This window comes from Protobothrops mucrosquamatus, unplaced genomic scaffold, assembly GCF_001527695.2.
Source record: "Protobothrops mucrosquamatus isolate PMUCROS unplaced genomic scaffold, P.Mucros_1.0 scaffold652, whole genome shotgun sequence".
NCBI lineage: Eukaryota > Metazoa > Chordata > Lepidosauria > Squamata > Viperidae > Protobothrops > Protobothrops mucrosquamatus.
Window position 1 is genome coordinate 135,018 of NW_015386941.1, and position 72,089 is coordinate 207,106.

At 34.9% G+C, this 72,089-nt stretch overlaps 1 protein-coding gene across 1 annotated transcript; it reads left to right on the top strand.

Annotated features, from left to right (window-relative positions):
- Positions 1-9,797: 9,797 nt before the first annotated feature.
- On the top strand, positions 9,798-59,722 carry RB1CC1 (RB1 inducible coiled-coil 1). Its single transcript, XM_015817881.1, has 23 exons — positions 9,798-9,823; positions 11,969-12,098; positions 12,579-12,705; positions 12,790-12,960; positions 17,932-18,134; positions 19,544-19,976; positions 25,030-25,200; positions 27,471-27,655; positions 28,918-29,104; positions 29,232-29,313; positions 32,494-32,555; positions 34,600-34,703; positions 37,450-37,576; positions 41,376-43,291; positions 49,122-49,275; positions 49,935-50,043; positions 50,134-50,374; positions 51,588-51,639; positions 53,842-53,889; positions 55,738-55,796; positions 57,812-57,948; positions 58,398-58,468; positions 58,797-59,722. The coding sequence occupies exons 2-23, from the start codon at positions 12,028-12,030 to the stop codon at positions 58,872-58,874; spliced, it is 4,788 nt and encodes a 1,595-aa protein (XP_015673367.1). The 5' UTR covers positions 9,798-9,823; positions 11,969-12,027; the 3' UTR covers positions 58,875-59,722.
- Positions 59,723-72,089: the final 12,367 nt, after the last annotated feature.

Below are 72,089 nucleotides of genomic sequence, written 5' to 3' on the forward strand. Positions count from 1 at the left end.
GCTGGGGCATTGCACATACTGTACATGTCCACTCATGATATGGCAGGTAATGGAAGTAACCATATTTGACCATGGAATCCAACAACTCAAATCTTGCTTTAGAATATGATCTGCTTAAGAACTGCATCAAACTCATTGGCAGTTATTTTTCAAATTGGAAAAGTTTTGTCCTTAGCCAGGCAATTTGAAGATCTATTTTTGCCAAGAACTCCATGTTAATTTGGGCACTGATATATTTACGGCTCTGTTTAAAAATGTCCCTTGTCTGGGAGGCAGTTGAGAGTAAATTTAGGTCGAAAACCCATTCTGTGAACTAACTTTGGTAAGTCAGCTTAGCCAGGAATTGGGCTGAACCATACTTAGCTGTCCCACTAAACATACATTAGGTAGATCCTATGCCAATATGTTTTCTTATAAGTTCCTGGAATGCTTCTTGAAAAATGGCTCTGAATTTGTTCAAGTGAGGTAAGGCCCCACAATTCCACACATTGTCACTCTTTTTGCCTACAGTAATTTTAGTACAGGGGCATCCTTAGTATGCACTGAGCCAGTTTTAGGGGATAGCTGCTGGAAGAAGGCTGTAGGTACCTTTAAAGGGGTGCAGGAGTATTCTGTGGTTGTGTCCAGCTACTCAGACTATTTCTAAGTATGGGCCTATTGGTCTTCTGGAAGTTCAGGGTTCTCATATCCAAAAATATCCCACCAAGCATGTTGATACGGCATAGGAAGATACATGAAGGATGAAGCAGGAATCAGCTTCCAGGAGTTATCAAGACAGTTCCCTCCTCCTTCATCCCTTGCCCCCCTTATGTCCCAGAAATCTGTTGGGTAGGATATTTGTGAATACTAATCTCCCTGATGATCACTACTCATAGGTTTTTTTAAAAAAAATCTTGACTGACAGATTGATGGGATGTAGGAGGATGCACAATAAAGTGGGAGTTCCATGATCTTGTATGGTGCAATGAAAAATCATCTTTTGTCATTGTATTAACAGGGATATTTTGGGGGTGAAGCTTTGCCACACTTCCAGATCAGTAGATCTATGATCAGAAATAGGACAAATCACTAGTTGTAAGCACAATGGAGTTCTGAGAAACATCAGGTGCATTCCATTCAACTTCATATTATGCGTTTTGGTTGGTGTGTGACTTTTTACAAGAGGATGCTTGTCAACTTCACACCAACTCCTAAATATTAAAAATCAGTAGATACTGCATGAAAAAGCAATGCTAACAATAAGTGATCCCTGATGGAAGCATCTAGTAATATCCTATTATGTACAAAAGTATATTGAAGTAGGAAAAAATGGGCCTCCAGCTCAAATAATAAATACAATAGAAAGTACAGACAAAAGAAACTCCTTGTCAACAGAAAACGTGTAATGCTCTTCCTGGGGCCAAAATCAGCAACACACAGTTGAAAGAACCCAGATTTATTTCCTGGTTTAAATCTTCTTGCAGCCCATTTCTTAAACAAAGATTTACCACTGTTTTTAAAGCAACACTATGCCTATGTTTAAAACCAGATCAAATGCTTTTCTAGAAGAATGCTAAGCATCATGCAGTCAGATGTCTCTGACTGCATCACATGCACAATTTCTTCTTGCCAGAAAGTCAACCTTGGCATCTGTGTGATATGTGGGGACTTCAGCTTCCAAGAAAGTGGCTGGGAAATTTTGGGAATTGAAGTCTACACGTGCCAAAGTTGCCAAGGTTGAGAAACAATAGACTAGATTAAGATGGCAAACATGCACGCATCTCTCTCTCCCTCTCTTTCTCCCTCCCTCCCTCCCTGAAAAAGATTGAACTAATCCAGTTCCCTGTAATTGAGTCAACCTTATCTTCCTATTTTTTTTCCTTCTGTCAATTCCAGGGGACTTCGGGCGCCGCTCTACCCAAGAGGCCACTAGGGTTCTCTCTATGGTTGTTCTGCACCTCCACAACTCGTCTATCCGGTTTGTGACTTTACCCAACGTGCACTGCGGCGGAAATAGGCGACGACAATAACAAACAGCGGCAGCGGCAGTGAGGGTGGCGCGTAAACCCGCGGGGCCCGATACACAGCCCGGACCGTCTAAGTACATTCGCCGCTCCCGCGGGCATCATCTCACTCTCTTCGGTGACAGCCCGGTCTCTTCGCGCCGCTGCCGTTCCTCGTACTTCTTTCCGCCACTTGTCTTCTCCGGGCGCCGGACCCTGGAGCTCTGGGTGAAGCCGCAGAAGAGGGGAGGAGCTCCCGCAGCCGCCGGTCCCCGGCGCGGGACGGTGCCCGGGGCCGCCCAGCTGTTGCTCTTGGGATGGCTCCCTGGGGGTGAGTGGCGGGAAAGGGGATATCCCAAAGCAGAGAGGAGCCCTCCGGCCGTGCCCGTGGCTGTCATGGAGACGACCAACGCCCGCCCCCCTGCGCCCCCCCCATCCCTACTCCCACCCCCCTGAACTGCTGTGTCTTTTGCGCGAGCGGACTTGGCACGTTGGTCCCGAAAATGTAGCATTTAACTTGTCCCGGACTCCCTTTTCCCCGAAGTTAACTCCGTGGGGGAATGACTCAGCCGTCCCGCACTTTTATAGTTCCGCCTTCCCCACCTTGTTGTGTAAGGAAGGCAGTGTAATTTTAGGGGTGTTTTTTTTTCTTTTTCTTTTTCCTTTTCTGTTTTCCACTAAGCGCTATCTTTTAAAGCAGTCTATGTAGATAGGAGAAATGGCTCGTTTCAACTCTTGGTTGTTTTTCGTTTCTAATTTCTTGCCGACTTGATAGCTTTTTCGTTAAAGCCTGTATATAATTATATCAGTTTGTCGGGTTTTTTGCATGGCTAATATTACCTACATTTGACTCTTTTTGTGGTTGTGGTGGTGGTGGTGGTGGTTGAAGTCTGATTTTCCCATAGCTAAAAGATCAGTCAACATAGAAAATTTATACCAGCCCCCCTTCCCCAATGCTGAGATTCCATGTTATCTTGTGGCTGCAGGTCTTCATCAGGTTTGGATGGTGAATTGTTTTGAGTTTGGAGGCAACAGTGGTAAATTACACTGATGTATTATTTTTGCTGTGGTACATCTGAAATCTGTAAATACAGCCTGTACTCAATACATATTTTGAAAGTAACTCCAATATAAGATGCATTCCCATTAATTTTGTTCATAAAGATAACACAAGCCATAACATTGGTTTGTAAAAATTAACTGGATTTGCTCCAAATTGGCAATTCTCAGTACTCTGAACTAGACACCTACAGTGTTGCTTGGATTAGTTTGTGAGTTCATTGCTATAGCTGACAAGCTTTTGCATTAAATTCTTATAAATGTGTTTAATCTGTTTTATAAAGTAACAGTTATTATAAAATTAATAGCTACTGCATAATGTTTCTACAAAATGTTTTGTTTTCCTTTGGTATTGTGTAACTTTTTATGCATTCTGTTTTTCAGAGAATATTAAGTAAATATTTTAATATTTATAAAAAGAAATTATAATTAAACTGACAGAATATATCAATAAGAATCTATATTAGTTGTCATGCCAATAATATCTTTCTTTAAGCACAATTGAAGTTGGCACAATTCTTATATGGTGCAAAGTTCAACATGACATTTTTTTCTGTAAATTTAAATGCATACTTACTATTAATGTGCAGTTCAGTGTACATAGTAAAGAAAGAAGTTTAGACAATTAAAAAGTGGTTAGATATTTCAGCAACAGAGTGATCTAGAATTCCTCAGAACAACCATTATATATTTAAAAGGAAACTGAAGGTCTTGGTATGGCTTTGACAATTTGTAGATCTGAATATTATTGAAAGAAAAAAAACATGTAGTGCTTATAGAGACCTCAGATAGCAAGAATGGAAAGATTCTTAACTGACTATAGGAAATATTTGGAAGCTGTTATTTCTGCCAAAGAAGGTGTTCCAATGTACTGATTTGAAAGGGTGTCCAAACCTATGCACCTGCCATAGAGACCATTTCCTTGCTTTAAATTATTGAACATCTGTACATAGTTGATGAACATGCATTCAGATTTTTTAAAAGATGGCATATTCTGTTCTGTGCCATGAAGAGGTTATGCCTGCTTGTGCTCACTCCAAAATTCATTGAAACATAAAATTTGTCCATGGGTGCCTAAAACTTTTTGTGCAACTATAAATTGTTGCAATTTCATACAAATGTTTCAGGTTTATAGTTGGTATAAAATTATTGCTGCACAATTTTGTCATGTGATAATGCACGTGGGTCTCATGTTTATATCCAATAAATGACTCACAGTTTTAAATACTTTCCCTTAATTTGCAAGGATTTTTCGGGAGGATCAGACATAGTAGAATGAAGAAACAATATTCTATATTCAAAATTTTCTGTTCTTTTCAAGTATGCTATTTTGCTGTAACTACCCAATGTGTGTTCCAGGATTTTCTGAGGGCTGATTTAAGTTTCAGCTTTGATTGAGAGTTATCTTCATTTTGTGCACATTTTCATTTTTAACTATAATTGTTTTGATATTTTTATCCTGTTTATTCATCTAACTGTAAGCTCCACTGAACTCAGTAACGTTTATTTTGAAGGGATATATTTACTATTGTGCTATGATCTCATGATTTAGGCTACTTTAGAAAGTTAAAGTGCGTTTGAGATTGGCATAAACACCACATTTTCTTATAGCATGTAAGCATGCTATTAGTGTTAAAAACTTAAACAATATTGATGGGAGAAATGAAACAATACAAATTTCTACTGATAGCATGCCTTATTTATGGAATAATGACTGAAAGTTCTAATTTTATATCTTTGCTAATATTCATTAGATTTTTATACATGTTGCAATAATCAACATAAACATCAAACATCACACCTATACAATACATAGCATTGGGTTTTTGATCTCTGAACTATTAGGCAAATAATCTGACTGTTGACTGTTTATTTTTTTCATTCAAATAATTACCTTTTTCAGAACAGCTGGCACACATGGGACCCTCACCTACTAGGAGACCTTGATCAGCCAGGAGGAGATAGGATTTAAAGAACAGGTGGCTGAATTCACAATTCCATGGTCCCTGTTTCAGGACAAACAAATTCAAATTCTTCCCAGATTGTATATTTCTTCATTATATTGTCAATAACTCAAGGCATCAAACATACCTAATACTCCATCCTCCTCTTTTCCTCACAACAACAACCCTGTGAGGTAAATTGGGCCTAGAGAAAATGACTAATCCAAAGTCACCCTGATAGCTTTTATGCCTAAGGCAGAACTAGATCTCACAGTCTCCTTTCTAGTCTGGTGCCTGAACCACTAGGCCAAACTGGTTCACATCATTTAAGACAGCACCACAGGCACCTCCTGAAGTGTTTAGCTTTCTTGTGGTGTTTACTCATTGATTCTTATCCTGTCCTCTTTCAAACATTTACTATGGTCTAACTTAGATCAATCTTTTATATACTTGTTTTAACACTGCTCTCAAGTTGCCTCTTAGTCTTGTACATACTTTTTCCACTGCTGTAGTTGTATAGTTTTTCTGGTCTTTTTCTCTAGCTCTTTAATTATCTTAATCACAGACAAGCTCCAGGCATAATCCAGAGTATCAATATCCTCTTTAAAATATAAATTCCAGAACTAAAGATAGTATTCCAAAATCAGTCAGACTCGTGTACAATAAACTAAAGTTACAATGTCTTGTAACCTTTTTTTCCTTTTTTAATACACACACACACACACACACCCCTAAGATTTTTTTATTCTTTTTCAGCAACTATATTATGTACTGTTGCCTAATATTTAGGCAGTGTTAAGTTTCCTAGTTTTCTAAGTACTGCAAAGTGGAGTCTCTTATACTTTCACTAATATCATTTGTTGGCTTTAGCCAGGTATTACTCCAGGGTTTAATCCTGATTTTCAGGTACCATCTATTTGCTACCATCTGTTTTTATCAGTTGTAGATTTGACAAATACCCATTTTCACATTTTTTTTAGATCACATCAAAAAAGAACAGCAATTATGTAGGACATGCATTTGTAGTTAACCAGTGAGTAAATTATTTAACAGTAATATATATACAATTACATATTTACTATCTTTTCAACATGAATATAATGTCATATAGTTGCTGAAAAAATCGCATTCTTGCAATCTACCATATTGAATAATAGTAAGCATGTATGCTGTATATGTTGATAAGCATGTGAACAGAAATATGAAACTGGTCTGCATGACCTACAAGGTAGTCCTCAACTTATGACCACAATTGAGTCCAAAATTTCTGTTGTTAAGCAAGACAGTTCAGTGAATTTTACCCCATTTCACCTTTCTTGCCACAGTTGTTAAGTGAGTCACTGAAGTTAATAACACAGATGTTAAGTGTATCTGGCTTCCCCATTCACTTTGTTTGTGATGACCCGGGATATTGCAACTGTTATAACTGAATGCCAGTTGCCAAGTGCCCAAATTTTGATCATGGAGATATAGCAATTTTCATAAGTGTGAAAAATGGTCATGAGTCACTTTTTTCAGTGTTGTTGTAACTTCAAACAGTCAATAAACAAATAGCTTTAAGTCGAGGACTACCTGTATTATGCTGTCTGCTCTGTAGTTTTGCCCTTTTGGAAAAGGTGCAAACATTCTTCCCATCTTTATTATTATTTTTTAATTATCTTGTCTTTTTTAACAATTTGAATTAATGTGACCTTGGAGCCTAAGCCTTATAAAGGATTTTAATGCTTTCTTCTCTGAATTGTCATTTGTTCTATTTCCACGCAACTTTTTTTTGTGGAAGAAGAAAGAAGCAAAGTAGGATTGTGATGTTAATAACTAATAAAGAGGAAGGTATAACTTTTGAGAATTTTTCTGTAGCAAAGCTTCTTTGATCATCTTCACGCTTTCAATAAAATCAAGTGTTAGTTTGTGGTAACATAATCTTAACTATTCAGATTAGTGTACTGTATTGTTTTCTTACGTTCCTTTATTACTTAATAGAAGTTGCTTCTGATCCTCACGTGTTTGGAGAGCTCATTCTAGAACCACTTTTTGACGCCCCCAGTTTTCTTTCTCATAAGAATAATTTGCTTTAGCATTTCAATTGTATTGGTCTTTAGCATTCAGTTTGTATTTAGTGATTCTGTACAGGGGCAAGGTCTCCAATTGCAAAGAAAAAAGAGACATACATGTATGATGTGTTGTACATTTTGATTAAAAATATATATTCCCAAGTTAGAAATTAAGCTGAAATAGTATTTTTCATGAAGTATTCCTACAGTGCTTTGGCTCTTGCAGTTAAGAAAAGTAAAATCAGTTAGTGGCCTGAGAAGAATGTTCTTAATTTTGAGTTTGTTTGAATGTCTCTCCGAGTGATTAATCAGCATAGTGGAACCACTGACCCCAATATGAGTGGTGATTACTGTGTGAAACAAGACCTTTCTTCTAGAGATGTGATTGAAAAAAAATCCAATTCAGGCAAGTTTGGTGGTTTCAAAGTTGTACAGTTTGCTTTTCAGATGTTCATTTTAAAAAGTTGAGAAACGGGGATTTTATGGCTACCGCTGACTACTTCCAATAGCTGAGACAGAAGAAGAGAGAGGAAGCTATTGAAGCCACAGAAAATTAGACAAGCATTGAGATGAAAATGCTAATTGTATTCATGCACTTTTTCTTTGGAAATACTCATTTCAGACTTTTCCAGAAAACCTGCATCTCTGCTTCTCAGTAATGGTACTCTTGCTATGAAACTTCCTACTGTATCTTTGGAGATGCATCAACTGTTTATCCACAGTTCAGTGTCATTGGTTGCTTACGATATGCATCTTCATCAAAATGCTTGAAACTTTCAGATACATTTCTAGTAGTTAGAGCTTTTGGTATTAAAATGCTCTGGTATTTTGTAGTATTTAATTGTTGTGATTCACTGAAGAATGGTATATAATTAAAATAATAAAACTTCAGGAAAGATTTAGAAGTTACCATGTTTCCCAGAAAATAATATTTGCCTCCAAAAGAGGCACCAGGTTTTATTTTCAGGGGGTGTCTTTTCCACTCACCTTGCAGCGGCACTGACAGCCCCGTCCAACCGGCCAACTTCTTATGGAGCTGTGGCCTGCATTTCACAGTCAGGATTTTCCGGAAGGCCTCTGCATCCCAGAACTGAGCTGCGGATTGAATTCATAGCTCAGTTCTCGGATGCAGAGGCCTTCTGGAAAGGCCTCTGAGTGCAAAATGCAGTCTGGAGCTCCATTCTCAGCTGCAGAATGAAGCTGCTCCTTTGGCTGCAGAAGAAGTGGGCTGGCGAGGCCTGTGTCAATCTATGGGAGGCCTGGCTGCAATGGTAAGCTCCACCCCCACACCCCAGCTTGACTTTTAGGCGTGTGCCTCGCCCCAAAATTAGGGCTTATTTTTGGGATACACAGGAAATACGGTACTTGAGCTACCTTAATGAAAGTGATACACAGTTGTGTTTCTTTGTTTTAAAGCTTATAGATGTTTGTGTGTGTGTGTGTCTGTGTGTACACACATTAGGCATTGTATTTCAATAAACTGGGATGCTGTAACTGTTAGTTTTGTCAGTATCCATATCTGAAATAAAGGATTTTATAAGTTTTGTACAAGTAGATTTTATTTAGCTTTTTAAGTTAATAGATAATGGTCAATCTGTCCTAAGTAAATTATTTTCATACATAATCTCCAAATAAACAGCAGTATGGAAGCATATCTGTGTTTCTGTTATAGAACTGCTTTAGGTTAGTTATATCATTTCTGAATCCATGAAGTAAAACTTTTTTCCTGAATATATCTGAGCAACAGATTACTAGCATAGATAGATATGTGGGGGTGGACTTATTTACAAAGTCTATTTGTGGTTACAGCTGGCATTTTCAGTGTTGGCATTTATCAGTCTTCCACCGTTCTTTATTGTAATCTAGTCTTTATTTAAGATATAATGTAAGTATTCTGTTCAAGAATTACAGAGTAGAAGTAATCCTCCGTTCCCACCTGTTAATTCAGCAACCATTCAAAGTTACAGTGGTGCTGAAAAAATAACCTTTATACCAATGCCCACATTTATGATCTTCATGATGTCCTTCGATTGTGATCACCATGATAGTAAGTGTTGTCCTGTGCCTGGTCTCCCCCCCTATTGTCTTTTTGTAACAGTCTCTCCTATTCCTGATCCATTCTGCACCTCACTCAAAGTGGAGAGATTGCAGAGGAAGGAATTACAAGACAGCAAGCAGGTACAGGATGGGTGTTTGAGTAGACCTCTTGTGGCTGCTGGCAGGAGCACATTGCTTTCAATGTATATTCCCCATTGTGGGCCTACTTACTCTCTTGCAATACTTTCCTCTTCAGTGAATATACATACAAGTATTAATTCCCTTTTTGTTTTTATCCCAGTGTCAGATGAGCATTCCAAAGGTCAAGGAAATGGTTAGGGGGCAAAAAGCCCAAGTTGTGACTGATTAGTCTTGTCAGTTTCAAGCTAGCTATCCCAGTGCTGGGGAAGGAGGTCATAGTCACATGATTTCCTATTTAGTGACCACTTTGCTGAGCAATGGAGTTGCCCGTCCCAATTTTCACTAAATGAAGTCTATTGGTATTGTTCCATTCTATATGTCACAGTTTAATGTTCTCTAAATAAAGATATTTTAATAGGGTTGCCACTGACTGAAATGTAATTATTAACTAGTTTCCTCTTGCATATGTATTCACAATTTCTGTTTTTCACTGTTAGGTGTTTGATGCCCCAGAAACAACATTCTTTTGCCAAAGTCTAATGAGGAAAATACTTTGTTTAGCAATCGAGCTATTTATAAAGGCAGTGATACCTCCATGCAGTTCCTGAAGGTAAACATTCTGTCTTGCTTTCAATATAAGATTCATACAGACTTATAATAGTTCCCACTACTATATTAAGGTTTACTTTTGTGGAGTTTTTATCCTTTTAATATAATTTTGTGATGACTTACCCTGGCAATTAACTTTTAACAGTGTTTCTGGTCAACTTATACCAGCATTCCTCTTACCGTTTGCAAATTATTGTAAGTAGAAAACACTAAATTTTGCTTGAATTATGGAGTAATTATTGGGGAATAAGAATAAGACAAAAATGTTTAGAAATAGAAACAACTTTTATTTGGTGCACTGGCACAGCATCAGATGAAGATCTATTGGGAAACTCGGTCAGTGATATCCCTTTGGGTAGTGGAGGAGGAAATAGTGAATAATATTGATAAATGTTTAGGCTACTACAATATGACTTGAAGGATGTATTGTATAGGACCACTTAGAATGAGTCTATGAGATGAACAGTTTGGTCCCTGAAGGATTACTTCTGTATAGCTTTACTGAAGTAAAACCCAGTACCTCCAGTGTAAAAATGTAATTATCAGTGATTTATTTGAATGGCAAACTACTAATATTATTGTAGGGAAAACTACCATGATCCTAAATGCTATTAAAATTCCTGCCCAGCTCTGTTAATTGATCCTTAATCACATTCTCTAATAAAATATATTTAAATTAGGGTATTTGGGTGATCAAACCATGAATAACAAAGTTCTAGGCTAAGCCCTATTATTGTTTCAGTAATTGATCTAGGATAAAAGATTTGCTTTCCAATGAGTTACACTGCCTCTGGCCAGCGAGCCGATTTAGAGTATTATTGACTATATAAAAAACTATAAGGCAGAAAACTATATAAAACATTCTTATGTCCTATACCCAAGTGTAAAATATGGGCAACAAAAATCTCCAAATGGAGATAATGAGATTCTAACATTAAATTCAGTAGTAGTTCCATTTTTTTTCCATATTCTGAGAAATAAAAGTATTGGGTATGATCTTTTTCTCTTAATATAAGAGAAAATTTGAAATTACGATGGCACTGAACAGAGGGAGTTACAACCCCTGGCCAAACTTAGGTCTATTGCAGCACCCCTTCAGTCACATAATTGCAGTCTGGGCTCTTGGCAACTTGTTTGTACTAATGACAGGTTGCCAAACACCCTGCAATCATATGATTGCCATCTGCAATAGTTTCTGCCAGCTTCCTCAGTAAGTCAACAGGGAAGGCTGCAAACCACTGCCACAGGGCTAGCTGAAAAAGATCTATCCTGATATCCAACCTTGGATTTCTGCTTGGATTTTGGGATGGTCTTTCTTCAGTCAGCCTGTTTGAGAGCTAAAGCACTGCTTGTTGGACTGATTTCTGCCCACACAGGGCAGAGTCTCTGGTAGGCAGCTCTTTTGCTCTCAAAGAGGCTGGGTGAAGAATGTCCCTCACAAAGAGATTTCTTCACCCAGTGTCTTTCAGAGCGAAAGCACTGCCTGATGGATTGATTTCACCCTGCATGGGATGGAGTCTCTCCAGCAGGCAGGAGGAAAATTGCAGTATTGGGCTGGAGAAAAGAAGGTTTAGATCACAAAGATTCATGGGTTTTTTTTCCAGCCAAGTGCCACAGTTCCCTTCTATGCATGGAAAAGAGATGCCTGCACCCTGTTCAGTAGGCAGTTCTTTCCATCTGTTTAAAGGACCGTGTGGTTGCTTAATGACTGCAACAACTTACAACCTAAATTCCAGGCTGAATTGTGGTTGAATTAGATTTGGGAAGGCCCAGGTTCAAGTCCACTTTCAGGTATAAAAGCTCACTAGGTGACTTTGGGCTAGGCACTATCCCTCAGCTCAATGTAGCCTATCATTTGGAGGGTTGAAAGAGAAAAGACGATAGGGACTGCAGTCTGTGCCACGTGCAGGAGGTTTCTGTTTTTATTTATTTGAACAGAAATAAAATTATTCATGAATGGAGACTGGAGACTACCTGCTCTGTATAGGGATATCAAGACTGATATGTGTTGGTTCTGTGCCTTTTATATTTGTCATGTAATCTATGCATGAATAATATCTGACTAGAGCTAAATGATTTAGATAATTTCAGTATTTATGACTAATACTGTTATGGAGTTGGGTTTTTTTGTTTTTGTTTTTTACAGTTTCAAAATAATAATAGCAAAGTCAAAGGTATAAGTTTCAGAAACCTAAAGAAGTCACCATGAAGTTATATGTATTTCTGGTCAACACTGGAACCACCCTTACCTTTGATACAGAACTTGCAGTACAGAAGTAAGGCATTTTTAAAAAAAAATATTCTAAAAGTAATTGTTTGCTAGATTAACTTTTTGTCCCTAGGTATTGGAAACTTTGGAGTTGAGAATTGAAGCATAACCATTATTAAAATACATGTGTAGCTTCTTTGTGGTGTGTGGAATAAGCCTTTCACTAATGTAGTTATAAGAAGACATATTTGAAACTTTGCTAGAAACTCTCTCTCTTTTGATTTTGCTTGAAAATATCTTACTCTTTGGTTATTTTTTTGTAAAACATAGCACATGAACTGTATTTTTTGTTATAATAGTGGCAATATAGAATATACTGTATGTCTATTCTTATAGAGTTTGGATAAACTTTTGCATGTTGCTAACAAATTAAAGGTTGACAAAGTAAAAATTGACATTTTCCATTAATCTTTTAAATAAGGACTAAAAATCCTTGAGTTTAAAAAATTTTTTTTGATACACAATGTCTTTTTTATTGTTTTATTAGTGTGGCTGATCTTAAACAAGCAATCCAAAACAAATACAGGATAGCCATTCAATATCAGGTACTGGTTGTCAATGGTGGCGAATGTATGGCAGCTGACAGAAAAGTCTGTAGTTACAGTGCTGGAACGGTAAATATTCAGATAATTTTTAAAATATTTAAATTATTAAATAATGAAAAGAAAGTTGAAATAACTTCTTTTATTTTAATACAGGATACAAACCCAATTTTCCTCTTCAATAAAGAAATGATCTTGTGTGAACGTCCTCCAGCTATACCTAAAACAACATTTTTAGCAGAAAATGAGATGGAAATAAAAGTTGAAGAATCCCTCATGATGCCTGCAGTTTTTCACACAGTAGCTTCACGAACACAGCTTGCTGTGGTAAGCAACTTAAAATCTTTTTTTTTTTGTAAGAAATTTTATTTATTTTTCAATCATAAAAAACAATCATAAGTAAACACAATAACCAATCAATAACCCCCCACCCCCCCCAGACTTCCCAAACCTAATCCCAGAATAATATTCATATAAAAGTAAACAAATACTAATATCTCTAACTCTACAAAATATCTTAATCTACAAGAAAAGATAGTAGAAATAAACCAACTTAAAAGATTCTAAAAACCTAACTTATATTCTACCACTTTATGTTTCTTTTGAATATAAACAATCCATCTTCCCCATATTGATAAAAATTGTTCATTCGAATGGTTCTTCAAATAAGCCGAAGTCTTTGCCATTTCAGCAAGATACGAAACTTTCAATCTCCAGTCTCCCATCGTAGGCAGAATTGGGCTCTTCCAATTTTGGGCTATTAGCAATCGGGCAGCAGATAAGCAATAAAGCATCAAATTTATTTCTTTTGCATCTAAGTCTTGCACAATACCTAAAAGAAACAACTGTGGGAGAAAAATAATCCTTTTTTTAAAAATCTGCTGTAGGTTCCACCATAATTGTATCCAAAAAGCCTTGATAATCTTACAAGTCCACCACATATGAAAAAAAGTTGCATCTGGATGACCACACCTCCAACACTTGGATTCATAATTCGGATAGATACGAGACATAGTTGAAGGATCCAAGTGCCAAGCAACTTAAAATCTTTAACAACTTTTATGCAGTTTTGTGACAGAAATATTCAATAAAACATAGCTAATCTAAAATATTGTAAAATCATTTGTAAATCCAGATATTTTTGTTGTTTCATCTTTATGTTAATATGTTTTGTATCTTTATGTATACTTTAATTGAATTAAATCATACATCAATATACAAAACATATTAACATAAAGATGAAAGAACAAAAATATGTGGATTACAAATCCCCTGTGTTAATAATTATCAGATTTGTTTTAGAAATAATTACAGACTAAAGTAGTAAAGATTAGGATGAACTTTGTGGGAAAAGGCAAAGGTTATGAGTGTCTACCCAAATTAGATATGTTCCAAATATATGGAATTCTTATATCAGAATTCTATAGCAAGCATGGACATTTTTCAGTATTCTGGGAGTTGAAGTCCACACATGAAGCATATTTGATTTGATGTAGAATAGGTATTGATGGTTCAGAAGTGCACGAGCCCAGTGCATATACTTATTTAATTCTAGTTAATATCTATCTCTTAATGCCCTTACTAAATCCATTTTGTTCTTTAGATTTTTCAAAAATATTTTTCTTTTCTTTGAATGGAAACCCACTCTTAAATTTGCATAAGTTACTCATTTTAAGGAAGGAGATTAGGGTAAAGAGCAGCATAGAAGCAAATGTACTCTTTGCTATGGGAGAGGCAGGTTCTTGAGCTGTGTGAACACTAATTGTGTTTGCAGAATAAAGAAACTTGGCTGTGCAATAAGATACCTAGATTTCATATATCTTCATCAAGTAGATAAAGAAACTTTTGGCACTAAGGAATTCAATTCTTTCAGGAAGAACTCCCCAGCGCTATTCCTTAAAATAGAAATTTAAGTAGCAGCTGATAATGAATATGATAGAATAAGTATTTTTCAATTTCTGGCATTTCAAGTGAGACATATCAAATAGTAGATAATAGGGGAGTACCTTGCCTGTGATAGCTGGGAAACAATAATCAGTAAAGCAGTGATTCAATACAGTTTCCTAAATATCCACATTATTCAAAAATGAACTTGTTAACATCCAATGTTAATGAAAGAAAGCTGCTGAGACAATTTTCTATATGGGTTTTATTTTTTTGCTGGCCTTATACAATCATTATTTCTACTATGAATAACTGAAATTCCATAATGAATTTTCATATTTAGTAAAAACAATTATCAGGGATAATAGCAAAATAAACATGGGTAGTCACATTATTATTTTGAAACAATGTTTGGTTTCACTTATATAAATTATTATAGTGCTGGTGCTTATGAAAGCACAAGTATGTTTTACCTAAATCTAAATCTAAATTTATGCTAAGGGATAAAATTCCCATTACAGATACACAGTTTTTGTTTGTTTGTTTCTTAACAGCATGTTTCTCTTTATTTTAATAGAAACACAAACTCAGTGATAAGGAAAAGCAGCCTGTTCCCAATATATAATTTGGGAAACAACATTCTTGAGTATCTTTCTCTTTGGAACTGAAGTTGTAAAAGACGCTTGGGAATTCTGTTAAAAACATCCCTTTTCCCAAATTATATATTTCCTTATCACTGATTTTTGTTTTATTACAGGTAGTTCCTGACCTACAATCATTCATTCAGTGATTGTTCAATATTTTGGTATGCTGAACAAATGGTGGTTATGATCAGTCTAGGAGTTCCAGCTATCCCAGTACCCCCATGGTCACATGATTGCGACATGGGCCCTTGGCGTCTAATTCACACTTATGACTGGTTGCAGTGCTCCACGATCATATGATCGCCATTTGCAACCTTTCCTGCTGTTTTGCCCAGGAAATCAGTGGAGAAACCAATTGTAATAGAATGTGAGAAAGAGCCTGAAAGATAAGGCAAAGAGATGCTGCCTAGGGAATGGCCAGATAGGACAATGCATACAGATTCAACAAGGGGCTTCTCAGGCTGTAAAGGAGACAGTGGGAGGTGGGTGCTTTCAGATTTGCAAGCTTCTGTTATTGTAGATTTACAATAATATAGAATGAACTTATCTGATTATGTTTTCCCTCTGATCTACCTGGTAAGGCTGATATTGACAGGGAAGATTGCAAGTGGCTGAAGTAAGTTTCTCCCACCCAAATACCCTACTCCAGCCTGTCTGTATTTGCATTGTGCCAGCCACTCACCTCCCCCCCCTGCCCAAACACATTATTCACCCTTGTGCATCTCCTTGTGCTCTCTGCCACCCAGCAGCAGTCACTTACTTGCTGCTGGCCTGGGACCTGCAATTTTCTGCTGGCTTCCCCACTGACTTTGGTACGGGAAGCTGCAGGAAGTTGCCTGCCTACTGACCGTGGTATTCAGTTAACGATGGCAACTGGGTTTCCAAGGATTGCCATCGCTAACCAATGCAGATATGCTTTATAACCACAGCACTTAGTGATGGAATTCTGACTCAAATTGCCATTATAAGTTAGGGACTGCATGTAATATAAATACATTTATTGAATTAATTTGATCCTCTTCAACATCAGAAATACTCCCAAACAAGCTCAGTCTAAAAGGTAGATATGAGTAGTTTTCAGCTTATGATGGCAATTGGGATCGGAATTGCTATCATTAAGCAATGGGGTTATAAAGTGCAAAGTTATGCATCTGTGCTGCTCAACAGTTGCAATTTTGGCAGTTCTGGTTGCCGTTGTTAAGCAAGGACCTCACAGGTTGTTAAGTGAGGACCTCATGTGACTGTGAATTCTAACTTTCTGCCAGTTTTCCCAGTGACTGTTTAAACTGGAAGCTGGCAAGGAAAATCAGAATTGGTGATCATGTCGCCACAAGAACAATGCAACAGTCATGCACTCAGTACCATTGTAACTTTGAATAGTCACTGAATGAATGATTGTAACCCTAGTATTACCTGTAATGGAAAGACAAAATGGATGAGAAAGGCAAAGAAATTAAATAGTTACCTATCCTGATAATTAGCTGGGATTGAAACTGCTCGTTTAGGGGGAAAGTTTAATGAAAGACATCAGCATATGAACTTCGCTTTTCTTTTTATCTACAAAAAAGACAAAGGATACTACAGAAAAATGAGAACTATATTGCTACTGTCATATAGACATTTCTTCTGAGAAGGTTTACTGAAAAATGTTAGGTGGTTTATCTCTCCTGAAGGTTTAAAATTATTATTCTGGAATAAATTAAATTAAATTAAATTAAAATTAAATATTCTGGAAGTTTTTAACAAGAGACTGGACAACCATTTGTCTGAAATGGTATAGGGTTTCTTGCCTAAGCACGGTGTTCGACTAGAGCAGGGCTTTTCAACCAATGGTACAGGTACCACCTGTGGTACATTGGCACCTGGCAAGTGGTACGCGACCATCCTAGAAAAGTGGTAGCGGGGGAGGGGAATGAGCTGAACCGGTGGCAGCACCGCACAAGCCTGAGTGAGAGATGGCTGGAGCTGCAGGGCTGTCAGGGCTCAGCGGAAGCACTAGGATCAGCGCCAGGCTCCACTTGGAGCTTGGCGCTGATCCCAGTGCTTCTGCTGAGCCCTGAAGAAGCACCAATCAGCTGGAATGTTGCAGCATCTCCAGGGTCTTGTGATTTACATTCAGATGCTTGGCAACTGATTCATATTTATTTATGATGGTCACAGTGTCCCAGAGTCATGTGAAGTGACCAAAACCTGCCGCAATCACCCAGCAGATGGGAATAAAAACCAAACACCCCCCACCCCACCCCCGCTGCCAATCCTCAACAGAAATGCTCACAACAATGAAAACCTCGGACAGGAGGAAGAGCGCTGCCAGGCGGGCAGGCAGGTGTCTTGCTTGGCTGTGGCTTGGGGGGCACTTTTTTCAGTGCCATTGTAACTTCTAAGAGTCACTAAGCGAACTGTTGTAAGTCGAGGACTACCTGTACTTTATCACTTTTTTCCCTTTTTTTTTTTTTGGGTCATCAAGTTTTTGACACCTTGCTAGGCGACTGGTGGTACTCGGATGTTGCCATATCCTAAAAGTGGTACAATGGGTGAAAAGGTTGAAAAGCCCTGGACTAGAAGACCTCCAAGGTCCCTTCCAACTCTATTATTATTGTTATTATTCACAAATGCTTTCAAGGACATTTCTTGTCATACAAGACTCACATTTTTCTCGAGCTATATTGTTTTTCTGTTCCATATTTCTTCCCCTGGAAATGTATGTTATGTTTATATGTTTTAACTACAAAAAATAGGCTATTGATATTTAACGTATTTGTTTATACAGGAAATGTATGAAATAGCCAAAAAACTTTGCTCCTTCTGTGAAGGCCTCGTTCATGATGAACATCTTCAGCACCAAGGCTGGGCTGCTATAATGGCAAATTTGGAAGATTGCACATATTCTTATCAAAAACTGCTTTTCAGATTTGAAAATGCTTATTCAAGTTACTTGCAATCCATAGATGATATTAAACTGAAACTTACACAGTAAGTTTGCCTTTTGACTCTTCAGTAAGAAGCTATTGCTATATAACTACTTTCCTGAAAACTAAGTTTTTATGAGTTTGTACATTTGTTTTGACTTTAATACCAATTGAGAGGAAAGCAGCAAGTAATCGTAATTATATTACTCAGGAATTCTGGAAACATGACAATATGTTCTTATGCTAAAGGCCAGATCCCTTTGAATTCAGTGGAACGTAGTCATTGGTGTATTATCCAAAAAACAGATGACTGCGAACATGTTCACAATGGATTTCATTTGCTGTACTGATAATTAAATTGGAAAGCATTCATGTGATCAGTTGCATATTATTAAAGCATAATACAAATTATGGTAGCCTTTTTTCATAAGGAAAGGTCCCATACAGTTCAGTAGGTTTTTAGGCTTCATTATTTAAGATGAGGAGGAGGAGGAGGAGGACGATGATGGATAATTGCAGACTACATGTTTGAATGTTTTGAGAGCTAATTTCCAGATAATTACATAATTTATTTTCAAACTTTCCATTCAAAATTTGAAAGAAAACAGCATTACTGTATAATTAATGTTGCTATATACATAACATTGAAAGCCATTTTGGTGCAGTGATTGCAACATCAGTTTTGCCCTCTTTTACGACTTTTCTTGCCACAGCTGTTAAATGAATCACTGCAGTTGTTAAATTAGTAACCCGATTAAGTAAATCTGGCTTCCCCGTTGACTTTGCTTGTCAGAAGGTTGCAGAAGGGAATTACAGGCCCTGGGACACTGCAACTGTCATAAATATGAACCAGTTGCCAAGTACCAGAATTTTGATCACATGACCCTGGGGATGCTGCAGTGGTCATAAGTGTGAAAAATGGTCATAAGTCACTTTTTTCCAGTGCCATTGTAACTTTGAATGGTCACTAAATGAATGGTTGTAGGTCGAGGGCTACCTATATGAGTTCTAGTCCGGCCTCGGGCACAAATCCAGCTGGATAATTTTGAGTCAGTCATTTTCTCTCAGTCGATCATTTTCTCTTAGGCAAAAGCAAAGCTCTTCCAAAATCTTGCCAAGAAAATTGTGGGGACTTGTGTCAACACTGACTCAATGGCAGACACACATAAAATACATAACATTGATAAAATAGTGCAAATTAATTTTTAATTACCTGATTTCCTAATTTAAATTTGGATAAACATTTCAGATTATTTGATAAACTCTTTTAAAGTATACATTAAATTTTTTTAGTTGTAGTGAAGAGATAATTAAGTTAAGACACATTTAATATTTCATTGTCTGATAATGCATTTGGATAAAATTAGAAGAATTAAGGTGACGTTGTAGTGAAAAGACTGAAAAACATATTATCCATGCAAGATATCACATCTTTGTTTATTTATACTTAATTTGTTTATTTATTTTCCCAAGCTTAGGGGCTGCTGTTTCTATTATGGCCAAGATCCCATTGCTGGAGTGCCTAACTAGACATAGTTACAGGGAATGTTTGGAACGAATGGATTCTTCCACTGATCATGGAGGAACCGAAAGCGAAGACACTGAAAATGAGAAGTCGGCTGAAGTTATGCTTTCTCCTGATACACTTAAAATGAACAAACAATTATTGATAGCATCATTTTGCAAGTCGGTGGAACATCCAACCTCAGATGATCCAGATTTTGAAAAATTGAATGAAAACAGGGAAGCTAGTCACTATGCAGTCCAAGACAGAGATCTTTCAGTGGAGCTTAACGAAAATGATCTGCCTTCTTTTAATGTTTCACTTTTAGACTGGATAAATGTTCAAGATAGACCTAATGATGTTGAGTCCTTGGTCAGGAAATGTTTTGATTCCATGAGCAGAGTAAGTTAATGTTTTTAAAAACATCATTGTGTTTTGTTTTATAATCCTTTGAATTCTTTTCTATCTTGTATAACTATTCTTGTAAGTAACATACAGGATGTGAGATCTAAAGTGGCCTTTTCATGTTTGCTTGAAAATGGTAACTGCAATTCAGCATAGATTCTTACTGTGGAAGAAGAAGAAGATGTTTTTTATCCATGGCATTTTCTCCCAATAGAATTATTTTGGAGTATATAAGGTTTTTTAATATTTATATGATATGCTACTTGCATATTTTTTTCACAAAGTTTTAATATATACCATTACTTTAACAACTAAAGCAGTGTCAAACGTTCAAGGTAAGGATGGGAGTTTTTTATAGGTAGTCTTTGACTTACAACCATTTGTTTAGTGACCGTTCAAAGTTACCACGGCACTGGAAAAAGTGACTTATGATCGTTTTTCATATTTACGACCTTTGCAGCATCCCTATGGTCACATGATCAAAATTCAGACGCTTGGCAACTGGCATGTATTTATGATTCACTTACTAACTGTGGCAAGAAAGATCATAAAATGGAGCAAAACTCGCTTAGCAAACAAAATTTTGAATTCAATTGTGGTCATAAGTCGAGGACTACCTTTATTATATCGCTTATCTGTTGCTAGATGAGAAAAAGTTCTCTGAACACTAATCATTGTTGCTGTCAGATTTCTCCACTGTTCCATGAAATCATTTGAGTTGGTTTTCCTCTCAGTTGACTTCCTTCATTTCCAATGTTGATATTAAAAGATTTTTTTTTCTTAGTAGCCTGCTGAAAGGCTGATATTTTGAATTTCCATGCCGGTTAAAAAAGGAGAATGTTGCTTTTTATACAAACATATGTAGCATGATAGGCTGGCAAAAAATATTTCAAGTGAATAATCTCTCTGATTAATTGCATATTAGTCTATAACAGGGGTCTTCAAACATGGCCCTTTTATGACTTGTGGACTTCAACTCTCAGAATTCCTCAGCCAGGCCTGCTGGCTGAGAAATTGTGGGAGTTGAAGTCCACAAGTCATAAAAGGGCCAAGTTTGAAGACCCCTGATCTATAATTTCTTATCGGTAATATGAAAAACAAAACTGACTCCCCCAGATTTAGATTATTCATATAGCAATTGACTAAGCTCATTTCCCACCCAAGCTTCAATCCATTATCAACTGATAGAATCAGTACACAGCAGCAAAAAATATGGGCTTCAATTGAAAGAAAATGCAAAGTCTGTAGGTTTGATCTTTGAATCCTTAGGAACAGCAATGGGATATATCTTTCTCAGACTGGTGAAGTTCAAACATTTTAATTTTAAAATTCATAGCCCTATTCAGCATAATAGCTGATAAAGGTATTGTAACAAATGAGTGATAGACAGCTGCTTTTAATCTGTTTCTGAAATTTATATTCTATCACATAGATGCAAGTTGATCTTAGTAATACATGTTCTACAATTGTGTGGCATCTGACATTGATGTCTACAGGTATATTGGTAATAAATATCTTTCATTATTTGACATTAATTATGTCTTCCCATGTATTTCTGTGTTTCAAATGTTTATTCCAGATTTTGCCCTAGACTACTTCGAATGTCATATAGGAATGTTAACCAATGTATAATTATAATGAATTTTATACCTATTATAAAAAAAGTAGTAATGATTTTTTAGATTTCATGTCCTATAAGTTCCCCCCAAAAAATCATATTTCCCAAATGCTATTTTGTTAATTTTTATTGGCTTGATAAATTATTGTTGTTCTAGTATTAATTCTAGCAATTTAATTATAATTTTTGTGAATGTCCAGTTGATTGCTTAACATGTATAATATAATAGGATATAAATTAATACTAATCAAAATTTAATTTTCCTTTCCCTCCCTTTCCTTCTTCCCTCCAGGGTAGGGAGATGAAACATTGAGAAGTTTTTTTTTCTAACTCTATGGCAGTATGAAATTGAACTTGGTTGAAAGTGATCAAAACAGTTTGTGATTTTTATCAGTTACTGTCTTTGCTTCAACCAGTATTTCTGAATGTTCTAAAGATCCCCTCACCTCTCTCAAACTATCTTTTAAATAAAGGGCAAAAAAGAAATAAAAGAATATATGTATGTGTATGAAGAGAGGCAAGATGGTGAACATACCTAGAGTGTGACTGGCCCAAAGTCATCTATCTAGTTGGCTTACAGCTCTCATTGTTGAGGAAATTGCCCTTTATTTTTTAAAGATGTAGTCATGTATTTTTTTTTTAATATGCATCCTGTCCTTCAAATGCACATGGTTTTCAGGGAATATAGTTTACCCTGTATACAGTTTACCTGACTACCTTAAGTTATTGTAAATTCTATAGAATACTTAATACATGTTTTGCTCTGTAAGTGCCCCAAGAATATCTCTTGATAGATGAATTCATTATGCTAAAATTATTATAAAAAATGTTTCCACAGAGAGCAGAATGTAGTAAATTGAATTATATAAAGATATCCAGGACTAGCATAAAAATACAAATGATTTTGAGTTGATCTGTGCTGTCCTTTAAATATATTAAATAGCTGCTGGATTGAATTAATTTATGGATTAAGGGATGGTACTATGAGTGATAACTTCAAATTTCAGCCTGTTTCATTAGAGGAAGTAGGTTAATCATATCAAATACTAACATGCTAATATGTGGGCATGGCTTCTGGGAGTTGAAGTCCACGAGTCATAAAAGAGCCAAGGTTGCATACCCCTGGCTTAGACATTTGCTTTGAAAAAAAATTCAGAGTAAGATACTATTAGAGGCTTTGTTTTGAAAGAAACCAGGATTGTATGATTTTAAGGAACTAATCTCTGTGAATACAGCAAGATATAAATAGTTTACTAATGTTGCGCTTTTAAGACAATTTCATAATATAAATCTCATTTAATCCAGTTCTGCCCTTCTGCAACTTTTATATTAGGTTTCTGTATATGGCACCCTGTGGGCTATCTTTTATAGAAGCCATTTTTCAGCGTTTAATGTTTTATGGCGCTCCAGTGGAAGAGGAGAGGAGGAAAACCTCTTCTGCTTAAGAAATGTGATTACATGAAGGTCAATTTTATCCGTTACATGTTTCTTGTTAAGAAAATCTAGTTTAAAATGTACAAGTTTCAGATTACATCATATTACTTACAGTGCATGTGTTTGGATACAGATATGTATTATGATTGGTCCCACAATCAGCCAGATGTTTAGCCTGGTTTTGACATTTTTATTTACCTATCAAGTCCTTCCCAAGAACTTGAAATAGGCTGATGCTGTTGCTTGATGATGTTAAAGTATTGTTGGGGAGTGTAATAAAGATATTGGAATGCAATTTGGCATCAACAAGTGTGCAATTATAGTCATAATGGCAGGAAAATTGTTGAAGATGATGGAATACAGCTTTAACAATGAAGATTTGATAACAGCAGTGACACCAGAAGAAGGCTACAAATATTTCGGGGATTTGAAAGCTTCCAATTTATTACAAAATGAAGTCAAAATACTTCTACTAAATATATTATAGAATCATAAGGCTGGAAGGGGGCCTTGGAGGTCTTCTAGTCCAACCCTCTGCCCAAAGCAGGAGTCCTTATACCATCCAGGATAAATGGTTGTCTTGTAAATCTCCAACGATGGAGCACCCACAACTCCATGAGGGATGCTGTTCTATTGATTATTCATTCTCACTGTTAGGAAGTTCCTCCATATTTTCAGATTTAATCTCCCTCCCATTACTTTCACCCATTATTTCTTATCCTGCCCTAAGGTGCTACAGAGAATCAAACAAATTTTGAAAATTTCAAAACTAAGCTAAATGATGGAAGCATCATTAGAGCAATTAGTACCTGAGCAGTCCCTAATATTTGATATACAGCAGGAATAATTTACTGGACCTAGATAGAATTTGATAATTTGGATCAGAAGACAAGAAAACTAACGACAATGCACCATGCTTCGCACCCCAAAAGTACTGATTGGCTTTATTTGCCAACAGCTAAAATGAGTAGAGGACTTCTACAGATTAAACAAATTGGAGGAAGAAAACATGGCCTGAATGACTACACTAAGAAAAGCCAAGAACCTTTGATGAAGGCAGTCAATCAGGAAAAACTCTTGAAAACAATAAAGGTGAAGGCCAGATAGAGAAAAAACAAACAATTGAAAACCGATTTGTTAATTGGAAGAAAATGCCAATGCATGATCAATATTTGAAGCATATTAAAGAAAAAGCTAATTAAAAAACTCATACGGAATTAGTTAAGATCAGGAGTGTTAAAAAAAAAACCCTGAAGGGTTTATTTTATGACTCGCAATAAGCTTTACCAACTAATTTCATGAAGGCACAAATTCAACATGTCACAACAGCCAATGTCACCTTTGTAGTCAAAAGGATGAAGCAATTGACCATTTTGATCAGTGGCTACCGCAAAATTTCACAAACTAACTACAAGCAGCATCATGACCCAAGTTGCCAGAATTCATTGGAAACTTTGCCAGATGCTTGGATTTGAATGTAGTAAAAACTACTGGACCATCGTTGAGAAGGATTTGGAAAACAAGCAGGTTGAGATCTTAAGGGAACTTTTAAGTTTCAAACAGACAGGCAACCTTGTTCATAACATGCCTGATATATAGTTATTGAAAAGAAGAAAGTCTGGTTCATTGACATTGCTATTCCAGGTTGAAAAAAAATATGAAATAGCAAGACTTGCAGATCAAAGTTGAACACTTATGGAAAAAGAAATCCGTTATACCAATCTTATTTAGAACCCTCAGAGTAACACCTAAAGGACTGAATTTATTGGACCTGAGTACTCTAATTTTACAAAGGATCACCCTGTTTGGAACTGCCTACATTCTTAGACATTACCTTAAAAAAAATTTAGGCCCTTGGTTAAGACTTGAATTACTAAGTTTTCACTGGTCTTAGACTATAAATCTAACTGTAGATTACCCACATATAATAATAATTTCCCCATAATTTTCTTTCCATCAGAAGTGATTAGACATTAAATTTGTCTTTTTGTTTTTCAGCTTGATCCAAGAATTATTCAGCCTTTTTTGGCAGATTGTAGACAGACGATTGCCAAATTAGATAATCAGAACATGAAGGCTATTAAGGGACTGGAGGATAGGCTTTATGCGCTGGACCAGATGATAGCTAGCTGCAGCAGGCTCGTTAATGAACAAAAAGAACTTGCTCAGGTAAGTGGTAGTTGTTTTGAATTTGGTAAGATAGCCTTTTTTTATAATAAATTCTGAAAAATGTTCAATAAATTGGATTTGTTTAGATTAAACTGTATCCTTTATCTTAACAGAAGATAAATTTGAAATTAAACTTTTTTTATCACAAATATGGATATCTTCCTACAACAGTATGAAATTTACTACCTCATTCTTTAGTTCAGGTACTGAATTGATATGGAGATTTTAGTATACATTTATTTGCTGCCCAACTCCCGGTGATTCTGAGAGTCTTTAAAGGCATCACAGAGGTTTTCAAGAACTATGCACAAGTCAGATTTAAGTTCTGTACCTCTGATGTATTCCCACTTTTTTGTGTTATTTAGTATTGCAATCATGATTGAAGTCAGTGACCACTTGTACTGAAATTAATATCTGATGTGTCTGATGTACACAAATACATTTCCTATTGTTTCTCTGAATTAGAGGTATGCTTTACAGAAGTTGCTGAACTGAATTATCCAAAGAATCAGCCATCAAACATAAGAAAATCGCAATTCAACAATTGGAAATAGTTTAATTTTATCATATTATGAAGTACTTTGCCTCATATATAGGAACTACCTCTTCCCTAAATGTAAAGAATTAAAAACTTAATTCTAGATGGAGCATTTGGAATGTATTAAGATTTTAGTATTTACCCCTATTAATCAGTACCATTGTGATGTATATTTATTATTATTCTTTTGTTTTTAATTCTCTGCTTTTTCTATGATTGCTGTTTGGGGCCATGGGGAGTAGAACACCATAGGAATATTAATAATAAAATAAATATTATGGCTGAATAGACAATTAAAAAGTTGCTATGCATAATGCATTAGCAAAGGGCAGCTCCCATCCTTGAAGTTTTGCATCTTTTTTCTTTTAGATTCCCCCCCCCACACACACCTTTATTATTTTTATAAATAAGGCAGTGAACGTAATCTCAGCATATCTGCTTTGAAGATTTAACGTGGGGAGTTGTCTGTGCACATATACACAATTTGAATAACCAGAAAAAGCCTTCAAACTAATTACGCTGAACCTTTCAGAGAAACATCCATTTTAGATGCTTCCATAATCCTAAAATATTCCAGTTTATATGATCTTCTTTTTTCCTAGGTTAGATTGATTTGCAGTCTTATTCCAATCTGATATAGGGGCTGGGATCCCAAAAGCTAAACATCCCAAGTTTTAAAGGTTTACCTTACTTATTTGTTTTTAAGAATAGCTTTCCTGGGCCCATCTTATCACACAATACTTTTTGTAGTTGTCCTTTTCAAAAGTTCTTCCCCACATGTTGTACAAAACTATTTAAAAGTTAAAAAGTTCCAACAGAAATGGATAAATATTTCTAAGTAGTTCACAATAGCACTATAAATGCAAATAACAGAATACTAATGAAGAAACTATTAATAAAAATCTCTAAATATTTAAAGCAATAGCAGAATTAGTAATCTATGAATAAATTACTGAAGTAAAAATAAACAAGACTGTTAGTACTTAGTAAGTTATTCAGAATGGTGAGAAAGCTAACCAATATACATTTAATGATTGCAATTATTTCCGTATTTAAATGAGAGTTGGATATAATTCAAACAAAAATAAAATAAAAGTAGGTAGTTTCTTAATGCATAATTACATGTGTATATAACATCTCATTCAATATGGTCAGTAGGTGGCAATATATTATAAGGATTCTTTTATTTAATTTCTAACATAATGCAACCTTGTTAAATTTAAATTACCTGATGCATTTTTATTGATAATAACGTCATTTGGTATCCTTTAGAATATTTTTATAGGAAGATATGAAACAATTCTTTAGAGCAGAATTCTCGTACCCCCAGGCCGCAGGCCTTTCAGGAACCGGTTTGTGGCCTTTCAGGAACCGGTCCGTGCAAGTGAGCAAAGCCCCATCCAGCACACGCGGGATCCAGGCAGTGTGTGCACCCATGCCCCCAATCCTGAAAAAACCTCCTTCTGTGGAACAGGTCCCTTGCACCCAAAAGATTGGAGCCGTTGATCTAGAGCATTCTTACTATTTTGCAAGATCTTAAAGGAGGCTACTGTAGTGTTCTGAAACCATTTTAGCTATTAGTATAGATACCAAACAATTGTCCATAGGTGATTCTGATTTGCAAAAAAGAAATTTATGTCTTCTGAAGCTATTGGAAATGAATTAACATAACATTTATTTGGCACAGAGAACAGAAAATGTTTCTATATTTAAATCAATTTATTTTATTAAGGGATTTTTGGCTAATCAGAAGAGAGCAGAGAACTTGAAAGATCCTTCTGTACTACCTGACTTGTGCTTGAGCCATGCAAATCAACTGATGATCATGTTAACTAACCACAGGAAACTTTTAGATATTAAGCAAAAATGTACTACTGCCAAACAAGAACTTGCAAATAATTTACAAGTCCGACTGAAGTAAGTGAAGCTATTGCAGTAATGTATTTCACCCCCATGTATTTTTTTAATTGTATGTGTACTATTATTATTATTACTGTTTAGAAATTATATCTCAAACCTTTCTTTCTTTCTTTCTTTCTTTCTTTCTTTCTTTCTTTCTTTCTTTCTTTCTTTCTTTCTTTCTTTCTTTCTTTCTTTCTTTCTTTCTTTCTTTCTTTCTTTCTTTCGCTCAGAACTGTAGAATTATTATATTCAGGAACCAGCAATTTATTTTGCTGCTATCCACAAAGTTTACAAGCTTCCTTTGCAATTGAGTGCATAGGATTTGATTTCTTTTATTGTAATATCAAGTGTTCAATAGGTCCCTAGCACTAGTAAAATGTATCTCTGAATGTGTATAGTCACATTTTTTTTTCAGCTTCAAATTAATGTGGAGGAAAGTTTGCATTTGTTATGATAATATAGGGGAAGGTACTATTAAAAATAAGTGAATAAGCAGAAGAAACAAAGTATATGAAAAGGAGGCAGACATGTTGACCTCAGTCTTTAGCAGATAAAAGTTACTGTGGAGAACCTTTTTCTATTGAGACTCTCCACATGAATAAAGACTCTGGAAAGTCAGAATCTTTCATTGGTCTGTTGCAGGCACACTCTCATTTTGACTGTTTTTGGGTGCTTGGCAACCAGTTCACCTTTATGAGTGTTTTCAAAGTTGGGTCTTGTCACATGAACGCTTTGACTTACAATCATATCAACTTATGACTGGAAAACTGGTCCTAATTGCAATCATAAGTTGAAGACTATCTGTATAATAGTTTATTTGAACAGTTGCCTTTTTTGTTTTTGTTGTGGTTGGTGAATCCAGATTCACATTAGAAATTTGAATGATATGGATTTTAATAGGTATCTGTGGAATGCAGCTACATTCTTAGGTGAGTTTATTTGCTTTGATTTTAATTGCATTTTAATGATGTAACCTATCTGAAATATTCTGTGACTGAGCGGTTTATAAAGCTTTCAAATCATAAATAAGCAAATACCTGGTTGGCAATTATTAGAAGAGCCAGTTCCTTTGAGTGGCTACAGGCTGGTCAGTTCTTCTTAATCCAATTTGCCTCACAGATTTGTTGTTGTGGAAAAAAATAGTTTTGGGAATATGAAACCTGTCTTCATGAGCCCCTTGAGGAAAGATAAGGTATATATTTAACAAATACCTATTCAGTAGAGAATATTTCTTTTAATCACCAGTCCAAATTCACCTATTTTCACCTATTCTGTAGGTGGTGCTGCTTCGTCATGCTTCATGCTGACCAAGATGGAGAGAAACTACAAGCATTGCTTCGCCTTGTAACAGAGCTGTTAGAAAGAGTGAAAATTGTAGAAAAGCTCAGTAATGTCCCACAGATGTACTGTTTGGCAGTTGTTGAAGTTGTAAGAAGAAAAATGTTTGTGAAACACTACAGAGAGGTAAGTAACTTGAGTAGATAATTTAAACCTAAAATATTTTATAAATTTGTGTCTAATATCTTTTGCTTTATAGAGAAAATGTGTTTGTACATTTGTGTTTAATTATTATTATTATTATTTTTTATAGTGGGCTGGTGCATTAGTAAAAGATGGTAAACATCTTTATGATGCAGAAAAAGCCAAAAGGGAATCTTTTGGAAAATTATTTAGTAAGTATTGTAATTTTTTCTCTCCTCTCAAGCTACAATGGCACAAACAACATCATAACATTAGAAGAAATGTGTATCTTGAATAAATTAGTGTTGATTTTTATATTATACCCAATTATGTGCGGCATAATTATAACAAATGATGATTTTTGTAAGATTTGAAGCTGCCAAGGTGGGAATTAGCAGTATCCTGCCAGACAGAACCATTATATAAACCTTGAACAGATGCAAGGCTGGAAAAGATTGAGCAAGATTCCATTGACTTGGAACAGGTCAGGGAAAAAAATTAGAATTTAAACCCTGGATGATGGTCTGTTGACAATGGATCCTGGAGACAAACATACATACACCTTCATTTTTATGTTTGAAAGTAGCAGATCTTTTGAATATGTATGTTTTCTGGTCTGCTGAATATTATGCTGAGTCCATGAAGCTCTGCCTTTTAACAGCAGTGTTCCTGAAGAGTAAAGATTATTCTATGTTTGATGTGAAGTCTAACAGTTTTATTGAATCAATGTTATGTCATGACTCACCCAAACTAAGTGTGTATATACAAGTCATAAGTATTCATATGCCTGGCCTCAGTCATGCAATCACATTATTGACAAAAGGTGTGGGAGTGTTTGCATGTGAGAGAGAAAAAGGTAAAGGGCAGCCATTTCTCCTCATCATCTGTCTATCCTGTGCTGTATTGTCCTGGGCACTTTCCTTCTAGTCTACCTCTTATTTCAGGACTGTGCTAGAAAATGAAGCTGGGATCATGAATAGTATTCTCTTCACTTTTCTTCTATTAAAGGTGTGTGATCCATTAAGAGAGAGGATACTGAAAGTGAATAAGACATGGCTATAGAAATGGTGGTAGTGAGAATGAATTATATTCTTCAGTCATACAGTGATGGATGATGAGTTGTACCTGAGATGTGCTGGGAAGAATTTGTTCTGCAATTCTGGCCCCAATCCATTAGAAAAAGAGAGTTGAGAAAAGACTGAAATTGCAACATTGCGCACTGGGAATGGAACAATAGTAATAACACAGGATATAGAAGCACCTTAATAATGATGATAATAATAATGATAATACAAACACCAAGAAGAATAGGCCAGATTATATGGCCTATATGGTTTCTAAGGTGTCATAAAAGTGCTCAGAATGTGGAAACAGATAAAGACAACCACAAGTTTTAATGCAGAAGAGCAAGTATGATTTAGTAGACATTGTAAAACCTTGTGAGGGAAAATTAGCCTACAACTTATTCAAAAAAAAGTAGGCTAATTAAAAGTGGGGGGAAGAAGAGCATTGGGGGGGAAGCACACATCTGGAAAGGCAGAAATGAACATGAAGGTTTGGTCAGTGAGGTTAAAAAAAACCCATTGATATTATGAGGATATGCATGTCAGGCAGATCTGGATAATTTTAGAACTTTTTAGAGAGGAGCAATATAATGATGGACGATCTCAGCTACTGTGAATATACTTTTAAAAGCCAACTTGACTGAATGCAACTCCCATTTCTTCTGTGGTTTTATTATTTCATTTTCCAAAAAGTTGAGATGATGGATTGCCTGGCCTAGATCTGGTCCTAAACAATAAGAAAGAACTGGTGGGAGAAATAAAAGCTGCTTTATTTTGTAATTCTGTGACTTAGTTTGCACAGTTTGTCTCATTTCGCCTGCATATTATTTTAGTGCTGTAGTGAAAATTATAGTGTTGTGTAGAAAATCAGGTAAATAATTAGAATTGTGGTTAGAGTTAAGACTAGAACTTAGCTTTTTAATTAAGCAGGCATGTTTGTTAAATGCTTTACTGTTTTCTTTCTTCAGATATCTTTATATCTTGAAATAGAAGAATGTTAATACTTATGAGAAGGGTGTGATAAATGGAAAATATGTTTTATTTCAATCCTGAAACAAACATATTGTGACTTAGAAATTTGCCCAAATTGAAACCAGGGACATTTTGATTGTTCCAAGTTTTGGCCAAGATAAATTCCAGAGGAGTCACACTGGGCAATTTAGGGCAAGGCTGAAATGTCTCATCTCTCCTTCACGTGGCCTGTGTATGATCTGCCCACAGATTTTCCCAGTGCTTTTTTTTCTCTATGTATCCTTAACTATCACTACCCTTTAAGTATCATACAGCAATAGGAGGAGGGGGAGGAAGTCTGGTTGTATTTGTTGTATTTGAATGGAAGGTCAGTGGCCTGCTTATCACCCCAGTCTTTCTGGTGCTTTCCTTTCCCCACCACCTTTAGCAAACTTATGCCACTGTCCTTGAATTCTAGTGTAGCATATCCACCTGCCCTGCTTGCCATTTCTTATCTCCTCTATGCTTTCGTTTACCTATTTCCCCTTAGCCACTATCACCCTAGCTTTCCCCCTTCTCCTCCCATCCTGAAACACTTCTACCTAAAATGTGTGTTTCAATTCCAGGCCCAGGCAAAATATCTCTATAATCAAAATGATTTTTTTTTTAAAAAAGGAAGGAGATCTCTTGGTTAAATAAAGAAATATTAGTGTTTGTAAAGCATTAAAAGGGAGCACTTCACAAAGTGCTGAAGCATAAGGAAATCATCTCTTAAAGCAGGCATGTCAAACGTCGCGAGACATATTGCAACTTTTTCCCCATTGCTGGCAATGGGGTAGGTACAGTTTCGGAGTGACACATCTAGCCCGCGGGCCGGCAGTTTGACGTGCCTGTCTTAAAAGTATTAAAGCAGCCATGTTCTCTACAAGTCTTGGGATAGCTGATTAAATAACTTTCCTAATTGTCTGCATGGATGTGTCTCTGCCCAGCCACTTAATTTATCTGGCAATCCCACTTGCATTGTCATTCTGACAAAGCTTTGACAAACAACTATACCAGAGGTTTAATACTTTAATTAATGCTTTAATACTTAAAAGAGGGATGTTTCCTTTGTACTGTTAATAAAATATCTCTTTTGCCAGCTTTATTATACAAATATTGATATGCTTTTGTATTGAAAATATTTTAATCTTTCTGCTTCCATTTTTGCCTTTTGAAGCCTTCACACTTTTTCTTGAAAAGTTGTTCAACTTCAGTCTTGAAATTTGACCAAAGTGAATACTTACTTTCCCTAGAAATAGTTGATATAGTGTTCTTTCATATTAAGAGATTGTCTTATACGTGAATAAAAAGAGCAACCTTTATTTCTTTGAATAGGGAAATCTTTCTTAAGAAATCGTTTGTTCAGGGGCCTTGATGCCTGGCCACCATCCTTTTGTGTGAGTATTTTATCTTTTTTTTAAAGGAAGTTTAGTTTTTTTCTAAGAGTTTTAAATAAACAGCCTCCTGGGAGGAAGCCTATAGGTACATATAGTATTGGCAAACTTGTAAGTAAGAAATATATAAGCTTTTTATACAATAATCTGCTTGTTGCATTTCTTGTATTAATAACATAGATTGCTGTAAAATATTTTAAAATATTAATTGGTGTTACATTCATTTGTACTGTATATGGCTTTAAATAACTAGGAATGGCTAATTCATATTTATGGTAGTTTTGACTAATTTTCTGCAGTAAGTAACAAAATCTTGTATTGTGAAAACTGAATAGAGAAGATATAAAACTTGATTATCACTTTTTAAAATATGTGATCAGCGTTTACATGTTGATGACCCTTCACATGATGAGAGGCAAGACTAATAATTTAAATAACTGAGCTTAAACAAATACCACAGAAATGGGATAGGAATAAGTATTGTTCCTCTCTCCCTTTCTCCTTGTTGGCAGATGGTCAACAGGGACACTTTTAAATCTCCCTGTTAGGACTGATCAAATTTCTGAATTAATCTCATTTATGTTAGAACTCTGTGGGGCTTTTTGTAGCTTTCTATAGTATACATTTCTGTGAGATAGTACTACGTATTTAGATAATATATTTATTACAAGAGGTAAACAACCTGCTACTATTCATATTCATGTGCTTGGGTACTTTTACAGAATTTAGAGCTGTATTACTTATTTTCACTGACCTATCTACAGTAACTTAAATTTATTTCCTATATAATTACAGTAATTCAGATCTTAAGAGAATATAAAGTCAGATTTATTTTCTTTTGATGTGGATTATTTTGAATTGTATGGTATTTAGCAGTAAAGAATTCCAAGGATGCTTTTTCACAAGGCAACTGGACTTTCTTTTTTTTCTTAGAAGACGTTTCGCTTCTCATCCAAGAAGCTTCTTCAGCTCTGACTGGATAGTGGGAAATGGAAAGATTTATACTCCTGCAGACAGCTGTTCGTTTGCATTTTTTTAGCAAGTTGTTAAAGCTACCTGGCGACTTATCTGTGTCTTCAGGGTCACCTGAGTAGTGCAGATGGGTGTGGAGCCTTCTTGGAACTGTTGAAAGGACTGTGTTGTAGACTGGGGATAGATGATGTCGGATCCTTCCCCTCTGTTGAGAGAGGGCTTTCAGTTTTGACATAGATGGCTGCTTTGACTCCTCTTTCAAACCAGCAGCCCTCTCTGTCCAAAATGTGGACTTACAGCTTTAACAACTCGCTAAAAGAATGCAAATGATCAACTGTCTGCAGGAGTATAAATCTTTCCATTCCGCACCATCCAGTCAGCTGAAGAAGCTTCTTGGATGAGAAGTGAAATGTCTTCAAAAAAAAAGCAACAAAGTCCAGTTGCATCATGAAAAAGCATCTTTGAGATATCTATGACCTGGATGACTGAGAATCTCCATAGACATTAGCAGTAAAGAACTGTTACTGTGCATCAGTTATATAATCAACTGCATCATTTTTAATAACAACAGGTTTAATAGCCACATATCTGACAGTGCTTTCTACATTTTGAATAACATTTAATATAATATAAAATGTAGCCAATTCTATAATCTCTGCATTAATATTCATTTTCCAAAATATTTTGTATAATACTTCTCCATTAATAGAATCTGTGAATGGCATTTCAAATCTGCTTTATCACAAATAAGATAATACCAAAAGACTTGTTTGCTCAATAGGACATCACTCTCTCTCTTAAAGCTTCATGAATGTCTCATATTAGCTCCGGTAGTTTCTCCAATCCTCCAGAGCAGACTGGAGTATTGAGGAGATAATTGTTTCCAGATGGAATGATATCCATTCATGACTATGAGAATGGAATTATTGATAAAATCCACTTTTAAAAAATGATCTTTCAAATTAAAACAGTTAGAACAACGTATAAACACAGCTATTGAGCAGCTGTTTACGGATTTTGTGTGTTTCAATGTTTGCCTATTTTAATCATGTATACATTTCTTTTTTATTTATAGACTCGAAAACCTCGCAGATTTGATGGTGAACTTCCTGATATTTCATTATCTGATTTGCAGTTTCTTCAATCCTTTTGTCCTTCAGAAGTACAACCATTACTCAGGTAAGGTATTATTTTAATTAGCTGAAATAAAGAACTTCTGCAGTAGATAGCCATTAAGAAATACAATTGCAGATAATAATAAGGAAAAACAAGTTCCCCCCCTCCCTTTCTGGTTCATGAATACACTGCTAACCAAAAAGATACAGATTTCCATACTCTCTATAAATGTTAAAACACTATTTATATAGCATATTTATAATCAGATTAAAATGTCTGCATATCAGATTTGTGAATTGGGACTAATTTCAAAAGAGAAAAAAATCCATGTCAGAAATTCTGAGCAATAAATATAAGAGAGAAACATTACTGTATTCTTGTTCTGTTATTTATATAGATTTATATTCTACAACCATTTACATGTAGGCTAAATATTTCATCAAGAATATTTTTGAGTGTACAGCCACAGTAAATTTAATTAAATACACACACACACACAGATGTAAAAAACAAGAAAAAGTAAAGGAAATGATTGGTCCATTAGTGGGTGAAAGTGGCAAGAAGGTGACAAGCAATAGGGAGAAAGCAGAACTATTTAACTCATTTTTTTGCATCTGTCCTTACACAAAGGGAAAAAACAGACCAACCTATCAAAAATAGTGCCATAAAAAAAACAAAATAGAAATACAAGTTAAGATAGGCAAGAAAATGGTAAGTGAGCACCTATCCAGCCTAGACGAGTTCAAATCACCAGGACCAGATGGATTACACCCCAGGGTTCTCAAGGAACTGGCAGATGTGATCTCAGAACCACTGAACTATATTTTTCAAAGATCCTGGAGCACTGGGGAACTACCAGAGGACTGGAAAAGAGCTGATGTAGTTCCCATCTTCAAAAAAGGAAAAAAAAATGAATCCAGGAAATTACAGACCTATCAGCCTGACCTCAATACCTGGGAAGATTCTGGAAAAGATAATCAAACAACGAATCAGCGAACACCTAGAGGCAAACAATGTCATTACTAAAAGCCAACACGGGTTTGTCAAAAACAGATCATGCCAGACAAATCTTATTGCATTCTTTGACCAAGTGACAAAATTAGTGGACCAGAGGAATGCTGTGGACTTCTGTAAGGCATTTGATAAAGTAGATCACAACCTACAACTTGATAAGATAGAAAAATGTGGGTTAGACAGCATCACCACCAAATGGATTCATAGCTGGCTGACCGGCCGTACTCAGCGTGTGGTCCTCAATGAAACTGCATCTACATGGAGGGAAGTGTGTAGTGGGGTGCCCCAGGGCTCTGTTCTGGGCCCAGTGCTCTTCAACATCTTCATCAACTATTTGGATGAGGGGATAGATGGGGAACTCATCAAATTTGCAGACGACACCAAGCTGGCAGGAATAGCCAACACTCCAGAAGACAGGCTTAAGATACAGGAGGATCTGGACAGTCTTGAACACTGGGCGCTATCTAACAAAATGAAATTCAATGGTGAAAAAAGTAAGGTTCTACATTTAGGCAAGAAAAACCAAATGTACAGGCATAGTATAGGAGGTACCTTGCTCAGTAGTAACTGTGAGGGATCTCGGATTCCTAGTGGACAATCACTTAAATATGAGCCAGCAGTGTGCTGCAGCTGCCAAAAAAGCCAACACAGTGCTAGGCTGCATTAGCAGAGGGATAAAATCAAGATCACGTGAAGTATTAATACCACTTTACAATGCCTTGGTAAGGCCACACTTGGAATACTGCATCCAGTTTTGGTCACCACAATGTAAAAAAGATCTTGAGACTCTAGAAAGAGTACAGAGAAGAACAACAAAGATAATTAGAGGACTGGAGGCTAAAACATACAAGGAACGGTTGCTGGAATTGGGTATGTCTAGTTTAACAAAGAGAAGGACGAGGGGGGACATAATAGCAGTGCTCCAATATCTCAGGGACTGCCACAAAGAAGAGGGGGTCAAGCTATTTTCCAAAGCACCTGAAGGCAGGACAAGAAGCAACGGATGGAAACTAATCAAAGAGAGAAGCAACCTAGAACTAAGGAGAAACTTCCTAGCAGTTAGAACAATTAACCAGTGGAACAACCTGCCTCCAGAAGCAGTGAATGCTCCAACACTGGAAGTTTTTAAGAAGAGACTGGACAGCCATTTGTCTGAAATGGTATAGGGTTTCCTACCTGAGCAGGGGGTTGGACTACATGACCTCCAAGGTCCCTTCCAACTATTATTATTGTTGTTGTTGTTGTTGTTAAATATGTTTAAATTAATATTTAAAGAATACCACTTCTTTTGGACTAAGTTCAGATTCTTTTCTGATTAAACTTCCAAAAAGGTGTTTTCAAGGTATAAATAGAGAAATAGGATAGTATGTTTGCTGAAGTTCTCCAGCATTTTATCATACAATCTCTTATATGGCCTGGTTTAGCTAAGCTTAGAATTCAGGATTTAACAGTGGCATCAAAATGAATGGTAGGGGCAACAAGGACAAATACTCTAAAGAAGAATAAGGGGGGAAATGTAAATAATAGAAGATTACTGTTATGAATTGCTGTTAAAATATATACTGTGTATATATGTGTGTTATGTTTTGTTTTGTTTTGTTGGTTTAAATAATAAAAATTAAAAAAAAAATTAAAAAAAAATGAATGGTAGAGTCAAATAAAAAATGATATTATCCTTAAATTGTAATAAACAAGGCAGAAGCCTTGCAATTAATTGTTCTGCAATACAATGTGATTGTAATATAATTTATTATTTGATAAGCATAATCAATTTAAATTCTGTTGTATTTTTAAGGGTACCCATACTTTGTGATTTTGAACCTCTCCACCAGCATGTACTTGCTTTACATAACCTTGTCAAAGCAGCACAGAGTTTGGATGAAATGTCCCAGACCATTACGGATTTGCTGAATGAACAAAAGGTATAACTGAGTGATATATGTGATTTTGTGAAAGAGCAAAACATCAGACCTTTGCGGTATTTAATTGTACAGTAAAATAATTAAAGTTTGAATTAAATCCAATGCATTGTTCAAAGGGTACTGCTCAAAGGATACTCTCTATCACTTATTTTTTATCCCCGCTCCCTTTATTGTTTCTATAAATAACTCAAAGCAGGAAATATACCTAATATTCCTTCCTCCTATTATTTCCTCCAAAACAACTACTGTGTATGGTGAGTTAAGTTGAGAAAAAGCAACTGGCCTAAAGTCACTCAGCCCACTTTCATGCCAGGATTAGACGGGATTAGAAGTCACAGCCACTGGCTTCTGAATTCTTGACTGGCAAGTCCTGAAAAGAAAAGATGTGGAAAATCAGGTTCAGGAGTCCATGTCAGCTCAGCACCACTCTTGATGGCTTGGGAATGTCCCTCTATAGATGTCCTGTGTTCATTCCATAGAGCCATGGAGAGGCAGATAGTCCTTGATTTAAAGCCATTGATTTAACAATCGTACAAAATTACACCTGCCTCAGAAAAAGTGATTTATGACCTGTCCTCAAAATTGTGAACATTGCACTACCCTTGCAGTCTCATGGTCACAGTTCAGGACTTGGCAACAGGCACACATTTACTATTGGTTGAAGCTTCTTGCAGTCATGTGATTGCAATTTGTAGCCTTTTCCAGCCAGTTGTTGATAAGGAACAACAAGTGGGGAAGCCAAAGTCATTTAATAGTAATTTGTTTAATGATCACAGTAGAAATGAGCATAAAATTGGGTTTGGTCATGTAATGACTGCTTTACAACTATATTATGATTTATGATGGAAATTCCAGTCAAAGTTGTGGTTGTATATCAAGGACTAGCTGTACATATAAGAAAACTATAGCATCTAGACTTTTTCTTTACATCCGTCTCCCACAGTATAAAAAGTCTGTTTGGGAATGTTGGTCTCTCCTGAACAGTTCTATACTGGAATATGTAATGTGGTGTAGAATTAACCAATGGAAGGATATAATATTATGCCTGGCACTCAGTTGCACACTACTGCTCCGCATAATGAAAATACAAATTTCGAAAGATCCTTTTAAAAGTAGTGTTGATAATTAATATTTCTTCCATTCAGAATTCAGAAGGAAAAAGAGTGTTCAGACTGCTCTAGATTATTTAAGTAATACCTCATGGTAAATCCTTAAATTGATTACATCTTTTTTTGAGATTATGTGGCTGCTCTAACAACTCTCCCACAATTATTTGTGGGATTTTGAGTTCTATTTGTTCCAATAGAAGAAAAATTAAAGAGTTAGAACAAACCACAGTTAATACAACTGAATTCCTATTAAAACAATCCTGGTAAACTGCCATCCTTCATCTTGGCCAAAAGCATAATGCAATAAAATATCGTTTTTACCCTGCTTATGAAAAGCTAACCTCATAGAGAGGGCATTGCATTAGTCCAACTGATTGTTGATTAAGATGTCAGTTACTGTTGCTGGGGAATCCTGGTTCAAGTGGGGCCCTAATTGGTACACCAAATAGAGATAAATGAAATCCTCACCACAGTTTCTATATGGTGTTTACAAAGGAGCTATAAGTCTCCAACACCTTCAAATAATGTACCAACCCCTTCTGGGGATTTTAGCCATTTCAGAATAAGTACTGTGATTGTTAGGATGCCATAATTTGGGATATATATAGTCTTTAATAATGAGGATTCATATACATCCACAGGTCGTTTGTTTAATTGTAGCTAAGGGGTTATTTTTAGAGAAAAGCACAATTCCCTTTGTAATTTGTGGTACTTAAATTATTCAATTGCGGCCTTCCAGATGATCTTGACTGCACTTCCCATTATTGTTTGCATGCTAGACTTGATGTACATTGGAATTTAGTAAGATCTGGATGTCATATTGACATCCCAGTTTAAAATGTTAGAAGAACAGTTTCCAGAACAATTTTATTACATTACTTAAAGTGATGTGTTTGTAGATTCATGTGTACCTGCGTTAACGTACATAAATGTAAGATTTTCAGAATAATGAGATACCTTGGAAAAGTTTGCCTCAGCAATAATAATAATAATAATAATAGTAATAATAGTAATAATAATAATAGTAATAATAATAATAATAATAATAATAATAATAATAATAATAATAATAATAATAATAATAATAATAATAATAATAATAAAGTTGGAAGGGACCTTGGAGGTCATCTAGTCCAACCCCCTGCTCAGTCAGGAAACCCTATACCATTTCGGACAAATGGCTGTCCAGTCTCTTCTTAAAAACCTCCAGTGTTGGAGCATTCACCGCTTCTGGAGGCAGGTTGTTCCACTGGTTAATTGTTCTAACTGTCAGGAAGTTTCTCCTTAGTTCTAGGTTGCTTCTCTCCTTGCTTAGTTTCCACCTGTTGCTTCTTGTCCTGCCTTCAGGTACCTTGGAAAATAGCTTGACTCCCTCTTCTTTGTGGCAGCCCCTGAGATATTGGAACATTGTTATCATGTCCCCCCTCATCCTTCTCTTCATTAAACTAGAAATACCCAATTCCAGCAGCCGTTCCTTATATGCTTTAGCCTCCAGTCCCCTAATCATCTTTGTTGCTCTTTGTTGCTCTCTTAAACTCTTTCAGGGATTTTTACATTTCTGTTTCTATTTTTAAGAAGACTCTTTCCTGGTCATTTCTGTAATTGTGAATTGGAAAGCATCAGATCATCCTCTAGTTTTTATTCCAAACCGGATTTTTTAACTACAAATTTAGAAAAGCACAGCAGCTTTAGGATTTTATTAGAACTGGCATATGGATAGATGTAATTAGTTTTATTTATTTATTTGTTCAATTTCTATAGCCACCCATCTCAAGCAATGATTGGGAAGCTTATAGTTCAAAAACTATACTATAATTAAAACAATAAATGCATTTTAAAACAATACAAAAAATTGGGGGGGGGGGAAATCCAACAAATAAATATATACAGCAACCAAGATACTTGGCCAGTTAATAATAGAGCCAGGAAACAGGGCTCTCGATGCATTTAGCACCCCAGGCTTGGGAATATACTCAGGTTTTTAGAGCCATACAAAAGGCTAACAGCTTTATGGGTATAACACTTGAATTTGAAAATACATGCTCAGGTGTATTTATATTTAGCTTTTCCATGTGTTATGTTTTACGCGACATAGATATATATATCCATACTTTCATTGTATGGTGTTGTAATGTGCATTCTGTGCCACATTAAAATAAAAGGAAATACTGTGTCTGAACTGATTTTTTTCCCTTCTATGTTGTCAATTTATTATATAATTAGTCCAAATAATTACATTATCTCTTATTTGTTTATTGGGCTCTTCTGTTAAACATAGTTGATACAGTAACATTTAGTTTGTACTTATAAAAGATTTCACTGATAATTTATATGCTTTCACTTAATAAATTTGTTAGCTGATGCAATAGCTATTATACCTTGCTTTAAAAAAGTCTTTATGTACAATAAGCGCACTTTCTTTTATAATTTTCTATTAGTTTAACTCTGACTATTCTGACTTATGATATGTTCCCAAAATAAGCATTTTCTAGCATACACTTTTTTTCTCACAAAAGCTCCTCCTGCTGTTCAGTAGCTGCTTTTAAACTGTTACAAACTTTTAGGCATGACCACTTCTCTAAAAAATACAAAAGGCTTCATCTACTCCATAGCATGTGTGGGACTTGGAGACTGTACTGGGAATTGTTATGAAAGAATATTATTTTAACTCTTATTTTTTATCCTTATAGGCTTCCAACAGTCAAGCCTCACCACAATCTATCACTACGCCAAGAATGGAAAATACAACAGGAACAACAATTGCTACCTCTCCTAAAACTCCATCACCTCTCAGTCTTCAGGGTCCTCTTTGCCCTTCTGTGTGTCCTCCAGCTCCTTTAGAAGAATTGTCTCCAGACAGTATTGATGCTCACACATTTGATTTTGAAACAATTGCCCACCCAAACATAGAGCAAGCTTTTAAACAAGGATCTTTAGATTTGGACTCATTGGCCGAAAGTCCAGAATCCGATTTTATGTCTGCAGTGAATGAGTTTATAATAGAAGAAAATCCATCATCTCCAAATGTGATAAGTGACCCTCAAAGTCCAGAAATGATGGTAGAGTCCCTCTATTCCTCAGTTATCAATGCAATAGATAGTAGGAGGATGCAAGACACAAATATATGTATAAAAGATGGAGTTTTAGAAAATCCTGTTCTAAATGTTTACATGGACAAATGCAGAGATGTTGCCCAAGAATCTCAGTTAAATTTAATGAATATCAAAGAAGACCTTTACCACTTTAGAACATTTGTAAAAAAAGAACAGTGTAACTTTTCTTCTTCTTTAAAATGTACTTCAGTAGAAATAAGGAATATGATAGAGAAAGTCAAACTTTCTCTTGAAAAATCTTTAAAGGATAAGCATCAAAAAGAACTACAGTCTGTAAAAACTGAATATGAAAGTAAAATAAATATTTTAGTTGAAGATAGTGAAGAAAACAAAAAAAAGATTGCTAAATTAAATTGTGACTTAAAAGAACTTGAAGAACTTTTACATGACAAAGATAATGAATTTGAAATAGTAAAGAATGAGAAGGAAGCAGTTGTGTTCTTACAAAATGAAAAAGATCAGAAATTGATTGAGGTGGAATGCCAAATGAAGAAGCTGTATCATGAAATTAAGGAACAGACAGAGTCACGTGAAAGAGTATTAGAAAGTTTGAAAAAACTAAACACTGAAAATGAGGGAAAATTGAAACTTCTGAAAGCAGAATGTCAAACTATGGAGCAAGATCACCTAAAGGAATTGGAATCTAATCTACATGTCAGACACATGCAAGAATTGGAAGAATTAATAGCCAAACACAATGATTGTTTAGAGAAGTTAAAAAAAGAACATCAACACCAACTTGAAAAAATGCAGGAATCTCATGCTGCTGATGTCTATGAAAAAGAACAACAGATTGAAGAATTAAAGATTAAGGTTTCTGAATTATCTGACTGGAGATGTAAGCTTGAAGTTGAACTTGCATTGAAAGAAGCAGAAGCAGATGAAATGAAAGTACTTATCGAAGCAAACAAAACTCAGCAGCAAAGTAATCTCAGAATCCTTGTTGACAAAGAAACTGAAATGCTAAGAAAAGAGACTGATAAATTAAGGCATATAATTCAAGTTAGTAATGATGAATATCAGGTAGGTCTAGCTGATCTGAGGACTTTAATAACAATTGAGAAAGATCACTGCATTTCAGAATTAATTGACAGACATGAAGGAGAAGCAAATTTGCTTAGAATAGAATTGGATAAAACAACCTCCTTACATCAGAAAGCACTGGAAGCAGAAAAAAACCTGGAAGAACAAATTAAAGAATTGCAAGGTAAGCTGGAATTAGAAATGAATGCTGTACAGAGACAAAAAGAAGAGCTTTTAGCTTTGTGTGAACAGCAGAAGAAATATGAAGACACCATTGAGAAATTCGTAGAAGAAAAGAAACTATTAATAGTTACCCATGAGCAAGACAGGAAAGAGATGGTACAGAAACTCAGTTGTGAAAAAGAAGATGCAGTACAAAATGCTCTTAAAGAATTTGAATTACAGAGGGATGCTGTTGAAAAAGAACTTTTGGAAAAAATCCAGCAACTTGAGATGCAAGTTAATCAGAGGTATTGTATGAATTAGGGTACCTTCTAATATTTTTAATAATAATGACAACAACAACCCTGAATATATTTTGCATGAGTTGACAGAATATAACATTACAGGAGGATCTCTTCAGTCAGTTTGATTGTTTATTTGCTCAACCAGCCATATATTTTTCCCTCAGATATCATCAGCCTATCTCCTATGCTAACATACAAATCAATTTTTATTCCAATTATTTCATGAGTTATATTGAGGAAGTGATTTATTAGTTATTTTCTCTTAAGTTTTAATACTGAATGACATGTTATTTCAAACCATCACATGAGAGGGCCACATATTTCTTTGGATTTACACCGCATTATAGTGGATCAAGGACATTGGCATTTTTAGAAATGGTTGCACATTAAAATTTTCTCCCATGTTAAAAAGTTGCCATCACAGGAATGATATTTAAAATCTTTCCTTTTGATGTGAAATGTTATTTCATAGAAGAGGTATCTTTCAAACAAATGATTTTCTTATATGTAGATTTAACTACTCGTACATATTATTTGCTTATTTTTTTTCTGAAATGTAAAGGTCAGATTTATTTTGTGGGTCAAGCTTAAATAGATTAGCATAAACTAGCATAAGCTTTGGTAGAATTGTACTATTGGACATAATTCAGTACTTGCTATTTTCTAAACAGTTATTTAATCTACATACTGTTAAAACTCTCATGTCTGTAACCTAGGCAAATGGTCATAGGATAAACATTTCCAGCCAAGGTAGCTATCTTACAGAATGCATCTAAAATCCCATGGACTCCCATGTAATTGAAATTTGGCAAATTTTATAAAATATTTTGTCACATAAAATTATCATAAAAAAACATTTTATGATATAATAAACAATGTCATAAAACATTTCCTGTGATCAATTTCTGAGGTTTGATTGTGCTATACAATTCAAGATGGGCTACTTTCACGGCCGATTTAAATATCTCCTTGTATTTAAAGGAGTTTTCAGTATATTAGTACCATTGTTGAAGGCAATGAGGAATCCGGTAAGGAAATATCTATGAAACAATGACCCACTATGTCACAGGTTGTTGTTTAACCTTTTAAAGACAAGTTATGATGACCTCAGAAAGAGGTGCTGCCCCACATGGTCACATGATCATGATTTGGGTACCTGGCAACGTGTTCATGTTTACGACTGATTGTCAAATGCACAGACACCATATGATTGCCATTTGCAATCTTTTCTACCCTTTCCCTGGAAGTCAATAAAAAGGCACCAGGGAAGTTTCCAAGCTGTTACTGCCTGCTGAGAGGACTCCTTGTTTCTGGGACTGGCTGAAAGAATTCCTGCTGGAGGGAATCTCAGTTCTGTATGGAGTTTATACGCCCCCCCCTTCTGAGATTTCCAGCCTGACAAAGGATTCCCCTCCATTCACTGGAGAGAAATTCTCTGTTGACTGCAGAAATGGAGTGAAAATCTTGAAGCTCTGTTCCTGCACTTCAATGAAGAATTTCCCCCCAGTTGAAAGAGGGAAGGGAAAATCCTTTGTCAAGCTGCAGGCATGGAGCTTCATTTTAGTTCATTCCTACAGCCTGATGAAGAATTTCTCCCCCCCCCCGACTCGAGGCCCTCCCACACACTCCCAAGGCACCTTATGCTCCTTACCTGGGACTCCATCCACTTAACAATTCAGGTGATCTTAACAGTTGCAACCAGGAGTGGCAGGATTGTTGTAGTTGAAGTAATCACACGATTGTCTTGCTTAACAGTCATTTTGCTCAAGGACTGAGCAAATGTAAATAAAATAGATTATAATTTAAGGAGTTGTAATTCACACAAACCCTCCTATTAACCAGCAGATTATTTTATTTATCTTAAACAGAACACAAAGCACAAACCATTCTTGAAAACCTGTCTTGGTTTTACAAGAAATTTAATAAGTTAATATTTGAAGAAAAATATGATATTTGCCTTTGTTGTAACAAAAAACTTTAGTTTTTAAAATTATAATAAAATATAGGTGCTCAAAGAATTGATATAGATTGTATATGGCATTAAGATGAAATATTTTTAGGCAATTCAATTTAGTCATTTTTATGTCTGTCCACATTGTGGTTTATACACTTAATAGCCTGAAAATACACGAGTAATTAGCTCATATAGAATTAATCTGCTATTGATTAGATGACACAAATGTGAAAGTATTATAATTTATTTTGTCTGTATATTCATATTTGATTGAATACCCAAATCTCTGAATATTTTGTTTTAATAAATACAATATATGTATAATCCTACAGTACATTATTTATTGATACTTAATGAATAAAAATATTTTATTCATACTTTCAGAGATTTCATAAACAGCTTGCATGGGGAACGATGCATAGTTAAAATAAAAATTAATTTTGATCAACAGAAGTAATAAATTGCTACATCATAAAAGCAGACAAAAGCATTAACAATTATTCCTTTATTTTAGAAAAAAAGCAAAACAGTTTATTGTATACGCAAAGGTGTTTTTTCAAAAGGCAAGTGGACTATGTTTTGTCCCTTCAGGAAGAAGATGAAGCTTTTTGGATGAGAAGCAAAACAACTCTTTCCTCAAGGGAAAAAACACAATCCAGTTGCCTTTTGAAAAGACCTCGGTGACTGAGAATCTCCATAGATAGTTTATTGTAGAATTCTGAATTTTCCCAGAGAGATGGCCTTCATTAAGGTTCTTTAACTATATGCAACTGTTGCTGTTATCAAATATTATAAAAATTGTTATATATTGAAATTCCTTGTTTTGTGTAAACAAAACAAAATGAATACCATTATTTATTAAAGTTTCCAGTTAACAATTTATTTTTAATTAAATATTTCTTATTCTTTCTGTGCAAAGTAGAGTCACTAATAGATCCCATGCTTTTCATTCATTCTGTCTTTGTCATAATTTAAATTGTTCAGTTCTGATTGTGGCTGATGGGTTAGCAGCATCTAGGTTCTGAGGTTACAGTCAAGAAGCATGTTAAATGAGTTTATTCACATTGTTCCAGGATTCTCTTTTAAAATGTACCTTTTCTTGTTGCAATTCTTGTAATATCTCAACCACCTTTTGTAAACCTAAAATAATTTCATTCATCTTTGCACTGATGTCTATTTTTCTAAGCAATGTTTTTCAAATATATATTACAAAATAGTTAAAATTGTATGTGTCACTGAAAGATAAAATGAAGATACAGTATTAACTATTTCATCATCTAGAGTTTTACCTAATTTCAGACAATGATAATATTTTCACAGCAAAACAGATACAGTTTTGAACAAATGTCTAGGGTTTTTTGACAAGTAAAATTTTGGTTTGAAGAGAGCTTCTTACAAAAGGTAATACTCAAAGAGGACTTACTCTTCCACTTTTTTTCCTGGCTATGTTCAACACATTTAGGGTAATATCTAGTATACAAAATTTATCTAAAAATAATACAAAACTGAATTTAAGATATTGTCTCACAAAAGAATGATTACTTGGACAAAAGAAGATGTGTAAATGATATAACACCACAGAACATTTGTTCCTTAACTATATTCCTTGCATCTAGATAAAATTAAATAGAATTATCCTCCGATTTACAGGTAAAATAGGGAAAAATAGTTTTTTTTCCAGTAAACTGTAGTACATTATGTAATTTGTGTTGGTGTATTTATTTAGACCATAGATTTAGATCATTTATTTGTAAACTTTCAAAGCAGTTTACAGTTGTTTCCATTTAATTGTAGTTCTGGTGCTCTTTCATTTTTAACATTATTATAGCATACTGAAGCTATGAAAATCAACTTCGACCCTTGGATATTTCTGTCATGCACATTTCAACTCAGGACTTCAGCAAATGTACATGGAATTATTGTTATAATACCCGAAGTTTGATGAGAGGGCAAAGTTACAAGCCAGGATTTCTAGGAGAAATCTGATTGTTCTCTCTGACATGGTAGAAATTAGTTATTATTCTTCAGATTGTGATTAAAAGAGGGAAAACAAATATGGCATAATTTCTATGCTTTTTCCACCCTGGGACAAGGCTGCAAAAATTAGTGGTTAAATGTAGATAGCTAAAGCTCTGGAGCAAAATCCAATAAGATTGGAGGTCATTGGGTTGGTTGAAACACTTTGTTCACTGTAGTCTATGTATAGTGCTAGCAAATATTAATTAGCTGCAGTGTATAATAACTATATTTCAACTAACAAAAATATACTAAGACACTGAATGAAAATAAATCAACCAAAGAAGAAAAATTCAGAGATGTTAAACCAAACTTCTTAATCAGAAATATATGTTAATAGCTGGTAGTCCAGGAACACGGGATGATGATTTTCTTTTTCTTTTCCTTGCAACAATATGCTCTTAATTCTAGAATCACTAGTACGTTGAGTAGATGTCCTATGAGAATTAAACAGCTGGACCAAGGTTATGAGTATCCACATTTAAATCCACAAGATTAAAAAAAATTCTGCAGTTGACTTTAATTACTAACCTCAGGTGGCATTAGGGAACAAATATTCCACTCTGAACTCCTTTGAATAAAAAGAAAATAGGCATGTTTTCACTCCTGTTTCAAACACTTTTATGAATCACTCCTTTCTTATTGGAGAAGGTGAATGCAAGAGTGTGGAGATTCTCAGTCATCCAGGTCATGCTTTTTTCTTCAAAAGGCAACTGGACTGTTTTTCCTTGAGGAAGAAGAAGAAAACATTTCACTTCTCATCCAAGAAGATTAGTCAGAACTGATGAAGCTTCTTGCATGGGAAGTGGAATGTTTTCTTCTTCTGCAAGGAAAAAAATAGTCCAGTTGCCTTTTGAATTTAAAAAAAAAACACCTTTGAGTGAATGTAGGAGGTTTGAGTTTCGGTCCCTTCTGTTTTCTGGGCCAATAACATCCAGCTTTGTTCCATAAATGTAATGAAGTCCCTGAAGTTATTCCAGTTGAATCACTTTGTGCTTTTGCTTAAATTGTTGAGTTTTGAGCTACTGTATTAAAATATCTTTTATTCTATAGATTTTGCTTTGCTATACAGCTATTTGTACAGTTGAAGTGGGGACGGGAGACAACAGATGTGAAAATTAGAATAGGATAGAATAGAATAGAAACTTTATTGTCACTTTAATGTACACTGATCAGCATACATTAAAATGAAATTGCATTGCATTCAGCGCTAAAAAAAACCCCATTATGCATATACCCACATACATACAAACATGACACAGAAAAACATCACAGTCTAGTTTTAATATATACATATACATGGCTGGAAAAAAAAGAATCCAGCAAATTTACAAGACGGCATAAGGAACAAAGCTGTTACAGAATCTGCTATAAATTCTTCGAAACCTCCTCCCAGAGGGGAGCAACAGAAATAGACCGTGAAGTGGGTGTGTGGGGTCTCTAACAATGCTTCTAGCTCTAAGCACATAGCGCTTATAAGCAATGTCCTATAATCTCAGCTGTCCTTACCACTCTGGACCTTGTGTTTGAGGCACTGCTACCACCAAACCAAACAGTGATGCAGTTTGTTAAAATGTTCTCAAATATAGATATCCATTGGGAAAACCAGATTGCTGGAGGTCTGAATTCATTTTTTTAAAATTGGCTTGGATTTTGTAAATAGGTTATTATTGCAAGGCCGACACCTATTTTGTCCCCAAACATACTAAAACCTGATAATTACTGAAGCAACTAACATTAATCAAAGCCTTTCAGTTTTAGCTATATTTACGTATGCCAGATTAAGTAATACTGAGGTTTTGCCCTTTTTTTACTACTTCAGATTGTTTGATTATATTCTGATTTTTTTTTTCCTTTTTCAAGTTCATTTGAATCGTCTGCTTCAAGCTTGGTTGCAGAGCTTCAAGAAAAACTCCAGGAAGAGAAAGTGAAGTTTTTGGAACAGCTTGAAGAATATGAGAAAAGAAAAAATGAAGAAATGCAAAACATTCGAACATCACTCACTGCAGAGCAGCAGGTAGCTCTATGACTTCAGATTAGATTTTCTTGTTGGGAGAAAATATAAAATAATTGGAATCTGTTTTGGTTTTGGAAGTGTGGATAACAAATTCCTCAAATTTCAAAAGTTGATGATATCCTTATGTCTTTGAATGTAAAGTATGATTGCCTGGCTTTGGGGGCAAGGTCACTGCATTCCTTCTCTTTTAGAATCCATTTTAACTGAGTCTTCACTGAGTTCTCAAACCATATCTTTTACATTACTGAAGACTTGATATCCCAGGAATGGGGGACAGACTATGATTGTAAAAAAAAAAAATGTGTTCAGACAGAAAGAATAAAATGCAACTGAAACAACAGATTCTGACCTGAGTAAAGAAATCAATTATACCTACAAGTCAGCATTGTATCTCTCAAGTAGTCATATCTAGCAAATTTTCACTTAATTCTGTGGTCAGGAAGAAATGTTTTTACATCACAATTTCTGAACATCAGTGTTATTTAGAGTTAAATGCAATCTAGTAACAGGACAATGTAATATTAGATGTGTTCTAAGCCTGTGCATCTAAAAGTTTTTAATGTGTTTTAATACTATTAAGGATTACAAAGAGAAGAGTGTGCACATCTACATTTTGTGCATTGTGTTATCAAAATTAAATTTTAATGCTATCTTTTCAGACTACATTTAACACTGTTCTAATAAGAGAAAAGCTGAAAAAGGAAAATATAATCAATGATCTTAGCGACAAATTGAAATTGATGAAACAGCAGCAAGAAAAAGACAAGGGTAAGCATGCAATGTAATACATTAAAGTTGCATACCATAGCAAAATTTTATAGCAATATTAAATATAAATCATTAAAATGCCTTGCTCAGATCTGATTGAAAGTCTTTCTGAAGATCGCGCTCGTTTACTTGAAGAGAAGAAGAAACTTGAAGAAGAAGTTAATAAGCTGAAAAATAGCAATCTTGTTTTATCAACATGCTTGCCTCTTACTCTGGAACCTTCTGGAGCTTGTGCAGCTGATTTCACATCAGAAACTGAACATTTGAGTTCTGATACAGCAGAAGAAGGAAAAAATGATTCCACACTAGAAACTAGCATGATGACTGTAAAGTAAGTTGTTTTGCATTGAAATAAATATCTAAATATTACAGAATGAATGAAATACCTTTCCCCTACCCCACGCATGTCAAACTTGCGATGTCACGTGATGTGGCATGACGTATCGTGACTTTTTCCCCATTGCCGGCAATGGGGTGGGCACAGTTTTGGCATGATGCATCCGGCCTGCGGGCCAGCAGTTTGACATGCCTGCCCTACCCCGTTTAAACTGCTGGTTCTAAGGTTTTTTTCATGAGTATTGTTTATACATGTACATTATACATCTTTCTCATGCTAAATGTATATATAAGGTTTGATTGTTAGAACAAATTTCTTGATTATTATCTGTTTATTTTAAAAGATAATATATTTAAAATTAGAATGTGGATCACTTCCAAATCCTCAACTATTAGTGAATCAGATTTCATTTGACCCTCTGTTCAAGTGGAGAAAAAAACACCCTTTTTTGCCACAACAGTTTAATTTTTACATATATTTTATGAAGTGTCAGCCGTAAAATTTATGAGGAATGTTGTTTTATATTAACCATTTTGAACAACAGAAATTAGTTTTATTCATCACTAAAAGATGTTTCTAACCTCTTAATATCAAAATGTATGTCAAATGCATTTGGTAGTAAAAACAATTTCATTGTTTTAGCAAGCTTAAGCTTGCTGCTCTTCTTAAATAAAAAGTGTCCCTAGTGTTCATGTCACCCAAATACCCCAAAGTAGCATTTGCTGCTACTGGGCCTCTCAGAGCAGTGACTGATATCTAGGCAATATTCCATCCCATTACCAATAGCCAGTTCATTTGATGACACCTGTCCCATTTGGGGTTTGGTCTCTTTATCTGCCCAACTTCTAATTACCCCCAATAAGACTCTTATCTTCTCCAGAGCATTTGCTATAAAGAAGGCAGCTTCAATTGTTGCCATGTATGTATCTATATACATGAAGCTTGCATGAAATGGCAAAAGATGAACATATTATATACATTCCACTTTTAATCATTTTTGTTTGACACATCTGTAATACAAAGTAGGGTCATTTGGCCAATGCTAAACAGCTGTTTGTTAATCTTTCTTGATTCTTGTTATACTATTAAAAGTTCTTTTTCAACAATCATTATAAATATGTTGAAGAGCGAGACAAGTTTTTTTTTTTTAAAAAAAAAACTTCATATCTTGTTAATTTCTCCTATTTTCTTTTCTTTCTTTTTTTAGTGAAACTGTCCAGATGTCTGAAGAAAAACAGAGGATAATGATGTTAGAAAAAGTGAGTAGTTTTTTTGCCAGTCTCTGTTTTTAGCAGTATAACTGGTAATGCTCGGTAGAAGTAAGGTTTGGGAAGAAGCTTACATTCAGCTTTTTTCCTCCCCATCTATCCATTGCATATCCAGTACTGCTCATGTTATACTAACAATTAAAATAAAGTGTCCTTCGAATTGAGCTAACACTCTAACTTCATGAATATATCCATCTTACAAGACCCACATGCATTTACAGCAGCCTGATTTTGCCCTAATTTCCTTGCACAGTTGTGTTTGCTGTTATATTAATGATTTCTGAGCTTTATGGACATAAAGGCAGGCTAGAAATCAAAGCTGGTACTGAGGTGTGACTTGTAATTTCTCTGATTTAATTGTGTGATTGGACAAAAATATTTTAAAATGAATTATTTTATTTTAAATCAAAGGCTCTGATTTAAAAAAAACAAAACATCCTGAACTATACTTTTGTATAGTTTTGTTTTTTTTAAAAAAAATACCCCACAGGAAGATGTCTGTGTAATCACTAGGAACTCAGATTAATTTTAAGAAGTATTTGTTTTTTTGTTTTTTTTTTAAGGATTATTAAATTTATCCAGTGCTTCTGGTAGACACTAGAAATATATGGAAATATTTAAAGCCTATTTTCTGATATAGATAGTGTTATATGACTAAGGGATATTCCCATAATTCAGCAACAGAGCAGTCTTTTATGTGCAGAATCCCTTAAGGCAGGGGTGTCAAACTCAATTTCATTGAGGGCCGCATCAGCATTGCGGTTGTCCTCTGGGGGCCGGGTGGGTGTGGCCAGGGTGGGTGCGGCCTACTGAGTGGGCGTGGATTGAATGGGTGTGGCCTACTGGATGGAATGGGTGTGGCCTACATCATTCGCATCAAGGGGGCCTGTGGGGGCCTGGGCAGGAATGGGACAGATCTGAGGGTCTCTGGCAGAAGGGAGTGGGACCAGGACCACTTCCAGGTGATGATGCATTTCTTTATTCGTCACAAAAGGTGACACCTCCCCAGCATGCACCCAGAGGGCGGGGCCGACATGGCAGGGGCTGGTTCCTCGCTGTTTCCAGATGGCCTTGTGGAGCTAAGACTGAATGCGTTTCAGCATAGATGGCCACCACAAAATTGTACATTGGCTCCCGGCCGGCCTGGGCCAGGGCCAAGGCAGCGGGGGCCGTTCCCTCACTGTTTCCAGGATGGCTTCGCAGGCCACATGAAACCATTTCGCGGGCCGCATCCGGCCCCTGACCTTGTGTTTGACATGTCTGCCTTAAGGTTTAATAATTTCTGTTTAGCTTAATTATTTAGGTATAAAAACCTCTAATAAGTTTTCTTCTAAGAAAGGTTTGACTTTATATTCTATCACACATTGCCTAGACATGTTGCAGTAAAGAAGTGAAGAGTACATATTAGATTTACCTGCTTTGCTTTCCAAAAATCAGCATTTTTGGGGTGCTTGCTTACAAAAATGAATGTTTTCTATTACTCTCATTCCCCTTCTATATTTGGTAATATACATTTAAATGAAGTGGTTGGTATTTTGAGACAAACATTATGGGTTTAACAGAATTGAAATGCAGGTGTATAGCTCAGATTCTCTGAAGTTTTATTGAACATCTTAGTTGCTGTAATCATGAGAATGTTAGCGCGTACACACACACACACACACACACACACACACTTGGGTTCCTAAGTAAAAGAGCTAAGTATTTCAGCTTGAATTTTAATCCCATGTTTACTCAGGAACAAATTGCATTGTGCTAGATTATATTTGTTCTCAGAAAAGAGCATCTATCTTTTTTTCTTCCTTGTCAAAAATGATTAACTATAAGTTTTATTCTGTCCTTTACTAATGGAGCTTTCTAATGTTCAGTCTTTCTGTATATGCATATTTGGGTATTTTTCTAATGTATTCCTCTGTTTATGCTATTTTTTGACCTGTGAATCACATTAGAAATTTCTACGAAGTGTTGAAATTCCTGGTACATCTGTACATTGTGTTCTCTTATTTGGGAAGTACAAAATTTGTTCATATATATGAAATTCTCAGACAACCAATTTTCATTTTTTTCTATCTCGTGTTAAGAGGGTATGAATAGAATTGCACTTTAAAATACTGGAAATGCATTTATAAAGCTATATAATATTAGTATATAATTACATATTTGGGTAAAGTAATAACATACATCTTTTTATAGACACTGCAGTTGAAAGAGGAGGAAAATAAAAGGCTCAATCAAAGATTGGTAAGATTTGTAAATTTTATTAAAAACCTATTCAAAAGAATAGATAAAATCAGTCAATTTATTTTTTTTTAAATGTATTCTAAAGAATACATTGTTCTGAGGTAGGATATCCACTGTGTTTTAGTTTTAAAAGAAGATATGGATCAATAGGTTAGAGAGAATAGAAAAAGATATGTTCCTTCCTTCTTCTGCTTTTCACTTCATTCTCTTAAAATTAAAACGGACAGTTAGCAACACAATACTGGGAATTAGGAATAGACATTTCACCTCTTGAATCATGGTTCACAACTAATGATAGTGATTCGGAAGAGTCATCAGACAACACATTTCCATTTTGTGGTTTCACAACAAAATTTAAGTTGATCTCATAAATTTAACTAACTTGCTTCCCAATTTTTAAGATTGGGGACTTTTCTCATGAGAAATAACCATATTTATTTTAGAAGTTGTAAATCCCGGTAGAATATTTGGAAACGTCTAATGTCCAATTAAATAAAGTATGTTATTAATAAGAAACACACGACAAAGAAACTTTTCTCTTTTTATAAAAAATGGAATTATATTAGCTTGATTTTAAAAAAATATAAAAATATGCAGTGAATAATTTAAAGATAGTTTTTGCCACTTCTTTAGCCATTTATCACTACTGCAGATAGTCCTTGTTTAGTGGCTGCCTCATTTAACAACTGTTTACTGGTACTACTGTAATAGAAAAGACAGACACAGTGCATAACTTTGGGGTCCTCTTGGAGTCAAGGCTCCTGCTCAAAGAGCAGATAGCAGCTCAACTTCATGTTGTGCAACAATTACACCCTTTCCTGAATAGTTCCTAAGCAAAAACTACCTGTACTTCATTTGAACTACTAAAGCAACCAAAATAATATTCCTGGTACAATATTAAGAAACCAAATGAATTTGATGAGGATTTTGTGCCATCAAATCATTTTCAATTCCTAATAACCACTATGATTTTTTCTATAATGATCTACCTCTAACCTATCCTTTCAAATCTTCCAGCTCATCATCACTGTAACTGAGCCAATGGCAAATGTTTTTAATTAGGAAGATTTCTGAAATATATAATCTTTTCTCAGTTCAGGTTTTAGATATTAGTTTGAGGATTTAAATTCATTTCAGGATCCCATTGATGTCAGTCTGAATCAAATCTCCTCCAGAGTTTTTAGGAAACGATCTCTTTCATTTTTTTTGTAGGTCTGATTTCATGACAGACATATACTCTAGGTCAGGGGTAGGCAACCTTGGCACTTTTATGACTTGTGGACTTCAACTCCCAGAATTCCTGAGCCAGCCATGCTTACCCCTGCTCTAGGTTCTCTAAATGAGAAATTCTAAATGGGCCGATAAAAAGGTATTAATCACAGCTATATGTTTTAAATTAATGGTATATATTGTTATTGCTGCAACAATAGGTCAGCCCAGATTGGTTACTTTTCGTACCATCCCAATTAATAAATCAGGAAAAAAAATCTGCCCTGGCACTTCATGTTTTCTAGAATGTTGAGTATAAAAATAAATCTGGATAAATACAAAGTATAAGTTATAATGTAGGATGTATGATTGAAGAAAAGTATCTTGACATTCATAAAACCATAAGACTGCTTAAAAGTTAGTTATAATAGTAATGACTAACTTTTTTATCTTCATATGATGAAATTGTTTTACATTTATAATATGTTTTGTCCAAAAAGTGTATATAAAGCATAGAAAACCACTTTTTCTTGTTTTATGTCAGTCTTTGACAAGATCAATCAATATTAATCTATGCCTAGAACATGCTTTATCATATAAGCTATAATAGGAAAATAATAGTAATGTTACATTTTTCAGATGTCTCAAAGCATGTCTTCAGTTTCTCTAAGACATTCTGAAAAAATTGCTATCAGAGAGTAAGTATACATGTTGTTAATTGTGAAATGTTTTTTAAATTAAATTCTTTTAAAAAATAATATTACTGCGGTCATTAATACAGACTAAAATAAGTATGTCTAAAAACTGTTGAGTAGTTAATTATTTACATTTGTTTATTTGCAAAAACTTGAAAACAAGTTCCCTGCCAGTACTTTTTAAAGACTTAATAAAATTACCATGCAGTTTTTGTTGGGATAGATACCTACAAGTTAACTTGTACAAGAATTTGAAAACAAATACCCCCAAAAAAAGCATGCATGTACACATGCGCACACACAAGCACTCTCTCACACACACACATAGCTAATTATAATTCCTCTCCTCAAACTGCTGACATTTATATTGATTATTGGTTAAAAAAAATCTTAACTACTTTTATAAAACCTTAAAGCCATCCAGAACTCTATAGGACAGGGGTTCTCAACCTTGGCAACTTTAAGACTTGTGGACTTCAATTCCCAGAATTCCTCAGCCAGCAAAGCTGGCTGAGGAATTCTGGGAGTTGAAGTCCACAAGTCTTAAAGTTGCCAAGGTTGAGAACCCCTGCTATAGGAGTTCAGCAGTTTTGCTGCGCACTGTGAGTAAATTCAATTGAGATGTGCATCTAGCTCAGGCATCCCAGTCAATGACCTCTTGTAGAAATTTCCCTTCTATAAAATGAGACATGAGAGGAATGCAACAATTTAATTTTTGCAGTTTTTTCTTGATTCCAAAACCTTAAAACAACTCTCCAGTTGTTTATTCTTTCCCTATTAAATTATGGTCAGTTGCTATTATAATAATTGCTATTGATTATGCTACTAGGAAATACAAAATATTTCACCCTTTCCAAATGTCTTTCTCTTAGAGAATCCAGCATTCTTATTACTTCTGCTACATATTCTTGCCAATAAAATAACTAAGGATTATTTTTGAATCCTCACTCATTATTGATAGATATGTATCTCTCCAGCTGGAACAATGAAATTAGAATTAGAATAGAAGCCTATTATGAGTGTTTTGCCATTTTGCGTATTTCCCTGGATCTTGGATTTAGTAATTACTTTATTTTCTGAAAAGTTTAAGAAAATTAAGATATATCATTCAGGGGAATAAAACAGTTAGCATACCATGGCTGTTGGTTCTTAGCATGGCCCACAGAATGGTGTTTTCTTTATGTAAGAAACATGGAACTTCTTGCTTATCATTTGAATAGAATAGAATAGAGCTGGAAGGGACCTTGGACGTCTTCTAATCCAGCCCCCCGCTCAAGCAGGAGAACCTATACCATCTCAGACAAGTGACTGTCTAGCCTCTTCTTAAAAATCTCCAGTGATGGAATGCCCACGATTTCTGGAGGCAAGCTGTTCCACTGGTTAATTGTCCTCACTGTCAGGAAGTTTCTCCTTAATTCTAGGTTGCTTCTCTCTTTGTTCAGTTTCCAACCATTGTTTCTGGTGCTTTGGTGAATAATGTGACCCCCCTCTTCTTTGTGTCAGCCCCTCAAATACTGGAATACTGCTATCATGTCTCTCCTATTTCTTCTTTTCTTTAGACTAGCCAGACCCAAGTCATTTACTGTATATGACATTAACCCAATAATAAGATGAGCTAATCAATAAAAACTTTGTGCTTAAAGCACTAGGATTTCAAAATGATTAGTTTTCATTAGCCCATATTAGTATAAATCAGGGTTGTACATATGCAAACTTATTTTACTTTTATTTTCAGTGACTAGAAATATGTGCCACAGTTTCATCTTCAGTCACCCACCTACCACTCCAGAATGTACTTTCTGCATAAAAAAAATCCCTTTCTTAAAATTACGAGTTTACAAAGGAATGTTTTTCAATTGAAATCAGAATTTCCTGATTTACAGTATATTTCTATGGACCAGGACACAAAAATAAATACTTGGAATATAATTTGGTTACTTGGAATTTTTCTTTTGAATACGTATCTGCTCAATATTGTATTATGTATTGCCTGCTTAACTTTTTCTTTTTTTAACTAGTTTTCAGGTTGGTGATTTGGTTCTCATAATCTTGGATGAGCGTCATGACAACTATGTATTATTCACTGTTAGCCCAACTTTGTATTTTTTACACTCAGAATCTCTTGCGGCACTAGATCTCAAACCAGGTGAGTGTGGTAAGTGTCATCTCCTTGGAAAGTGTTTTTATGATGTATTTAAAAATAATATAATATATATAATCAATTATAAAAAGATTTTTGAACTATTGTGTACTTATGGATATGTGTACATACATATATTTTATAATTATGTATAAACACATGAACACAGCTAAGTAATACTAGAAACTTATAACTATGTTTAAGTAGAAACAATGTACAAATAAATATGTCATAATGTTTATATTGTAATATAATATTTTTGGAAATCCTTATGGTCTTCATACCATTTACAGATAGGAGGGAAGAAAAATTATGTGTCCTCTGTTATCATAATAGTATTACACATTTTTCCTATTAAATGGTTAAATATATAGACATGTAACTTTGAATTGTATTATCAAGATTAGTGGAGTGTCCACTTGCGTATATATAATGTTTTCAAGTCATGAACAATTTTCTTATAGCTTCTGGAACATCTCGAAGACCTTGGGTGTTAGGGAAAGTAATGGAAAAAGAATATTGTCAGGCAAAAAAGGTAAGGATTAAATTATTTGATTAGTCATAGTTCAGTTAAATTATATAATAGAATTTGAGCATTATTTTTCTGAGAGGAATAATACAGCTTTTTTCCTACTTGCATCATTGTTCAATAAATAAAAAAGACAAATTGGAAAGATATGAAATGCCATGTTCTATTAAATTACAAAATATCTAAAATACATATTTCAAGAAACAAAAATAGAAAATAAACATGTATATAGCGTATGTCCATCAATTACAGATTACAAAAATTATAGTTTATAGTTGATTGTAGATCTGATGTTACTCTTAGAATAATTTTCTTTCCTTCCTTCCTTCCTTAGGCACAAAACCGATTCAAAGTTCCTCTGGGTACAAAATTCTACAGAGTAAAAGCAGTACCATGGAATAAGAAAGTATAACACATGAGGGAAACTCAACTCAATACCATATTTTCTGGCTAGTCCCTCAGTGCTCATTCATCAATCCAAGTAGCAGGCCATTTTTTTATACAGAGATCATATGACAATGCTCCATAATATGATCGGGTTTTTTTTCCTTTTTAATGTGTTATATTTTAGAAACAAGAAATTCATCATAATGTCTGGCCTAACTGTTCCAATTTTTTATTCAGATAACTTTAGAAATGTGGACCAAAAGAGTTCATTTTCTGAAAGGGCAAATCTTACATATCATGGCTTGTTTACTAGCCATGTTAATTGCCTGTTTAAATATACATTAGCTCATATTAGATGTTAAATGTTAACTACCATTACCAGCATCTGTCCTTTTGTGAAACCATTATCAAACTACTTTCACTCTTTAACAGATTCTTTATAATATGTATAAAACCATCAGTTATTTATAATACAGGAGTGTTCATTGCATGCAGATAATTTTCTTCAGCATGAGTTTGCCTCAATAGATAAAAAGGTAACTCTTGCAACTTGCTTTATTGCATTAAAAAGCCGTTTAATATAAGAGAAAAGGGGAAAAAAGTATCTTGCTAAGGTAATATGGATTGAGGTTTTTGAAGGGTTGATCGCAGATCTTGAAAGGAAGTAGCTATGCTCTTGTATTTAAATAAAACACCTTCCCAGCCCTCAGAGAAGTCTTGTATTGATCTATTTAAAAAAAAAATCATATAAATGAAATTGTATTTCATGGCTAAGGTTCAGGGAGGAAAAAAAAACATTGTACATTAACTATACAAAGATCACTTAAATAACAAATTATTGTACTGTAAAAGATATGTAGAATTTTAAAACAATAAAGATTTGAACCTGTAAATGTTTCAGTGGCTTTTTAAATTCAATGTGGTAGGGCAGTTCTATCCATGATTCTTCTTGTAAATTTTAAAGTTGAATGTATAAGATACTTTGTATGAGTATTTAAAAAATGCCTGTAAAAAGTTTTCTAAAATTTTCCATGTATGGATGATCAAGCTCATTATTTAAATTACCACTTATGTTTGGTAACAGTAAAGCACCCAAGAAAAATGATTTAAGTAAATTACATGGGGAATAGCAAAACAGTGTTCTAACCATTTCTCTCCTAGAATCCTAGGGTTGAAAGGGACCTTGGAGGTCTTGTAGTCCAACTTCCTGCCCATATCGGGAGTTCTCAAACCATCCCAGACAAATGGCTGTGCAATGTTTACCTGAAAAACCTACTTATTCATGCCCTACTTGATAGCTCCCATATTCGGGATATTCCTTTTTATTTTAAGTTTGGATCTCTGTCTGTAAAATTTCCACCCTTAGTCTTAACCAAAAATGAGAATACTGAATTGTTCTGTTAAAAAACAAAATACAGAACAGATAACACTAAATCTATATTTAATGACCAAGAATTTGTAATACTCTGTAATAATATGACCATTACTTAAGTAATTCATGCTTGCTTTGTTACGTCATGTTGATCTTGATATTTGATGACAAAGACATTATCAAATCTTATTTTTTTCCTAATCATTACATCTCAGTCCAGATATAATTATCATTGTGTGATTGATAGTAGTTTGTTTTTAAATGGAAATAAAGTATCTTAACTTTTATGACTAGTTTTAGTGAAGATGAAACAAGTAAAGATCTTCAAGCTCAGCAGAATCTTCCAATTTCCAGGGCTTTAAGTTATGCACCTTTTACTAACATTGAGTGCTTTGTATTTTATCCTATATCATTTGGAAGATAAATTTAAACAAATTTAAGCATTTAAGAATTATTTTAATATAAATGTTTTAACAGTAGATACACTGTAAATAATGATTTATTACCATTTGTAAAAGACAGGAAGAACCAGGATGGGGGTAAAACGCGGCCTGAGTCACCTTCCTCCAAGGTACTAGTACTGTCATTACATTAGTGAAAGGCATGAATTGTCTTCCAAATACACTGCACGCACCAACACTGCTCAGCTATCCAAAGCAGAATAGGGTATTATATTCTGTAATGGGACACTTAGGTGCAAGATGGAAAGTGTTGTATACTACGTTCTGCATGCAGTCCTGTTTATTGTTCTGTAATAAGAAACCAGAAGCAGAAGACACTAGTATATTCATCTATCACTGCTTCTCATTACATTTGAATCTACATCATTTTGCTGTCAATATTTTAAATTGCAAGCAAAATGCAACATACATTTCTATAAATGTTAACCATGAAAAAAGCGCACATTGCTTACAGCAGTGTCTCAGAAAAACGTTAGGAACATTAAGTCATGCATTTAGAATGTAAACAACTTGCAATAATGTTAGTTTTTGAGGAATATCTGTCATCTGTTTCATTTTATAATCTTTGTGTGTATCTAAAATGGAACTTCTGTCAAACAGAACTGTTAACATATTCAGTAATGATTCTAAACAGTCATCAGAAAAATATTTAGTTTACATTCTTGTTGGATATTACAGCCTGGCTGGCTTATGAACTATGAATGCTATGTACTCTTACTCCATCAAACTCTACAATAAAAAAAACCCACATCCATATTTTTATAATTCTATAAAGAGCACATACAGAATGAAGCGGATATATTAAGTGACTCAGTAGTTCCTTACAGAGAGAGGGGAAAAAATTCTCATTTTCTTACATATCTCAAATACTTTCTAATATGAACCAAGTAGTGAACAAAAATAGTTTGAACAAAAATGTAATCAACTTTTTTAAAACAAAAAGTCAAGCAACTTGTGTTTATGAATGCTTCCATTTCAAGTTAGGAATAGGAAAAGAAGCGGCTGTTACATTATATAGCTGATTTGCCAAGCCAATGATTATGAACCAATCAGCTCAGTGAACATCGAAAAGCCTTCATTTAATAGACTAGTATAAATCTTTCGAAATAACCCCTTTGCTATGTGCAGGAGCATGGGCAAAGCATCTGTCTTTCAATCAATAAAGTAGACCACTGTTGCGTAGAAGCTTTTTGCAGCTGCTGCCTATTGCTGGGGAAAGTGGCTGTGCTGCAACAAATATAAGGGGACATCTGGGAGTAGTTTTCAAATAGCTGTGCAAGTCTAGAAAAATCAGGAATACTTCAATGCTTCAAACAAAAGATGCTTTTGTATGCACTTTAGAGTATTGCAAACATTTGCACACCACTATGATTTCGTCTTGTTATACACAATTCAGTATGGAATCAGCTTTCAAATAAAATTGTAAACTTTTGGTAAACTATAACTTGCTGCTAAATGAGAAATCATTTTAAAAGGATTCACTTGACATAGCTGCAGAAATTTCATTAGCAATGCATATAAACAAAATGGAGAATAAAATATACATCTTTCTGCCTGAAAGGGAAATACATTCACACCTTTTCTTTAATGAAACTTTCTGAGAGCAGAATTACTTTTCTCTAAAACATGTATAGCAGTATCAAAGGACATTTGATTGATTAACATACTCCTCCTAAACCAAAAATTATATTTTAAATATCCTGGTAATTAGAAATGCAGCAGAACTAAAAGTGCCCTCATATTGTAGAATTTGCTATTTGGAAATACAGTACCATATGAATATATGTTAAATACTATATAATAAAAGACACTTAGAAAGTTTGATTTTCTTCTAAAAACTCAGTGATATTACAAAAAGCAATTATCTCTGGCTAGATTCATGTATGTTAGTTTATTTGAACTCTAGACTGAAAAATATGTCTGCCTCTGTCCAAGATAAAATGTAATGAACTTTGATTGGACCAAGAAGGTTTACGACAAAAAATTATTCCTGCAAGCATTCCTACACTTTTTCAGTTTACACAGTCAACTAACACTCAAATATATTTCTACCATGTTTGGATATTACATTCAGTGGTATAACAATTATATTTTTCTCAAGTAATTGATGGTCTTATATAATTTTGTAAAATCAGGCTAATAAAAATAAAATCATAAATAAGCCAGGGTTTGTTTTTGTTTTTTGTATCAAGTTTGTAATAAAAGTTACAGGCCATACTGACATCTATATGTATAATTCTATTTCAATGTGCCGCTAAGGCATTTACTGATATAGTTACCTTTTTGCTCCATAGTGAACAATGGTTGACGTAAGAGTGCAATACTACTAATTATTACATTTCTAAAAGATGAAATATATATTCAAAGGTAACCAAGTGAACATGTATACAGTTAAAACAAAGAATTCAAAATACGTAACAGTAGCCTTCAAAAGCACTGCTCAAATTCTGCTTTCTGTGGATAAGAAGGAATTGGGGGCATTATGAAATAAATAGCTGAAATTTGGCCAGGTTAAGTTGGGCATTTTAAAGCTACAATTACTTTCTTCTGGTCCCCGAGGCATTCATGACACTGTAGAGAAAGCCTCTTCCCAAGAGTTTGGGTGAAGCAACTTCTTTACGGAAAGCCTTCTTCTAAACAATTCTGGCTGGATTCGGATTCAGGTTCTGGATGACCTTTAAAGACTTCAGCTCCAGTATTCAATAATCTATCTTGTCAGTATTTCAGTATCAGCAAAGGATAACCCAAGCTACATAAATGAAGGGTTTTGCAGTCTCCTCCCAATTCCAAAGGAAATGTTTACTTCAGAGGTGAATCACAATTGATTACAGCTGGATTGATGGACAGTAATGATCCATTTCTCTAGTTATCCATAAGTCAAATCTGACATCTGTTTTGTAGGTTGGACATTCTACTCTCACTCACAATGTGGCTTTCAACTGTATTCTAATTGCCATTCTAATTGACTGAGTTGCAAAGAAGAAACAGATTTGTCCACTAGTAGAAAGAAAAATCTTGTCCTGGGGCTTTTTGAAACTAACAAATGAAAAATCAGAAATAATCACTTGATCATTTTTGTTAATAGATTAATATGCAGTATAAGGAAATGAAATAAACTTGGAGTTTTACTACAGAAAGATAAATAAGAGTAAGAGTAGGGGAGCTCACACATAGTGAGTTGCACGATTAAAATAACATCCAAAAAGAAACAATTAAAATTGAGTTGTATATTTCATTACAGCAATATTAATAGGAAAACTGCCAAGCAGTGTCCCTCCCAAACATTGCTGACGTGCTGCTATTGTTCCCTGGAATTTGAGACTTCATTGTTAGCATTTTAAAAGTGATAGTAAGATTTTTAACATGACAGTCTAGCCTTCTTTTTTAATTTTAGAAAACCACTTTTTCAGCTGTTAGAAGAAAATTCTTGGTTTGATCTAGGCCGGGTCAAAGAATATAGGACAACTGCTTGAAGTGGAGGTAGAATTTATTTGACAGAAGAGGCAGTTTAGCAATCAAAGGTGGCCACACATTGAAAGGCAAGCCTAGAAAGGAAAGTTTGGTCTTTGTTTAGAAAGCATGAGAACATGGTTTGTTTCAGAGATGGAAGGGGGGTTGAGTTGAGTCCAGTAAACCCAAAATGCCCAGATGTTCACCTTGATTCCAGGGTCCAGGGACTCTTTAGCATGATATAAAGGATTCTCATATCTTGAGTGGATTTCATATGGTTTTAATTGAGTTACTGATATTTGCCTATCTCCCAGTCAGAGATAGGCTTAGTCAGTTTCAGCCCAAGTGCTCTGCCATTCTAGTGGAAGGGGGGAAGCTCTGCTCTGCTGGGAGGGAGGCTTGTGGGTGTATTTCCTCTACTTTGTTCTTTCTAAACTTTGATGTATCTCTTTGGGTGTGAAAAGGGGAAAGGAACATGACGGGCCATCTGCCTTATCTCCGCTCTGTTGCAAGATCCAGTGAAGCGCCTGGGAACCGTCCCTTATCAGCTCCAGTTCCCATAACAACTTTGCACCGGTGGATTGGCTGGATGTGAACTGGACAGTTGGAATTTGAGGTGGGATTTTGTGAACAAAAGGTTTAATGTAGCAATTCGCATGGGAAATCTTTAGATCTTCCTTTGCTCTCCTGTTATCACTCACTCTCAATAAAAGTTCCTCTTTGAAACAATGCTAGTTTCAAGAGTTCTACTTTCTTGGGAGAATTAGCTCAGGCAAGTCCTTACAGCAGCACTGCAGGCTAACTCACTGCTCACTCCAGATGTTTGATTCTGAACAGTTCAAGGTTGACTCATCCTTCCATCCTTCCAAGGTTGGTAAAATGAGGATCCAGATTGTTGGGGGCAATATGCTGAATCTGTAAACCACTTAGAGAGGGCTGTAAAGCACTGTGAAGCAGTATATAAGCCTAAGTGCTATTGCTACTGTTATTATAAGGGAAGGATCCTTATATTTGAGATATAACTATTGCTCTTCACTAATAATTTGCTATGCCAAAAAGAAGTTTCTCTTGCCAACTTTGCCACTCAGCAAGCTGTGAAAGAAAAGAAGAGCTAAGGATAGAAATATAAAAAGTGCAAAGCCTATAATAACTATAGCAACACCACCACGAAGACTATCCATTTCTTCACAATGACATCCACAATGTCAAAATGGCAGATGTAAATGGGCAGTTAAAATCATATATAGTATGTGTCTCATGCATAGTAACATATAAAAAAGAGTGGCATTAACATGACTGTTTAGTCATGCCTCCCATTTTGAGGTTATTGACTGCCTTTGCAGACCAGTTTTGACTTTGTGACAGTGACATGTAAGAAGGTAGTTATAAATACAATTCATAGTGGAGGAAATGTTTCCATTTTTCTAGAGTTATAGGTAAAATAGAAATTGCTCAACAGTATCTAGCAACATGGCTGCTGTTGCCAAAAGGATGACAGAACAAGTGACAATAACTGCCCTCAAGCCCAAACTACCCTAACATTTTGGACAGATCTGTATGCCAGAATATACCATTTTAAGGAATGAAACAGGGAATAGAAAATTACAAACCATATTTTCACAAATCAGTTGCCCTACAGATGTATTTACTGTTTCCGGAATTACAGATTGTTGATCACGTTAGTTGGATGGAAGCAGGTTAGTGACAGCTCATCTACAGTTACTGGTAGCAGCTTTTGGCACACAAAGCTTGTCCTCTACTCTTCAGTTATGGCTCATTTATTTTCTCAGCAAACAGCCAAATGTAGGTAATGAAGTAGAGACTTTCTTTAGAAATTTGATTGTGTTGGCAAATGATCACAGATTTTTTTTTTTACTAAATTTATATGTATCCTAATTTTTTCTTTGCATAGAAATGCATAGCTTTGTGGGTGTTTTATTTTCTACAAAATGAGGTCTTAATTTTCATGTAAAGCAAAATCTGAAGAGGATACTTGGCTTGTAAAAGGGAGTGTGTTACAAGAATCAAATCATGCCACAGAACAATTAAAACTTTGGGAATAAGGATAAGAGTGGATTTTCTAATTAAAAAGTCTTTATTGTTTAGTTGGTTTTATTTTCTCTCATATAGATTCATTAATATAAATGCAAAATTTATGAGAGAGAAAAAGATATATAAACATAAGCCTTACAAGATGATTAAGAGATAGAATTATTTTCTGGGATGTTAGTTCTTGAAATTTCTATTGTATTAGTTGTTTTTATTGTATTTATATCCGACTAAGCTTTGCAGTTTTGCCTTTACAAGAAATAATGTATGGAAATTTCAACTGATTACTTCAGGAAAGTAATCTTCAGCTTACTCTGAGATACTTTATCAAATCTTTCCTTGTGCAATTAAACCCTACAGTTTAATTGTGTGTTCTTGCACATATACCTGCAAATGTAGTTGTTAATAACACCATACTACAACCCTCTGATGTTATTGCAAGACACTTTATAGATATATTATCAAACTGACAGGGCTAATGTAGAAAAAATGTTGCATTGGCAGAGCTCCATATTTAATATTTCTCTCAGATGGATAAATCTAAGCAGCTCATATATATAGAGGATACTGTATGAAGTGCTGTCTTCCAAGTATTTTCTCCTAAAATGCTTCCATTTTTCATCAGACATGTTAATGGGTTGAATCTAAACTTAGTGAAGATTTAACTTGGTGATGACTAATAAATCCCACTCATTTCATTGAAGTTACTTAAGTGTCTAAATCCACTCTCTTATTCACAGAATAGAACTGTTGGCAATCACAATCATAGTGATGTCTCTGTTGTTTTACCTCAGCTTGGCAGCCTTGAAATGTTTTGGATTTCAGGTCTCATACTGACGGGAAATTCTGGGAATTTGTCCAATATATCTGGGGAATGTGTAGCAGAGGGAAATTTTCTCTTTCTTTCTTTCTTTCTTTCTTTCTTTCTTTCTTTCTTTCTTTCTTTCTTTCTCTCTCTCTCTCTCTCTCTCTCTCTCTTCCTCTCTTTCTCTTTTTTTTCTTTCTACATTCAAATTATGACATATTTTTATGACAATATCATCATCTTCTAATACACCAACAAATTTCAGTTTTTGTCATTAGAGCTTTGGTTTAATTTCAAACATGGTCCTCATGCCTTAAAGACATATTTTAAACACATAAATTATTGGTGCCTAATAATTATTGTTTTAGTATCATATTTTCACATTTTAAAATTTATTTTAACAGTTTTGTTAAGCTTAGCTAATTTGGAAGAATTGTGAGTGCATGTGATTTTCTGGGGCAAAGTTGGGATTTACTTGGCTTTAGAATTAAACTCTTTTATACCAACTGATCTTCCATCATGATGAATAATGCTTTTTCTTGTGCATCTTCCTCTCTGACTCACATGTTGTGCGAATCACAAGGCAAATTACTCAGTTTTCATTCCTGAATTGTCACCACTCCATTTAGTAAGGAACTGTCCTTTTATAATAAATTTAGTCCAAGATGTCACCTATTTCCATATGAAGTTAGTGCCTCACTAACATTTCACAATTTGGCCCATGAGTGGCTATCTGTCCTGGAGTTTTGAATAGGAGGTACAAATATAAGAACTCTGAGATTCTTTCCTGGTTTCTTATAAAGGAAAAGTTTAAGTAGCTTAAATATAGGGCTACTATTCACTTTCCAATTTCATAGCATCTCTAATTTGTTAAGATGTTTTTTGTCTTGTGAAAACTACTCATAAAGAGCACTCCAAATTTCATCCAGATATCTAAGAATTATTGCTGTTCTTCTCTTATTAATAACATTATATATATAGAACATATATCACTTCGGCTGATAAGTAGGTATCCTGAAATGATACGGTAAAGTAGAATAAATGTATAGTCCCAAAACGTCATCAGCAGATGGCTCGCTTGCTTAATTGGTTTCTCTTTACCTATAATCAGGACTCATATGGAGAAAAGATCACATTTTAGGTCACATTCATGCAGAACTGTTGAAAATTCAAATGGGTTCACAAATCTTTAAACATCATTCTATTTATATCGAAGATTTTCCAAATTCTGGAAAAACACTATAGACAAGCACAACAGTTCCCAAATTAGAATGGATTTTATAATATATAGATCAATATCCTTATATATTGCAAGATTTTAATAGCGTTTTTTAAATATATCCAGTGTACACATCTACCTATTCCACTATCCTTATTTTGGACTAATTAACAAATCTGTTTAAAAGAAAAAATATATCTTATAGCTGAGCTTAACTTATTTTAGAGCGCTTTTAAACAGTATTTTCAAATCAAGCACTTTTTATTTGAATTATTCAAACCTGATAATGTTCCTGGTTCTGAAGTTTCACAGTTGTTAAAGAACAATCTTTATACTAAATTACTTATTTTTAAATTTTTATTTTTTAGGACATTCATGAAATTGATATTAGCTATATCAATTAATAATACATAAACATATAAATAATATATAATAATATATAAATGTATATGAATAATTAGCTTACCTGTCCTGTTCCACAGGATTGATTGTTGACATGATTTTAGACCAGACCTGGGCATTTTACGGCCTGCGGGACACATCTCACCTATGGGCAGTGCCAGTCCGGTCCGCGGTATTGGTGGCATTGGTAGCGAGGTGTCAATGGTGGGGAGTGGGGCATTGGTGCAACAGCATTGGTGGGGAGGGTAGGTTCTAGCATGTTGGGGCACCAGCAGGAGCAGCCCTCCAAAACAATTCCAGTTCTCATGTGGCCCCTTGGAAAAAATAATTGCCCATCCCTGCTTTAGAACAATTATTCTAGTTTAAGGATACATGTGTTCTATTGGGCTAGACCTCTAAACATCAAACAATGTAGACATTCTGCAATGAAGAAACACTAAGCATACTATTATAAGAATAAATGTACATCAGATTTAACACAAAATTTGCTAATATGCCTTGGCTGTCAGTAGATGCTGTTTATTTATGAAATTATTTCAGTGACCTTTTGGTTTTTGAAAAAAAATGCTCGTGAAGACAGCCATAGAGATGAATCTGAAGGAACTATGTAGCAGAGATTACAAAAGGAAGAAACAAAAAAAAACTTTCAGAAAGCAACAAAGCTCTTCTGCCTTACCTCTCCGGAACTTAAGAGGAAAGGAAGGGACAACACAATCAGGCTTTCATGATTCTGTTACTACAGCTTATCTCAATAGAATTCTAAGTATTCTTGAGTCAATTTTCTGATCTGTTCTACCTTGAAGAGGAAACACTATGTGTGTTACATTTCTGTCTCTATAATAATTTATTCTGTCTCTATAATAATTTAATTATATAAATGTGAGTTCATTCTTTAACAAAGAAAATACTGGATTGAATTTCAAATCAAAAAGACGTCCATAATAATAATTATTGCAAAATTTGCAATGGCATGGCATATCTCTCACAACTGTTTATAAGCTGCTGAAATCTAGAAACACTGCAGAGATCCAACATGGAATATTTAGGCCATCAGAAAGGAATCTCTCTGTTTACTTTAAAGGAAAATGGAAATAGGAATATTCTATTTCTGACATCTAATAGAGTCTTAGTGGATTCTTTTACATTCACCTCACATCCAAGTTAGGAAAATCTTGAAAATGCATATTTGTTGTTAATAGTGTGAAAGTTATGAACAATGTACATCTAATATTTACATTCATAGCTAATGTCTAATTATTATGGATTAAGCAGATTCTGTATATAATTATTCCAATCATTTATATTTTAAACACATCTAATAAATCAAAATGTGCTCTAAAGTTCTTCTTCTTTTTATTCAAACAGTAACAAATAGTTCCTTTTGCAACAACAGGAAAATAAAAACCTAGGATGTATTGCAAGATAGGCTGGCCAGTATTTTATTCACAACTGGCCAGGCATGGATTTAGCTTGCTGGATCATGGAAGTTGCTATTACAGACCTTAACAAACTGGCTAAGCAAGCTATTTGAGGGATAAGAAAAATAGATCTGAAATTTTCTTGTGCCTCTGACTCAAATTCTGGAAAATCTTTGTGTATGAGTGAATCTTCAAAGAAGCTAAATAAATTCCTTTCATACCAAAAGCCTAATTCAACTGTGCTTGACCATGTTCCTGATAAATGTTCAAATTGATACCTAAAAGCGGATGTTTCCCTTCACAGAACATTCTTAGGTGATGCATATTTACAAAGGGAATAACATATAGCTGTAATGAGTATGAATGGAAACTAACAGTAAACTCTTTAGCTATTGTAAATCAACACCAGGCTGGTATTTTCAGAACACAGCCATTTAAGCATTTAAGGATTTGTTTAGATGATCTTTTAGGGCATCATCCAAGAGTCATTTTAACAGAGGACGTAAGAGAGCTCAATAAGCAAATTATCACCAACATTCCAGAAATTTTCAATGAAAATAGAAAAAGTTCATGAAATATAAGATAATATGGTCATTTTTTTTTTTATCATAAGGCAAGTAATGGTGTGGAAAAGGATTTTAAATGTTGCCTGTGCCGACTTAGATATAATTAAAATAACAAAATTATTGTCTTTCTTTCAGGACAAGGAATTGTGTTGATACTTGTTTTATATTTTTGTCTCTCACCTGTAACATAAATTGGGGTAGTTTGGAAGGGTGAAATAAGAAATAACCTGGTGCTGAAGAAAATGGTTATTGGTTTTTGGAGGAAGTTATATTCCCATTTGCCATTAGATGATATGTTGTTATCTTCCATTAGCTTGTATATACTTTTTGTTGACTTTATTAGTAAAATGAAATTAGGAAGACCCAAAGACTTCCAATTGCTTTCCTAATATCAGTGCATCTATACTCAATGAGAAATTCAAAAGCTTTGGCACTTAATATCATTGACATTTTCCATTTCCAAACAAGTCATGCTGTAGAACCCAGTACCAGCTGAAGGCTTCTAATCCTTAAAAGGGAAAACTAGAGTTCCTAAATTATATGTCACAGGAGACCAAGAAAGAAGCTTCCATGCTTCACTTCTGCTTGCTGGAGTCAAATAGTAACAAGGTTGGCATAGCTCCTCATCTTGCTATTCACAAATGATAAGTCAGAATCTTGAATAATAACGCCATAATATGGAGTTATTAATGGGTTTAATAGGCATTTGATAAAGTAGAATACAACCTACTCCTTGATAAGCTAGAAAAAGGTGGAATAGACATCACCACCGGATGGATCTGTAGCTGGCTGACAAACAGTACTCAACGAGTAGTCCTCAATGGCACTACATCCACATGGAGAGAAGTAAGCAGTGGTGTACCATAAGGTTCCGTCTTAGGCCCAGTACTCTTTAATATCTTCATAAATGACTTAGATGAGGGAATTGAAGGGGAACTCATCAAATTTGCAAATGACACCAAACTGACAGGAGTAGCCAACACCCCAGAAAACAAACTCAGGATTCAAAAAGACCTTGACAAACTTGAATAATGGGCCCTATCCAACAAAATGAGTTTCAATGTGGAGAAAAGCAAAGTTTTACATTTAGACAGGAAAAATCAAAGGTACAAGTACAGATTAGGCGATGCCTGGCTTAAAAACAGTAACTGTGAGAGGGACCTTGGAGTCCTAGTGGACAATCACTTAACTATGAGCCAGTAGTGTGCAACAGCCAAAAAATCTAATACAATCCTGGGTTGTATAAACAGAGGCATAGAATCAAGAGCACGCGAAGTATTAGTACTGCTTTATAAAACTCTAGTAAGACCACACCTGGAATACTGCAACCAATTTTGGTCACCATACTACAAAAAAGATGTTGAGACCTTGGAAAAAGTTCAGAGAAGAGCAACTAAAATGATCAAAGGCCTGGAGACTAAAACAGGACTTGGGTTTGGCTAGTCCAGGGGTAGGCAACCTCGGCTCTTTTATGACTCATGGACTTCAACTCAGGAAT

Coding starts and splice junctions, on each gene's coding strand:
- RB1CC1 (XM_015817881.1), top strand. CDS start 12,028: ATGAAGTTATATGTATTTCTGGTCAACACTGGAACCACCCTTACCTTT. Junction 37,577..41,375: donor ATTTGCTGAATGAACAAAAG/GTATAACTGAGT, acceptor TTATCCTTATAG/GCTTCCAACAGTCAAGCCTC. Junction 50,044..50,133: donor GCAGCAAGAAAAAGACAAGG/GTAAGCATGCAA, acceptor TGCCTTGCTCAG/ATCTGATTGAAAGTCTTTCT.